The sequence below is a fragment of the Mesoplodon densirostris genome, chromosome 1 (assembly GCF_025265405.1).
Source record: "Mesoplodon densirostris isolate mMesDen1 chromosome 1, mMesDen1 primary haplotype, whole genome shotgun sequence".
Classification (NCBI taxonomy): Eukaryota; Metazoa; Chordata; class Mammalia; order Artiodactyla; family Ziphiidae; genus Mesoplodon; species Mesoplodon densirostris.
This window is the reverse complement of record NC_082661.1, coordinates 109,108,068-109,178,668: the sequence shown is the minus strand read 5'-3', so window position 1 is coordinate 109,178,668 and position 70,601 is coordinate 109,108,068. Positions and strand designations below refer to the sequence as shown.

The 70,601-nt window shown below is 47.9% G+C and overlaps 2 protein-coding genes across 13 annotated transcripts; one reads left to right on the top strand and one right to left on the bottom strand.

Moving 5' to 3' along the window:
- Positions 1-12,413: 12,413 nt before the first annotated feature.
- Positions 12,414-37,369, bottom strand: URB2 (URB2 ribosome biogenesis homolog). Of its 5 annotated transcripts, XR_009533328.1 has the most exons (11): positions 37,214-37,292; positions 35,277-35,415; positions 33,696-33,872; positions 28,654-31,969; positions 25,729-25,889; positions 24,049-24,159; positions 21,803-22,045; positions 19,117-19,204; positions 17,504-17,643; positions 14,605-14,780; positions 13,358-13,446 (listed from the first exon to the last, which is right to left on the bottom strand). XR_009533328.1 is itself a non-coding variant. In XM_060107544.1 (10 exons), exons 2-10 carry the CDS (start codon positions 35,400-35,402, stop codon positions 13,249-13,251), a joined length of 4,560 nt encoding a protein of 1,519 aa, XP_059963527.1. In that variant the 5' UTR covers positions 35,403-35,415; positions 37,281-37,369; the 3' UTR covers positions 12,414-13,248. The 5 variants fall into 5 exon arrangements, 4 of the variants coding, with proteins under 4 accessions (XP_059963527.1, XP_059963518.1, XP_059963547.1 ...); XM_060107544.1 differs by lacking the exon at positions 14,605-14,780 and having other exon boundaries at positions 12,414-13,446; positions 37,281-37,369; XM_060107535.1 differs by lacking the exon at positions 14,605-14,780 and having other exon boundaries at positions 12,414-13,446.
- TAF5L (TATA-box binding protein associated factor 5 like) lies at positions 37,186-64,488 on the top strand. Of its 8 annotated transcripts, none has more exons than XM_060107610.1 (5): positions 37,186-37,200; positions 47,633-47,777; positions 50,579-50,683; positions 57,633-58,357; positions 62,595-64,488. In XM_060107610.1, exons 2-5 carry the CDS (start codon positions 47,636-47,638, stop codon positions 63,390-63,392), a joined length of 1,770 nt encoding a protein of 589 aa, XP_059963593.1. In that variant the 5' UTR covers positions 37,186-37,200; positions 47,633-47,635; the 3' UTR covers positions 63,393-64,488. The 8 variants fall into 8 exon arrangements, with proteins under 8 accessions (XP_059963593.1, XP_059963568.1, XP_059963583.1 ...); XM_060107585.1 differs by lacking the exon at positions 37,186-37,200 and adding an exon at positions 37,633-37,821; XM_060107600.1 differs by lacking the exon at positions 37,186-37,200 and adding an exon at positions 38,193-38,207.
- The last annotated feature ends 6,113 nt before the right edge of the window (positions 64,489-70,601 follow it).

The following is a 70,601-nucleotide window of genomic DNA, read 5'->3' as shown; positions in this document are numbered from 1 at the left end:
GTCATTTGTAAGGTATTTGGGGGGTAATCGGACACCAGTAAAAGTTAAAATATTGATGTTTGTAAATGAGCTGTTGCAATTTGCAAATTATATCTCTCTTTGACTGTCTTTCATTTCAATACCACCCTGAGTGAAAAGCAAGGCACAGAGCTTCGTCGGGCACAACTGCGTACATGAGCATGGCTTTGGTGGCCCCCAGACTTCATCAGGCAAGCATGTCACAGGGGGTGGGGGAGAAAGGCACAGACCACAGTGTAATTAGGGAGCTGAGAGTGCAGCAGCCTGGGCTCGAAAGCCACGTGGGAGCCCTGCAGCAGCTTGGCATTGCCAGCATTTGAAGCTCGGGAGGAATGATGTGGAAAGACCCACGTGAAGCGTCCTTAGAACCCTGCAGATCCCTTTACACAAACATCATCCTCACCAAACAAACCCCGATGAGAACCAGCTTCCCAAGGACTCTGAAACTGGGTAGGGCTTGTTGCCTTTGTTAATAGGTCAAATACGGCAGTCACCATCAATAGATCTTGTCCCCTGTAAACCTCTTTCAAGTTTGGGGATCATAACATTGTGAGTTAACTCAGAACCTAGCTGATGCTGGGCTCACTGATATGGTGAATGTTCCCAAACTAGTGCGTGAATGCATGTCACCAGAACACAGGGACCCTGGGTGAGGGACCCGGCCCATGGCGAGCACCCCCTCGGCGTTTCTGTCACCGCATGACTCATGGCAACACAATAAGCCCAACACCATGTATGTGGCATCATGGCTTAAACATGCATGTTTACACCAGGATGACTGCCTGCCAACCAGAAGATGCAACAGGATGGCAGACCTGTCCCTACAGTCACCCATGTGAGACACAGGTGCTACTCTAGCCACCAAGAATCACAGAAACTGTCAGGGCAAATAAGCACAGAAATCCCTAAATGCCTTTTTCCCAGCACTAAAAAAATTAGACCATTCCAGTATTTCTGATTTAACATGGCTGATTAGAGATTCATATACCGGGGAGAAAAAAGGGACAGATCGCTTGCCAACTGCTACAATGGAAATAAAATAGCAAAACTTTACAAAAAGCCCAAATCAGAAATACATTGTAAATATAATAAAAGGTACATAATGCCCTGCCTATCAATTTGAGTAAGTGATCTTTTCATTTTCAGTGAAAATTATAGGCATAGCTATTCTCAATAAATGTGTAATTTGGATGGAGAAAAGCCCAGAGCAAGCGTAAAATTCATCTCTACCAGTGGGTGTTTAGCTGTTTCTAAAATGAAATAGAGCAGAAACAATCTCAAAGCTCCCAGAAAATGAGCGGGTCCAAAGAGGTAGCAAATAAAAAGGAAACACCTGCAAAGCCCACAGTGTCCAGCCACCTCGGAGGATGTTCTGATTCCAGTAGACTGGGTCCACTTTAGGAACCCAAATGTCTTTCTCTTTCTGTGTCAAAATATCCTTCATTGCCTAGAGCTAAGGATACCAATTCAAGTCTGTGACTCAAAAGGCAAGGACCACAAAGAGAATAATGGCTAAGGTCAAGGCTTTTCTTAAATTTCATTATGTATTTTACTTTTCTGGTTCTGTCATAAACCCCAATTTCCGATACTTCCGAGAGCAGCCTAAGTGTCCAAAAAGAAAACCCACCAAACCCTAACTTCACGCAAGGTGATCTCTCAACATAAAAGTCCTTTTCCTGTGCCTCTCTGTACCAGGGATGGGATGTATCTTGTCTGGTTTCTTGTCTAGAGTTTCTCAAACCTCAGTATCTTAAAATGTCAGCATCCCAATTTCCAGTGGAATTCTGGAAGTGCCACATCTAGTAACAAGTGCCACATCTAGTAACAAACCCCTCTTAAGCTCCCTGAGTTGTCCTCATCAGAAAAAGAGCATGGGGCTTCCCTGGTGGCGCAGTGGTTGAGAGTCCGCCTGCCAATGCAGGGGACACGGGTTCGTGCCCCGGTCCGGGAAGATCCCACATGCCGTGGAGCGGCTGGGCCCGTGAGCCGTGGCCGCTGAGCCTGCGCATCCGGAGCCTGTGCTCCACAACGGGAGAGGCCACAACAGTGAGAGGCCCGCGTACAGCAAAAAAAAAAAAAAAAAAAAAAGCATGCCCTTCAACATCTAGTTCTTGCTTATCTTTAATAATAACAGTTCCTAAGACTGTCTCTTATGACATTTTGTCTGGTGATGGGGGCAGAGAGCTGTTTGGTTGCTTTTGTTGTGAGACCCAATCCAGGTTCAAGGAGTGCTTGTTTTACCTCAGTAGTTTCCTAATCTAAAACATCCTCTCACCTTTTTCTTTTTTTCATGACATTGACTTTTTTGAAGAGTTTTCTAGAATGTATCAAATTCTTGTTTTATCAGATTGTTTCCTCGCAGTGTCATTTACGTTGTTCCTCCATTCCTCAACTTTCTGAAAGTTAGGTCTGATAGAAGTATGATGTGTGCCACATATGTGATTCTAAATTTTCTCATAGAAGCCCATGCACCGCAACAAAGACCAGCCCCCACTTGCCGCAACCAGAGAAAGCCCACACACAGCAAAAAAGACCCAACGCAGACAAAAATAAACAAGTTAATTAGTTAATTAATTAAAAAATAAAAGTTAATTAATTAAAAAAATAAATTTTCTCATAGCCACATTAAAACATTTTTTAAAACAGGTGAAGTTAGTGTTAATAACATACTTTATGTAACTCACTATACCTTAAATCTTATAATTTCAACACTTAATCGGTACTTTTTAAATTACTAATTAAATATTTCATATTATTTCTTCATATCAAGTCTTCAAAATTTGGAACATATTTTGTACTTAGAGCACATCTCAAGCACATACGGCTGGCTAGTGGCTACCATATTGAACAGTACAGGTCTGCAGGCTTGACTGATTACAGGTAGTCATTTTAGCACTTAGGTGATGATGTGTAAGCAGACCACTACGTAGTGGCAGTATGTTAACATGGCCAGATCTCTCTTTGGTAAAGATCCCTTCCTCCCTCTTTGTACTCAGCAAGTAGTCCTCGGGGTGATACTTTGGCATCATCAAATATTCTTCTTGGGATGACTGGAAAAATTTAAATATAGACTGACATTAAATGATTTCATGGAATTATTTTGACTTTTCTTAGGTGTGATAAGGGGATTGTGGTTATGTAGGAGAATGTCCTTATTATTAGGAGCAGGATAAAGTTTTAGGAGTGAAACATCGTGATGTTGGCAACTTCCTTTTACACTATATTAGCCAAAGTTTTATGTATGTAGCTATATAGATAGATAGATTGATATATTTACAGAGATAAAGCAAATATGTCAAAATATTTACAAGTTTTTTACCCAGGTGCAGAGTATATGGGTGCTTATTGTGCTACATTTTCAATCATTCTATAATTTTGAAAATTTTTACAGTAAAAAGTTGAGGGGGAGTTTTTTGAAATAATAATAATGGCATTTATCCTCTTCCAGGGACTGTGCTAAAATGTACAATACTAAAAGGCTTTCATCCATTATCACATTTAATCCCTGAAACAACTAGACAAGGTACGTGCTATTATTCTCCCACTTTTCCTGACAGGAGAACCAAGGAACAGAGAGGTTAGGTGATTTGCACAGTCACTCAGATAGTTTAATAAATGACAAGGAAGATTCGAATTGAGTACCTCTGACCTGGAGTCAATGTTCTGAATGAATCACGAAAGTGTATTGTCTCCTCAGAATTCAAAACAAAGAATCAAAGTTCAGAAAAGTCATTTTCCTAGGTTTTTATAAGCTCAATCTTTATTCTAAGGATCTAGCAGCAGTGGGATATGAACTCAGAGAAACTTGAAACTTGATTCTGGACCGTGACATTGACTGCAGCCAAGGGCAGACCTGCTCACAGGACTACACCTGCCATGTCCTCTGACATCAACGGGCCTTTGCACTTGCTCGGTCTGTCGTCTCCAACAGCTATGATGATCTTCTCCAGTCACCCAGAGGCAAGGGCCAACACAAGTTAATTCAAACACTACTGGCTGTTCAGCAAGGTTAGATTTCAACTCATTCCTCTCTCATTGGTTATAGAATAATAATGATGAGAACAGCGACTGTTTATTGAACACTTGCTACGTGCCAGTCACTGTTCTAAATGCTCTCCATATGCTACCTAACTCAATCCTTCAATAGCTCTTTGAGGTGTGTTCTAGAAGGAAAATGAGGCACAGAAGCCACAGCAGTAAGTAGAGCCTTGCAGCATCATTCCAGAACATGTTTTTCACCACTGCAGAGCAGGGTGGGAGGTGCTGTACCCAGAGAGCTCATTACGTGGGAACAGGGTAAAGGCTGGGCTGGCTGTGAGCACCTTGGCAGCAGCCATGTCATCATATTGTCCTCTGGGGAGGAGAGGGAGGATTGGCAGGGGAGAACATCCACACCTGTTGAACTCCTTCTATGGCTGGTATTGGGTGAAGCCCTTTAAAATCCATTGCCTTGCTTAAAGGGCAGGACCCCTCTGGGGTAAATAATTATTATCTCCATGTCACAGATGAGAAAAATGAAACCTGGAAAATTAAGTCACTACCCCAGAATCTCACCACTAAGACATGGTTCCTGCTACATAGTCAAAGTTAACAAATGTTTGCTAAATGAAAGCAAGAATATATAGTTCCATAAGTTAAAAATAAAAATACAGAGGCTGTCAGCTTCCATAAGCAGATGTATTTGTTTGCCAGAGGACAACTATGGCCCAGTGCCCAAGGATCCTGACACGGGACACACTGAGGGCCTGGCTGAAGGAGGGGAAGGACCCAGGGCCAAATCCTCACATCTGACCAGGCACAGGAAGCCCAAGGCAACACCAAATGCCTCTGGGAAGCAGGGTCTGGAACCAAACTCAGGGCAGGTCGGGGAGGGACCCCATGAGCAGTGAGCACAGAGCCTGCTCATGAGGGGGTGTCTGAGTTGGGGCATAGGCCACAGCGGCACAGGTGGCATGGGGGACCCCACTGGTCACTTTGGGAAAGCAGGTGAGCAGTATTCCCTCAGAGCTGAGAGAAAAAGGCATTTGCCTCTGGGCAGGCACAGGTCCCTGGACACAAGGCTCAGCAAACAGAGTTCAGATCAGGAACTTTGGGGCACTGCACAAACCATACACCTGTACACGGCAGCCCTGAAGGTAAGCAGGTAGCTGGAGAATCTGTATCAGAACCTCTGGACCCCAGACACTGCCTGTCTCCTGGTCCAGCTCCGTGTGGATTGTGACTTCCTGCCGACACAAGCAGGCCTCACCGAGCATCCTACCCCTCGGCTTCCCTGGACAGAGACCTCCTCCCCATCTCCCACCTGAAGCCTAAACAATGCAGGTGCAGCCCACTGGGCAGGAGCAGGACATACCCTCCTTTCTAGGAGCTCTCTCTTCTCTGCTTCACGGCCCTGCCCTCACTCCTCTCCCTGGACCGTATTCCAGAAATAAAATAAGATCACACGTGTCCTCTGTCTCACACTCTGCTTTCTGGGGAGCAGAGGTAGATAGCTAAGAGAATAAATGGAAGCCCCCTCCCCAGAAAAATGCACATGTCAACAAACTGAGGCATGGCGTCTCCGTGGTTCGTGGCTCCCCTGAAGGCCAGGCTAAGACCTAGGTACGAGTTTCGGTTTTGAAGTAAATGCACATTGCTTTCTCTTATCTGTGAAGACACTCCAGCACCTCTAACCCCAGGAGAGCTCAAGAGCTGGTGGTGAGGAGGGGAGCTCAACATAGCACAGAGCAGCCTCAACACAGTCGCCAGAAGCTAACACCGGATGGGGGTGAGGAAGCTCTCAGAGGCTCCTGGAGACCTGGATGGGGGTTTGAAGTGGATCTGAGACAGGACAGGGTGTTTCCGCCGCACTGCTCTGGCCCTTGACCAACCTCGGCTCACATGGTCTTTTCCCAAAACTCCCTTGTATCTTAGCAAGTAGCATCAGTGTTGTTCAATAAGATAAAAGGTTCATTACAAAACCTCCCATGATCCAGAAGCCCACCGGGGGGAAGGGCTACCCACCCGGACCGCAGTTCCTCCAGCCCTGCTGCCGTGGCCGCCCCACGTGTGCAGACACCTGAACCACTGCACTGCTCCCCCCGACACCCCTACCACCTGGAATTTTGGTGAGTTTCTGTTTGCCAGAGACCTTGAAAGACCTGAAGGTTCTCCCTCGTCTCCTCTAAGGAGGGAAGCAGCAGCCCCCTGGCCACGTGCCTGCACCTATGAGGATGAGCTCTGAAGGGGCTGGAGGAAACCATTAGCCATTGCTGGACACACAGCCAATGCACCAGCCTTGGACACGCACGCTTGTCAAATCGGTTTGACAACCTGTCAACTGAAACCCAGCAGTGGCGTCCAAATGCCACCCAGAGAACCCCCGAGAGGCAGGTAGGCATTTAGGTCTGCCTAGCACCCCTACTCTGTGCAAAGGTGCTGCAGACAGACAGACAGCCTGGCTGCTTTTAACCCACTCCAGCTGCTCTGAATACTTCCTCCTCTTCACACCCCCATTGCAAAGGGAGCCGCCAGTCCCTGCATTTCCAGCATTGCCAGCTGAGCCAGCACCCAGGAGCATCCTCGGAACTCAGATCGGGTGGAGCTATCTTCTGCTTGGTCTCAAATCTGAAAGACGACCCAAACTAGGAGACTGGCAGACAGGTTCCCAAAATATCAGCCTCTGGTGTTAAAAAGCTCCCTCCTGACATGTGCCAGATTAGGGATGATGGATCTGGAAACTGCTACAATCAGGAAGCTAAAAAAAAAAATATTACAATGTTAGCATCACATTTCCAGTAAGCTGTGGGAGGGCGTTAAGTGGACGGAGGCCGCAATAACACTTCCGCGTGGTAAACAGGGACCTCAGAGGCTCAGGCCACACGGCACTGGCCTACTCGCTCGTTCTCCTAAATATTTATTTGACGAAGACACATTCATTGACATTTGTGGAAGCAGGAGGGTGGAGAGCAGGTTTTCAAACTGCTCTGCTAAAAGCCCAGAGCTCCCAAGGGGCTTTCGTTCAACGAGTATGAACCGAGCACCGACTACGTGCCGGCGCCGTTCCTGGTGCTGAAATACAGCAGCAAAGACCACAGTCCCTGTTCACGTGGAGTTCAGCTTCTACTGGGAGGGAGGACACCAGACAAAATTAATAAGTAAAGTACATATAAATTGAGAGCAATAAATACTGAGGAAAAGGGAATAAAGCAGGGAAGGGGTTAGGACAGCCAAAGCAGGAGGCTGGGGCTTTGGGTTCCCAGGGAAGGCTTCCGGGAGAAAGGGACATTCAAGTAAGGCTGTGAGAGAAAAGGAGACCCTGGTGGTCCACCAGGGTAGGGAGGGGGGCGGGGTGGGGAGGAGGCAGAGCCAGGAACGTTGTAAGGGAGGTAAGAGTCCAGGGGAGGGAGGGGGAGGGGAAGAAAGAGCTGGAGAGGGATGGGGCCTGGCCTGGAAAAGGCCAGGATTAGGAAGGGGAGGGAGGGCAGAGCGGGCTGTACCGGGGGACCAGTTGCTTCAATCATGGTAGCCCTATTTTCATCTGTTCAAAAAACACTGATGTTCTACATCAGATTTTGTTTCGGAAAATCACTCACTGCTAAAGTGGGGCTGGGGACAGTTTGAGAACGCCTTTCACCCGTGTGGTGTGAAAGGCTTTGGAATAAGGCAATGCTGGGTTTGATTCCCAGGTCTGTCACGTGCGGCCTGAGTGTCCTGCAGCTCTGACTTGCAGCTGACCCTCCCTCTCCGCACACCCAGTGCAAGGAAACTTGGGGAAAGAGCCCTTGGCACAGAGTCTGCAGCTTACCTGAGCTCAGCGGACGGTTTCCCTGATCCTGTCTCCAGCACGGTCAGGCTGGGCTTGAGGGACACACAGGCCGGGACCCACCTTCAAGGAACCACAGCCAGGAAGCAAGGTGAGATAGTGCACACAGGACATAGTGAGAGGCAGCCTCAGGCCATAGCCAAGCTAGAGGTTTTACCTCCAGAAGCCACTGTTTTCAGCTACAGGGGCCAGGAGGAGGTGATTCGTTAGGGAGGACATTGCAGGTGGAGGGGACCAGGCGCAGGCTTATCAAGCAGGGTGTGTTGGAGGATGCCAGGGAGACACTTCGGTGAAGGTCCATCCTTGACAGCTGGAAAGGCTGTCGATGAACCGTAGTCAGATCACAGAGAGCCTCCAGTGCCAGGATGAGAGGGTGGTTTTTAGAAGAAAATGGGTCCTTGGAGGTTTTAAAGGTGAGATACAACCATTAGGACCATTTAGACACAATGCATGGGATGGACGGCCAGAGGCAGCAGGAGACGGAGGGAAGACAGGGGCTGGGGTGCAACGCAGATGCAAGCGGCAGGAGCTCAGAGCCCTGGCGGGGCTTAGATAACAGTCTGGGCGGCCGACCGAGAAACCCGCCCTGTCCTCTCCTGTTGTCAACTCGAGAGACAAGGCCATTTGAGGCGTAGAAATTGGGAAGTTTAAGAGGGACTTTGCTCAGAGGTAACCAGTGATGTCAGAGGGAGAGGAGAGGAAGCAGGTCCAGAGACGACCGTCAGGGACTGACCCCTGGGGACACAGGGCCTGAGGGAGAGTGAGCTTCGGGGACACCCGGGACCCTGGAGATGGAAGAAGCAGAAAAGCCAAAGGTGCCTGGATACAAGGAAGATGGAGGGCCAACCCAATAGCCCCGAAGCTGGGTGGTTCAAACTGGCCCCAGGATCTTTCTGAGGGCAGCTTCAAGGGGGAGGATATCAAGGTAAATAGGAATGACAAACGTAGACTACTCATATCTGGTCGGCGGACAAGAGAAGGGGCTGGGGTGATTTGGGAGAACTATAGGATTGATATTCAAGTTTTTTTAGGTTAAAGATATTCTGTGTGCATCAGTAAACAGAAAGGAAAGTGATAGAGATTTGAGAGACCGAGGATGTGGTTAGAAGACTGGGAAAAGGCTATTTGACTCATTTAATCTGTGATAAAAGCCCAGAGGGTAGAGAAGATACCAGCACATGCCACCTGGCCAGAGAGCCAGGACACCAATTGCTGTGCGCACCCACGTGTGCACAGACAAGGGCAATCACCCCAGTCCTGAAAGTGGCCTCGGTGGTCAGCTGAGTGTGGCCACATCCTGTACGCTGACTTGCGTGGCTGCCCTCCTGCTTCCTCTGGGGCTCATCACCACTGTGGCACCTGCCAGGCGCTCTCTGCTGGGATCTTCATGGTTCTGTTTCTCCGAATGTGTTTCTCGTCCCGACGCCTGTGGAGCCTGGTCCTGCTGCCTGCAGCGTGGTTGAGGCCCCCCTGCTGAGTCGCACCCCTAGGCCCTCCTTTGTAACGAGAACCCTTTCCCACTCGTCTCAGTTGCATTCACGATGGAGCATTTTGCAAACCTTTCTCTCATCCGTAACATTTACATTCTACCATCAGCTATAACCTCATGTAAAATCATTACAACAATCCAATCACCACGAATTCATAGCACCTCAAAACCATGCTGCCTCGGCCATGCTTCTTCCTCTGAGGAAGAAAGAGATTTTCCTCCCCAGAGGTGGACTCAGCCGAGGAGCGAGAACAGGATTTTGTGGAGAACCATCGTGATTCTGTTACTTCTCCGGCCACAGAGCTTCCTGCCCAGCCCGGGCGCAGGATAACCAGAGCGTGACAAAGTGACAAGAGCCAAAGGAGGGGGATGCTCATGAGGCATGGCGGGCACGGTGTACGGAGGGACGAGGGGCAGGCCGAAACTGGGCAGTGCGGAGGGGAGGGGACACTGGGGAGGGCGCCTTGGAGCGAGCGGGCTCCCGCGGGAGGGTGAACGGCTAGCGGCTGGTGGCTGAGTGGGGACAGATGTGGGGACCGCGGGAAGGGGGCCAGGGGTGGGGCGGTCCTCGGCGTGGACGCCAAGGCTACAAAGAACGGAGGCAGGAAATGGGAGGGAACTGGACACAGAGCCACGGAACCAGCAAGCGGGAGGGGGCTGGGAGGCATGGGCAGGATGTCCACAGCGACACAGGTGATGAGAGTCCTCCGGCCCTGTGCCCAGGATGACACCTGTGACGCCCATCAGGCCGGGGAGGAGACAGACAGAGGGGCTTGAGACCCTCCGAAAGGAAAGTGAAACGAGAAAGAGCAAAGAGAGCGCCAGGAACACACGGGAAGGAACGAAGAATCGAAAGTGACGCAGCGGACGCCTCTGCAGGGATTTCGTGGGACTTGAAGCATAAAGGTTGAGAGCTGATTAGGCAAAAGAGGAAGGGGCGTAGTTGAATTATTTTGAAGACGAAATGAGAAACCAGGCAAATGAAAACCTTCAACCCGAATCCCTCCCAGGCACGCACGAGCCCTCCTTGGCCGGAGCCTGGGAAGCTGCGGAGAGGGAAGACAGGCCACGAAGGCCCGGCCGCTCTGGTCCATGGGGGGCGGTCAGGATGGCCAGGGCAGCCACCGCAGGCACAGCTCAGAGCCCCACATTAATTCTTCTCGCCCCCCAACTTCCAGCACATCTGTCCTGCCCCTCGGGTGCCCGTCCTTGGCCAAAACCAGGGTGACAAGCGATGTCCGTGCAGCCTGACTGAAGGCCCCTGGGGGCTCCTGGTCACCCGGGCAGGTCTCAGCTCAGATGTCACCTCTCCAGGACGGCCTCGCCCTCGCCCAGCGCCTGCACTGGGGCCCCCTGCCATGATCCTGCTTACCTGGCGGCGGGTCACGGTCGGTGTCCCTGGCAGGAAGCCAGCTCCGCGAGGCCCAGCACCGCCCTGCACAGAGGGACTGATGTCAGCATGTCAGATGCAGGAACCACACAGGCCTCCAGTGCAGAGGCTGGGGCCACACACATCACAGGCGTCTGTCACCCCAGGACGCCCCACTGCCACGCGGAGAGCGGCCGGGGCCACCTCTCTGCCCGCAAGTTCTAGTCTGATAAAGTATTAAAAGTGAGCACTGCCGAGCTCCCATGATTACCACTAAAAAAATGGTTTCCTCCTCCCTATTAACCACCAAAACAGAGTGGAAAAATTATTCTCCCCTAGGAAGGTTCAGCGTTCAAGCAGAGATGTCTGCAGGGACGGCCCGGATCCACAGGCCCCTTGTCTCCTCCTTCCCAGGCTGCAGGCACCTGAGTCCTGAGCAAGGAGCGCAGCCCTGCAGTGCCACCACCAGGACGCCCGAGGAACTGCACCGGGCCTGCACCCCGGGAAGGGTCCCAAAGCAGGGGGATTCCTGAACTTCTGGCAGAGAAAAAAACAGGCGCAAATCTGTGAGGGCCTCAGAAACCAGTGACCCTCCTGTCGGGGCACTTGACCAAGAGGGTAAAGCCAAGAATATGGTTTTCATTCCAGCTTTGTTCACAATCTGCGTCTGTAAGGTCCCCTGCGGGCTCCAGCACAGCATCTCCAGGCGTGAAAAAGGGAGGATGCTGCAGGGAACTGGGCACAGGGACAGGATTCCGCCAACGCAGAGCATTAGGCAAAAGATGTCAGACCCCTGGATCCATTTCTGGTTACCAGAGTTTAGAAAGCTTCTACACACAAATGTCTAGACAGAGGGTAGGAAACGGATAAAACATGTAGAATGCAAAGCAGAACTATCTCCCAGACTCGGTCAGCCAATGCAAGAAATACAATCAAATCTTGAGGCATGAAAAATGGGGTATTTCTCTTAGGTTGCCAAAAAATCCATTTTATATTGTCTGCTACGATAACACGTGCTTGAAAAGTTAGGATTAAAAAAAAAAACACCTTTTGCTTAGGGATGATCCTTCAAACAATTTGCCTATATTTTGACTGACTAAAAAAGCGGTATCAAGAGAATTCCAACATAAATTCCACAAAGATAATAAGAAAAAAAGCAAATATCCCAATTGAGAAACAGGCTAATATTACATAAGAAACATAACTGTATAAACATAATTTTTATAAGAAATAAAAATGGTAAGTATAAAAAATGAAAAATCTCAGTAATTAGAGAAATTCAAAACAAAATAACATTTCTCTATCAAGGAGGCATTAAAACAAAGAAAATCAATAACATTAAAGTTGATTCCCTGGAAGGAAAGTAAATTTGTATACCTTCTGGAGGGCAATTTGGCAATATTTACATAAATCCTTAAAAACCGACAGGATTTTTTGACAAATAATACAACTTATGGGAATTTATCTTATAGAAATAATTATAGCAGGAAAGAGTTGGCTGCAAGCATCATCTGTAAAAGGAAATTTGTAAAGAATCTGATGTATACCACGAGGATTTATTAAATAAAACAGCTGTGTCTACTCAGCAGACAACTATGCAGCCATTACAGTGTCTAGTATCTGTATAGTCCCCAAGATGTTATTGAAATATTAGAGGAAAAAAAGTTGGGTAACTAAAACAAACAAAAAAATGCACTTATGATCCAATTTGGCAACTCTATATACATTTATTTAAATACTCATCTACATATATATATGCAAAGGGACAGAAACAAGGCCCTCCCAGATGACGGTGGCTGTCTGGACAGCTGAGACTGGGGGTATTTTTAAATTTTTTCCCTTTTATTTTCTGAGTTTGCTACAATGAAATATATTACTTAGGCAATACAAAAAAACAAGAGCATTTCTTAATATTAAATTAAATTTTAAAAAAGAATACAGTTCCAAAATGAACTCCCCAGAGTGGAAGCAGGAAGGAAGAGCAGGCAGGACACGGAGCCCCAGGCCCAGCACCTTCCCACCGAGCGTCCACCCGCACAGCAGGGGCCACCATCCCTGCCCGGAGCGGCCATCCAGCCCACAGAGTCCCCATGTTCTGACTTGCCCAGCTCCATCAGAAGATGCGCTCAGAGGGAGGGCAGAAAAGCGGTGTTTCAGAATACGTCCCATGTTTCTTGAAGAACGTAAAAGGCAAAGATATTTCAATTGGGCTTCATTACACACCCATGTACCTGAAGTGAAAACAACAAGTTCTACATAGTTCCTAGTTGGGAGAGGGGACCCCAAACCACTGGACCGAGACAAGAACCACATTTGGAATGGCCACAAGGGAGATCTGGCAAATTTTATTGAATTCAGGATCTATTTTCAGGATTCTATTGCAATACTTACTGCATAAAAAAAATGTTAAGAAATAGTGTGAAAAAATAACTGTAAAATGCAATACATATTATACAAACTCCAAAGGATTTTTTCCACGTGTTTCAATGCCGCGAATTCAAGCATCTGAAGTCCTGCATCCTCCAGCTCTCTTGGACCTGGGGCCACGGCTGCATGTCCGTGCGCAGCTTAGACGGTGTATCTTCTCTCTCCCTCATGCTTTGCCTTGTGGTACTTCACGTAATCACTGTGCAGCTCCTTAAAGACGTCTCGCACCCCCGGCTGCAGCGAGGCCCGCAGGAACTGGATGTCGGACTCGATGCACAGGTCCAGGATGAGGTAGATGCCCTCCTGCAGGAGGTCCTTCACCGCCGGATATAAGGTGACCTGGGAGAGGGGGACACACTTCTCTGTGAGCACAAACAGGCAGGTGCCAGACCCTTGAGGCTCTGACGAGGGATTCCAGCTTCTGCCACCAACTTGAGAAAAGACATTCCTTTTAAAATGCCATTTTGCATGTAAGTTAAACAACTGACTATTCATAAACTTTTAAGTTTATATTTGGGGGAAACAGAGGCCAACTCAAGCAAACAAAAACCTGAGATGGAGTAAAACATTACAAAATCACAGGGGTAGCTTTGCTATTCAGTGAATGATGCCTCCGCACTTACCAGAGGCATTTAAAAACTTGAATCTTTAGATTTAAAAAATCTTATGGTAGCACTTCCCTGGTGGCACAATGCAGGGGACACAAGTTCGAGCCCTGGTCCAGGAAGATTCCACATGCTGCGGAGCAACTAAGCCCGTGTGCCACAACTACTGAGCCTGTACTCTAGAGCCCACGAGCCACAAGTACTGAGCCCAAGTGCCACAACTACTGAGCCCACATGCCACAACTACTGAAGCCCGCATGCCTAGAGCCTGTACTCCGTAACAAGAGAAGCCACCACAATAAGAAGCCCGCACACTGCAATGAAGGGTAGCCCCCGCTCACCGCAACTAGAGAAAGCCCCTGCGCAGCAACAAAGACCCAACACAGCCTAAATAAATAAATAAATAAATTCATGGGGGAAAAAAATCTTACAGTAAGAGCCACCTGAACACTGTGTCATATTTTTCCTTGTGGCCAATCACGTTGGAAGCTCTACTAACTATGGGATGAGGGCAGCAATGTTGCCACCTCCCCTCAGAGCAGGGCAGGTAGGCAGTGGCTCTGACGCTCTCCAATCGGATCCCTGATAGATCCCGTCACATGGCTCAGGGTCAGACGTAACTTATAATTACCACTTCATAGATATTTTTACTTCTTTCAACAATAACACAATGGGCCCTAAGTCCCTAACTGCCCCAGAATGGTTTAATCGGTCCCTGTGTCCAAAGATGCAAGCCTTCCTAAAAATCTGGGTTAACCAAAATCTGGGCCACAGCAGGAGGAGTGGCAGCCCAGCTCTGGCGTGGCTACATCGGCTACTGGCACAAACTTTCCAGATCAGAGATTCAGGCTGTTATGTGGACAAAGAGGCCAGGACAGCAGGCACTACTTACCCTGCCAGAGCTGTCCAGGCTTCAGCCGGACCTGGGCAGGGCAGAGTCTGCCCACTGCAGCAGCTGCAGCCAGAAAGCAGCAGCAAGGTTCCGACCGACAGGCCTGGGGTGTGGCCAGTTCTTCACTAGCATCCTGATGACCTAGGAGTTCATGCCTCTCTGCAGACATGCAGCTTCTAGAGAGGATACATTTTATTAACTAGGAGAAGCATGATTCACCAAGGCAACCTCCAGGAGACAGAGTCCTAAAGAGGCAATTTGTTTCTGCCCCTAAGATGATGCTGTTGTTCACAGATATGGTTATTTTCACACAATAGCTCAAAAAGCATTTGCAGATGATCATCTTAATTAAATTTTACTGTTTTATAGATGAAGAATATTCAAGGGCCACAGGAGGAATGGGCTGTCTGTGATTCCATACTAAGGTATTAGGAAGGGAAAGAAAAAACGGACAAACTGAAAACAGAAGAAGTCCTTAACCTCACTGGCTGGGTGAGGGCTTGCTCATTCATTCACTGAATCACCACTCACTAAACATATAGTTCCGTTTCCAAAGGCAAAAAGAGACGCAGTAATTTCCCCAGTGGCAGGACTGAGGTCTGAACTGGGCATCTGAGTCCAGATGTCACAGCCCTTTAGCTGGTGTGTCTCCTTGTGAAGTACAGCCCGGAGCATGGGGAGCGGGGAACGGGACAGCAAGGCGGGTGGGTGGTATCAGGACAACACAACCCCTCCGCATCTTTACGTTATAGACAGCTTATTTGGAAAACGGGGAAAAAGTCAATTTCTACAACGTTACGGTCACTGGCCAACGAATGGAAACATCTCTAAGTTAACCTAAAAGGACCTTAGACCAGGGGAGTAGTGCAAACTATTTACTCTAAGCTATTGATATAGAGGGACAGTTGTAAATCTGATCTACAGGTAAAAGAGAAGATAAAAGTGACCGTAACTTCCCTGACACGTCTCCAGGGTGACACATCTCTGCACAGAAGGAACAAGGTCTGGAGGAGCGGCTGCCCCTCCTGCCCGAGGCCGTCTCACTGTCATCAGCCCCAACCACCGAAGGACCTTTACCTACGCCGCCCGCTGCTGAAACACTTGCCATCTAGCCTGTAATTAAACTTCAACATGTCTTCCTGGTCTAGAAAGATTTATGGCTCTCTCAGTAGAAGCCTCTAATACATATGGAATACCTTCTTCATTCCCGATTTTAAAAACAAATAAGAGTTAAAACGTAGGCTGTCCTGCCAGTGGATTCTGGGATGCAACAGCCTCAGATAATTCCCAATGCCTTTGGCCTTCAAGATTAAAATTAAAAAATAACAGATAAGCATAAATTAGACACGAATAATGAGGCTGGCAAACCAGAGACTTTTCATAAAGTAAATCTCAGAAGAATAGTCAGTGACTTCAGGGTTCAAATCACAGCCTCCGCTCTTGGCCCTTGGGTAAGTGATATTGCTGTGTCTCATTTTGTTCTTCAGTGAAACAAAAAATCATGCCAGCTCGGACTTCCCTGGTGGCGCAGTGGTTAAGAATCCGCCTGCCAATGCAGGGGACATGGGTTCGAGCCCTGGTCCGGGAAGATCCCACATGCTGTGGAGCAACTAAGCCCGTGCGGCACAACTACTGAGCCTGTATGCCACAACTACTGAAGCCCGTGTACCTAGAGCCTGTGCTCCACAGCAAGAGAAGCCACCACAATGAGAAGGCCACGCACTGCAGTGAAGAGTAGTCCCCGTTCACCACAACTAGAGAAAGCCTGTGCACAGCAAAGACCCAACCAGCCATAAATAAATTAAGTTTATTAAAAAAAAATCATGCCAGCTCATAGTCCAGCAAAAGTTCACACATTACTGACCTGACTGCTTGGGAAACAACAAGATTTTATAAAAATGTTAAATAATTACAAGGAAACCAACCCCCAAGCCCACATCTCATTCAAAGGATGACCTGCAGGGGCCCTTGTATGCGGCCCCAGCTCCTACACACCCGCCCCCCGACCCGGCCAACCGTCTGCCCACGTGACGGGCATCTCCACTGGCTAAGGGATTGGGGCCGGGGCTGTGGAAACAACCTGAAGCGGAGTCAGGATGGAAGCTGAGGCCACACCAGGCTTTCTAAGGAAGCCCATTCAGACGACCCTCCCTTGAGAAACGCCAGCACCTCTAATGGAACACATTTAACCAGTGGCTCACCACTATTCTTACGAGATTTACAAAGGGGGGTATTCTATTGAGAGCAAGATAAATGATGTAACTGTATATCTATACCTGCACAGGAGGCAGATAATACACCTGAACACACTACTTTAAGAGTGTGACATTCCATTTAAACAAGTAAGACATGAAGTCTTGTAACAAACTTACTACACAGGTCACGCGGGGTCTTGTGGAATTGTGAAAATAGTACACTGACACTCTGAAGTGAGATCACTGTTGAAGAATGAATGAATTATCCAGAATACTAAGGCCAAAAGTCAGATTAATTGGGACCAGAGCGTTTAATCCAGTTGAACAAGTCTACCGGGATCTCCCCCAGGCCATCCGCCTGAGCGTCGGAGAGTGGCCCCACGAGCCCCTGCACTGAGGGACCCCGGGATCCCTCTTTCTGCCTCCTGCTCTTGGACCGGGGTAACATTTCACCTCCCTCATGACCCCAGAGACTGAGCAAAACAGGCCCAGGGTTTGTGCCAGTGCAAGAAGAGACCTACCGGTGGCTGAGAGCCCCCGCGACCCAGGCACCGCCAGCACCCTGCGCCTTCGTGCAGCCTGCACGGGGACCCTGCAGGGGCTGCAGCATATGCGGGACAGCTGCCACCGCACAGGACCGCCAGGCCCCATGGGTCGCTGGCTGCACAGCTGGGGGGCCCTGCGACCGAGGACTGTGGGCTTACCTTCTGCGCCTCCATCACATACTGGGCCACCATAAAGGGGGAAAACACCCTGAACTCCTCGGCCCGCAGTGCCATGTGGCTGTACATCCTTTCGACGAGGCGGGCACACTCCAGCACCACTGGCAGGTCCTCTGCGCTTCCTACAGAAGCAAAGAGTTTCCAAACCGATTAGCTCAAAAGCCGTGTGTTTTTAACTCTTCCAATTTTACACTTTCAACATAGCCCCAATTATTCAAACCTTCCGTTATTTTTTTCCCCCGGACTCTTTGATTGGCTCAATTTGAAGACAGAATTAGGGAGACAGGATGTGTCCAAATATTGATCTATATTACAGAAGGAAGGGCACTTACAATCCTCAACAGTCCATGTTTTTTTTAAGGGTCGGACTAGAATAACCAAGATTTTAGGGTGAAATCTAGGATTGCTATTGTATTTAGAAAGGAAAATATGATTCTAAAGATAAGATGGCCTAATTATGTCTTTGCCTCATTAAGTTTCAGAAACCATCTAGGATTTCTCCTTTATAGACAGGTATGAGACTCAACTGTCATTACTAGACCTCTTGCTGCTTCCCAGGTTTATTTCTGACTCCTAGTTCCTCCCACCCTAAAGTGCCAGGATCATCCAGGCCTTAACACACGCCTCTCCCAGGGATTCTAACAGCCTGAAGTATCCCCGCAACCCAGGTTACATGCGCCCCGGCCCCCTCCAGCCAGGCCGTCACAGCAGTTGGGGAGGGACCCCAACTCAGCAAAGCAACCTCCCCGGTTTTCACTCAGCATAGTAATACACCGTTTTTATAAGATTCTAGAAAATGCAAACAAGCCTACGGTGACAAAAAACACATCAGTGGCTCCCTGGGGCTGGGGCTGGACCCCAAGAGGGCTCTTTCGGGGATGATGCAAATGCTCTGTGTTTTGACTGTTGGTGCTTCCCCGCACGAATTTACCCATCAAAACTCATTAAAGTATATACTTTAAACAGATGCAGTTTGTTACACATATGTTAGGCGTCAATGAACTTGACTTTTGGAATGCACAGTATAATATGCAAATTTCTAAATAATGAGACTCTACCCCGAATTAGAAATTTAGCAAGAATCAACAAACCTCCAGGCTGGAAAACAAGCTGTACACATAATTTATGTGATTGTCATATGGCAGCTTGCTTCATTGGTAAACAAACACAACCTTGCTGAGATGCAGCAGGAACAGTGAGCTGCAGGAACTCTGCCCCCATATACGATGAGCAATAAGCTGGCTCTACCACTGCCTGTTCCTCCTTAATCTCCCCATTAAACTATGAGCTCTGTAAGGGCAAGAATGGAATTGTAGACGCTTTTATATCCCCAGTAAATGAGAGTAAATATTTCCTGAATCTAGATACTTTTTTTTCTCCAGAAAAGAACTATTTCAATTAGGGGATGTCAAATGCATTCACTGCTGTGGATATAGTTAAAAAATGTCACAGTCTGAAATTTTTTAAATTGTTTTACGTGTTCATTTGATGAACACTCAACTGTGTGGTTTTATCTTCCGTAACATATGTGGCCAGAGACACCTGTAAAATAAACACATTTGAAATCTGTATCTGATACTGTTACTCTGAATTACCTTTGTCTTTCTGCCGCCCTTCGCGTATAACTGAACACACCAATCTATGAAAACAGTTCAAGAAAGAAGGGATGGCTTTCAGCATTACCTGCAATGATAGAAAAAAGAATATGAAAACATGTAGGCAACTGTTTATGTCAAGATCTACTTTAAAGGAGTTCATATTTATTTCCTTCTTAACCGTATCTATCAGGACACTCAAAACAGTGTGGCAACTCCTCTTTGCCAGGATTTTCTAGGGAAATGCTCACCCTACTCACTTAACTCTTTTACATCCGTTTTCATGGTTCGGGGTGGGGCTTCCATGCTGCATAACTTTAGGAATCTAATGAAGCAATCCTAGTTTAGAATTTGCTGAATCTGTCTTTTACTCTGTTAATGGTGCATTCTGGAAATGGGTAGAAATAAATAACAAAACGTACAGTAGCCAGTGTATTCAAGTATAATTGCCACTAGAGAAAAAGATTACATAAAGCAAATCCATTTAAAATGAGAAACAAAACTTCTCATTTTTTAGCAATGAAAAGGTCTGGCTGAGACTTTATCTTGAAAAATGATATGAAAGTTATAAAACAGGCTTCTTTTTTTTTTTTTTTTTTTTTGCGGTACGCGGGCCTCTCACTGTCGTGGCCTCTCCCGTTGCGGAGCACAGGCTCCAGACGCACAGGCTCAGCGACCATGGCTCACAGGCCCAGCCGCTCCGCGGCATGTGGGATCCTCCCGGACTGGGGCATGAACCCGTGTCCCCTGCATCGGTAGGCGGACTCTCAACCACTGTGCCATCAGGGAAGCCCAAACAGGCTTCTTTTACACTCAACCATTCTCAGATCATGATCAAAGCAATGCCCTGTCCAATAAGGCAGCCATGAGCCACATGTGGCCACTGAAATGTTAATTAATTAAAGTTAAAATTCAGTTCCTAGTCATACAATTCCACATTTTACGTAGTCAAGACACGTGTGGCCAACGGTTCCTGTGCTGGGTGGTACAGATACGGAACATGCCTGGCCCAGGAGAAGTTCTACTGGGTGGCAGTGCTCTAAGGCTCAGGGTGAACGAGGAGTGAATCAAGTGTTGGGACTCTTTTCTTTGGTACAGTTTATCCAAGCAAAGCCTGGAGAGCATAACACCACATTCTTTATGTCAAGTTATCAGCTTCAGCAACATGTTCAGAAAGAGGTCATTTTTGCCAAAGTATTCCAGGGCGTCATCACAATTCCAGAGGCCCCATCTTCCTCCTCTGCTATCACAGTGATTAAATGCACACAAATCCAGGGCCAGTCCATCTGAGTTCACACCCTGGCTTAATATGCAATCCCGGACAGAACACTGAACCTTTCTGTGCCTATTTCCTCATTTGCAAAGTGAGGATAATAACAGGTTGTCGTGAGGGTTAAATAAGTTAAAACATGTCAAGAGCTCAGAATGGCACCAGCTGCGGATCGCCCTGCCGGGGACCCTGGCTGGCTTCACTCTGTGCTGCTCCCTTCACATTTACCCAAGCCGATTCCAGCCGGGGGCCCGTATCGACCCCCATCCACCGCCCACACGGCCCAACGCGTGGGCCCTGCTCCCTTGAGTCTGCCCCGCGGGCAGTGAGTGTGAGCTGCCGTCGTAAGTCACATCCTTCTTTACTGCAATACCATGTCATTATCCTTATCAATTCTCTCCTTTCATTAAATGGTCTAATTCTGCTCAATGGTCATTCCTCACTGGTTTTGCAGGAGATGCACACAGTTTTCCGTCACTTTCATCAACTGCATGAAATCCTGAATCTTTTGCAAGATCTGCGGTGTCAGTTTATAATTGATTGGTATTGCATTTACGTTCTACGGTCACACAAAAATCTAAGAATCAGCAGAGATCTAACAACAAAGAACTTCACAAGACAGGCAGGGCCGAAGGCGATTCTTAAGTGGGGAGGACATTGGATGGAATGCTTAGTTTACCAGAGAATAAATTTTTTAAAAACTGCACTGCTGGCAGGTCTCCAACCTTAGAACGTTAAAACACTTAAAAATATTTGAACGTGCCTATGTATATGTGTATCTGTCCTATTTATAAGTTCCCACGCTTCACACGTCTAGCAGAGGCACAAATGAACACCCGCCAAGGAAATCCAGTCTTGTAGCTAAAATTCAGACTCAGCTGGGTGACACTGGTCAAATCATTCAGCAGCTCTGAGCGTCAGTTTCTCTACCAATGAAATGGGATTGCCGCCGACTACACAGACTTGCTGTAGGGGTGAAAGGAGACACACAGCAAACGTTCAATAAATGGTGGCTAAACTGGAATCTTTTCTATGGGGCATTTGCTCCTAGTCTTATTTTATTTAAAAAGCAGCACACTGTAAAACCGGAACTCAGGATGGCTCACTCCCTATATGCAACTGAATTATAAACCCGAGAAGAGATCTAAGCCAGTGAGTGACATTTAAATATATGATCTGCAAAAACAGAATAATTTCTAATGGGCTTCCAGAAACACCCAGTACACAGGTATGTTCAAAGTGTCAGATCCAACACAACCTGATGTGAAGGTCACACACTTCTATACTTGAGAAACCACCTGGGCCCTAGAAATTACTTGAAGCCAAAAGTTTGTTTCGCAAATCATTGTTTTTCCCACACCGCTGCTCTTCTGAAGGATGTGTTTCCCTGCCCAGCAGGCGCCCTGCCCTCCTCACCTTCGGGTGACACTGCAGGATTGAGAAGAGCACGTTGTGGACCCGCGGGAAGACGCGCCCATACTCGGGGGGCCTCAGGGCATCCAAGGGCACGGCCAGCAGGACACCGAAGGCCAGGCCAACGTGGTGTGGGTTGCTGATGGTCCCCTCCCCCTGCCTCAGCAGCGCAGCCAGGACGTCCAAGACGGGCCCAACCAGTGCCGGCGCCACGGGCTGTTCCCGACAAGCCTCTCGGGTCTGCAGCTACAGAGCGAGGAACGAGGGACAGAAGATGAAGGCGATTCTCCAGAGAAACAGCCCCAAACCCAAAATGACAGAGGGAAGAACGTCCAGACTCCAAAATGACCTGAGTGGTCACTGGGCAGTTCAAAGAGACAAGGAGACCAGCGTTCAACCCCCTGGGGGGGCACCTACTAGGGATGTTGCTGTCTTGGTCCACACCCTCTGACAGATGCGCCTACCATGAAGAGAAGTAATTTCTCATAGAAGAGTTGATTCATCTACTTTCTCAGAATAAAAAAACTTCACATCACACACGTAACAATATTCTCCCAAAAAGATCCTTGGTTCTAAAATGTCTATAATTCTACTCCATTTGTTACATTTCATAAAGAACAGCTCTAGTTCAAGACATTCAATTATTGTTCTAAAGAATAAAGAGAGGGCCTCCCTGGTGGCGCAAGTGGTTGAGAGTCCGCCTGCCGATGCAGGGGATACGGGTTCGTGCCCCGGTCTGGGAGGATCCCATATGCCGCGGAGCGGCTGGGCCCGTGAGCCATGGCCGCTGAGCCTGCGCGTCCGGAGCCTGTGCTCCGCAACGGGGGAGGCCACAACAGTGAGAGGCCCGCATACCGCAAAAAAAAAAAAAAAAAAAAAAAAAAAAAAGAATAAAGAGAAGAGACTGAAGTTGAGGGGTGGCCCGAAGTCTTACCTGGGTACCCTGGGCGAGCCCACCTGTGACAGCCCTCCTCACACGGCCAGCTGTAAACAGCACCCCAGCTGAGGCCGTCTGGGGCCTCTCACAGTGATCGTCTTTTCTGGGTGCCCTGGCTGTGCTGACGCTGTGCTATCCCCTTTAGAGCGACCTAAACGCCTAGCCTGGTGTTTATATCCACGTGGCCCTACTATGCGCTCGGCCAACACTGACCAGGCACTGCTCTGGGCCCTATTCCCCCCCTCCCCACCCTTCCTCCTGATGTTCCCCCTACACACCTAAGTACAAATGGGCTTCGTCCACTAATGCAGATTCCCAGGGAAACAACAAAGCAACAAAACAAAAGATCAGAGAAGAAAGCAGTGTCTATTCTCTAGACCCTTTTGCCCTGAGAATATGCTAACCCAAGGCAATGCTCTCACGTAGCACAAGCTATAATCAGGGTTGATAATGATGGTCAAATAGGCACTGCTCTTCCGAACCCAAGTCTGGGAATACTGACACCAGACTTTTTTTTTTTTGTGGTATGCAGGCCTCTAACTGCTGTGGCCTCTCCCGTTGTGGAGCACAGGCTCCAGACGCGCAGACTCAGCGGCCATGGCTCACGGGCCCAGCCGCTCCGCGGCATGTGGGATCTTCCCGGACTGGGGCACGAACCCGTGTCGCCTGCATCGGCAGGCGGACTCTCAACCACTGCGCCACCAGGGAAGCCCCCCCACCGTTTTTTTTTGACACCAGACTCTTTTGAGGGCAGGAACACAGACAGTGCCCACCGGAACCAGGCTTTTGTTCTAATGAAACAAAAAGTCACGTGACCACTGTGTATGTGCACACGTGCCAAAATTTAACGTCTGCATGGGACTAACAATCGTCTATCTGCAACGTTACTATCCTAGACCCATTTTTTTTCTCACTGAATCGTCACTTAAACACACATATTCCTACACGTGAATGAATGCACTAAACTGCCCACAGAATTTCATGTGGACACAGAGAGGCTCGGGACTCCTCCTGGCACCTAATTTAAATGGGAGCCTGCTGTGGGCACCACGTTTCTTCCATTACGGACCACGAATGCTTTCTGACACCCAAGGGCCTTCATATCACATATACTGATGACACTACGTGTGCAGCCAGACAGAGGTGCTGCCTGGACACCCAGACAGAACAGCAATGTGGTTACAGCCGTCTTCAGGACACGGCCCCCGGAAACACACTCTGCACAATCAAACCAGAGCGTGACAGAAGAAGTGCTGCCCCGTCTGCACGTGAAAGGCAGGGGCAGGGGGACGCACAACCCAGAGGTACTCACCATTAGAGCCACGACCATCTGTGGGCACGCACGCCAGAACAAACTGGCCTTCTCGCCACCAAATGGGCAGTTCAAGAGCAACTTGACCAACGTCACAGCCGACAAAACAGCCTAGGGGACAAGGGAAAACACTCAACAGCGAGAGGAACCAGCTGTCTCGGGAAGCCCAGCTCGGGAAGCAGGCTGGTCACTGGTGCTGCGACAAAGCAGAGCCCGTTAGAGCCCCGTGCTGGGGCAGGGACGAGGCCCAGCTTGGGACAAGTCCCGAGGGTGGTGCCCTTCACGTCACCTGCGGGAAGAAATGAGCAAGGTGAGCAGACTGCGGCAAAGGAGGGGCCTTCTCTGTAGCGTCTCACTAAGCCGAACACATAAATGTGCCAGGATGGTGAAACACAAGAGGCCATGGCGATCTAATCAGAGGCCCATCTCGTCAAGGTGGCATCGCAAGAGGAGGATGCTGTAACTCACCCGTGAGAACCGCACGTGCGTAAGGGTGAAAGGAAACACGGACAACGTGCAACAATTAGACTGGGTGCCGGGATGACAGGTGACGGTTTCCGACCATGGGAAGGGAGGGGAAGGGACTCAGTGACCCGTGCTGGGCATCTCTCAGCATCCGCTTCATCCACCGGCCCCTTCCTCTTGCCCCTAACGCTGCAGAGCCCACACCACGAAATCCTGGCTTCTGCCCTTTGCTCCCTCTGACCACAGCCCCCACCCCCAGCTGGAGTTCCGTGAGCCAGCTGTCTCCCAACCGAGGGTCTGCTGGCTGGCGCCCCCATCCCCCCATCTCCTGGCACTCACCTGTGCTTGCGCTGTGCACGCACTACCCCCTCTCTGTCCACCCAAAGCCTCTCCACCTCTGACCTCAGCTCAGCCTCACCTCCTCCACGACTCTCCTCTGACCATCTGACGGCTTACGTAGAAGTTTATGGTTCGTCTCCCCTGGCTTGCTGAAGGGAAGCCCAGAGGCCTTCTCGAAGCTGAGCCCATCGTGCTGCACACGCACAGTGAAAACTTCCAGAGGCAGGAGGGTGGCAGCAGAGATGGGCCTCGTGCTCACACGGAGGAGATGTGAGTCCTCCCTGCTGCCCCCAGTCTGCCCTCTCCAGCTCTCCTCCCACCCAAAGCAAAACCCAGCTCCTGGGTGCCGATATTTACCAGCAATCAAGAAGCCACGCATATGGCAGAGAAAGCTCAGAACCAAAAGGCCTGGGCCACCACCCTGGGCCCAGACAGTGAGCTCCCAGCCTTCCTCCACCTGTGCAAGCAGGGACAGCCTCTGGCCGGTCCGGCATTCAAGGCCGTTCAGGGGACCAAACTCGAGCACATCAGCTCTGCACAGAGGCTCCCAGACACACAGGCCGAGTGACAGTGAGGGGCTTCGTTAGCAACTACCAAACAGACTAGGGGGCTAAGGACCAAAGGGCAGCTCGTCACCCTGAAAGAGCCTCAAATGGGACCCAGGCTATGTGACCAAACCAAGTAAAATCAGAAGTACGACGTGAGAGGTCTCACACAATGGATGTGAATGTAACTTTTTACGTGTCAGTATACGAGTATGGATTGATTTTGCACGTTTGTTTAGTTTCAGCGCTGACACCGCATGGCAAGTAACTTTTCCCATTGAAGCCCATATCACTTACGTGCTGCCACGCAAGAGAGAAAGGAGCAACCCACCTGCAGATCTGCTGTCCACATGTTACTGACGTCCAGTCCCTGGAGGATACTCTGCAGCGCCATCCGGAAGTCCTCTGTCGTCCCAACCTCTAACATTTGGGTGAACAAGGCTACCAAATGAGGCTCTATCTCCTCAACTACCTGAACCGGAATCGCAGGATCTGCAAGGAAAACAAAACTGCTCTGATAGACAAGGGGCAGGTGAAATGGTGTGCAGCTGCTAAACGTCAGCATCTCAGGGACGCAGAAACGGTGATGGTGCAGGTCAAAACTGCAGGGCACATTCACAGCATGACACCACCCTCTCACACCCAGCACCTGTGCCCTGCCCGTGGCACCTGTGCCCTGCCCGTGGCACCTGTGCCGTGCCTGCGGTACCTGTACCCTACCCATGGCACCCGTGGCCTGCACCCAGCACCTGTGCCCTGCCAACGGCACCTGTGCCCCGCCCACAGCACCTGTGCCCCGCACCCAGCCCGGAGAAAAGCCTGAGAGAATGAGGAGGAGGACGACGATGTCTATCAGGGCTTATCTCTGGACCATGGGAGACAGGTGACTGGCACTTTCTTTATACTCTTTTTCTACTTTGCTTATATTCTTTTATAAAATCAATAGGGGCACAGGGGTGGGGTGGTGCTTTTACACAGATGGGGATGTTCAAGAGATGGAAGGAACCCCAAGCTTGCAGGGACTGCCCGCTGCAGTCACCCAGCTGTTCCCACTTAATGCAGGACAGCCTTCTGAAGTAAGCCCAGTGTCCCCAGGTTTCATCAGAGAGCCCACGGTTAGGGAGTTCAAGTCCCTTTACAATCTGACTCCAGAGTAACTTTCCAGCCCCGTTCCAGCCAGCAGACTATCCCACACTGCAGAAAACACTCCTACGCCCCAGTCTTTGCTTACGGGGGGCGGGCGGGACCAAGGTTTCGAGAGAGAACATCTAGGTCCAAGTGTTCCACAAACTGTAAGCTCCTGGATGCAGGACCTCTCTGGGCCTCAACTCCCTCATCCGTGAAATGGGTAGAAGAGCACCAACTCCTGTGGTTGGCAAATCAAAGAAAGGGCACCGCAGACTCCCAGCCCTGGAAAGCTGAGCGTCAGCACTGCCACCTTACCCGCCCTCCCTCCACCCACCTCCCATGGCCGAAGCCTCGCCTGCCTGCACCATCCACCGTTCTGGTCATTTCAGAGCCTTTCCTCACCCTGTGACTCAGGTAACTTGTGTGGATGTCTGTTTACTAAATTAGACAAGTCCAAATCAACAGCTCATTCATCTCCAGAGGAGGACGCAGTTCCACATATACACGAAGCGCTTTTAAAACTGATGGGTTCTTATAACTGAACTGAGGCAGCTGATTCTCCTGTCAGAGAGCATTTCTTACAAATGCTCATTCTTCTGAGCTGAAACCTACCTGCATCACCCCCGAGGACCCAGGTGGTCACCTTAACCCTCCCTCTCCCAGCCCAAAGCCTTGGGCCACTCCCCCCTTGGCCTTTGCTCCAGACCTCCCACCACCCTGGTCCCTTCTCTAGGCCCAGTCTAGCAGCTCAGGTGCCTGAGGCCTGGGCCCTGGGGCAGTGCTCAGGCCTGCGGTCTGGGGGAGCAGTGGGGTGGCTGGCCTCACCCCCGACCGTGGCTCTGCCCCCGAAGTCAAAGGTACCACCAGTCCAAGGACACACAGTTAGGACTTAGGGGCCACCTGCACTGCAGGGATAAAGGCGGACACTGCATTCTGTCTAACGAAGGGGCAGGGGGGTCAGAGCTTCGGACCACTGGGGGCCATATCTCAGGACGTTCGTTTAGAATGCTCTAACCAGTGTTAACAGAGGACTGAATTTCAGCCCCCGTTACGAAGGTGACGCCATTCCCTAAGACAGCAGCTGACAGGGTGAGACAGAACACGTGAGACCGAAGCCTTTCAGTCAATCCACAACCAGGGCTGATCAGAAAGGGGGGCAGCAGAGTGTCCTTCGGGCTACAGCACCCCAGCCCTGGCCTTGGCCCAGGCGGCCTTGCTTCCTACAGGAGCCCAGTGAACACCTGTGTGTGCTGTGATGGCTGGGCTAGGCTGGCAGACTCCCCAGCCCCACCTCAGAGGACTACCCTAACTAGCCTCCACCTCAGTACCAACCAGACAAGAATAAAATGGACCCACGCCAACTGGGAACAGTGCCACCTTGATGAGCTCAAGTTAGGGACGGACCCTAGCCTGCTAACCTCTGACCTCGGGGACAGCAGGTAGTGACTGTCCTGCTGGAGAGAATGAAGATGCCGGCTGGGTTTTCAGTCCTGATGAGCTGGCCTGCAAGGGTGACATCCGAGTACAACACTGCAATGACATCACAGGCTGAGCCTCTGTCCAATCAGCACCCACAGCCCCATGACGCCCCGTACCACTGACACCTGCAGGACGATGTCCTGCCCTCAAGGAATTTTATGAGGTTCCCTATAAGTTAAGTCACTCAGAGTTTTGAAAAGTTGGCAGATTTTATCTTTCTGAAGTCCACTGATGGTGCTGAAGACCTGATACTGAAGGGCCTACGAATAAAGATGAAACTATCTATGTTGACCTCTGGGGCCAGGACAGAAAAAGGCTAAAACAGAGAGGAGTGGTTCAAAACTATAAACTAGAACAATCTCCAAAATAAGTGACAAACTGAAGTGCAAAACAATATACCTAGAAGGCTGCTGTTTGTCTAAAAAGCAGGTAAAACAACTGTGAAGGTAACTGCTTACAGGTGCAGAGAAGGCAGACGCCGGAAACGAACTCCAGGGAGGGAGAGTTTCTCCCAGCTCATCGTGTGGTACCTTCGGAAATGCAGACCTGCTCCAAAAAGGAGAGGGGGAGCAACTCACCTGGCTGCCGCTTAGCGACCTCTCACCAAAAGCTCTACAGTACAGAACTAGCTCAAGAGAAAACGTCTCACCTGCAAGGACTTTTCTCACAGATTGAAACACGGAGGTAAACACAGACTCCTTCTGGGGGTGCAGTTCTGGGGCTAACAAGAACAGAGTCAAAAACTGCACAGCTGCCTGGAGAGATGGGGTGTCTCCTGCTAGAGCCGGGAACTCCGACAGGATCTGAGAGTAGACAGCCTGGTAGAGGGCGGCATGGGGCAGCAGCACGTGGTCCTTCCCTCCGGGAACTTCCGTCCCGCCATGCCCGGAGCACAGGGCCACCTCGGCCTCCAAGAGCGAGGCGACCGACGAGAGGATGAGGGGCGGGAGGCGGCGGCCCCGGGCCCCGCAGAGCTGGAGCACGGCCCCCGCCTGCAGCACGGCCGCCTGCAACAGCTCGCGCGGTGCTTCCAGGGCCTCGTGCTGCTTCTGCTCCTTGACCAAAGGCCCCAGCACTTGGCACAGCTTGGTTAAGGACACCAGAAGGAGCTGCTGGCCCAGAGGTGTCTGATCTTCCGACCGTCTGCCTGGAGTTGCTTCAGGGCGCGGTTGGGACCTCGAGAGGAACGTGAGGATTTTCCCAAAATTGAGCCCCGGGCTGAGCTTCCTCTGGAGGAGCATCTGCAGCGGCTGTTCTAAGAATGTCCCCACCACCTGGAGGAATTCCAGCCAAGAGGGGTCATCTACATCCACAAGAAACCTCCTACTGGCTTTGAACAAGTAGGTCAGCGTGATCTCAAAGATGTCGCTAACGTACATGACCCTGAGCACCGACTGGGCGCTCTTCCCTCTCTGCAGGTAACCGAGAAGCCGGTAGCACGTCATCAAGAACCTGAGGGTCAGCGAGGGGGAGCAAGAACTGCCCAGCATGGTGCTGGCCACGGACAGCAGCAGGAGAACACAATGCACATGGTGGGGGGGCGGGAGGCTGTCCAGCTGCAGAGCAGAAAGAACCTCCAAAAGCCGAAGGATGCTCTCCAGCTGCTCTCCTTCCAGCTGGACGGGGGAGTCCCCCCTGGCCAAGGAGAGGAAGTTTTGGGCGATTCCTCCCCTTGGCTCTACACCTTCAGATCCGACCTCTGGAAATCTGCTTTCCCCGTGAGCCACGACCACATCATCCCCTTCAAAAAGCCAGGGCAGCTGTTGGCGGAGAAGCGCAGGGCCCCTCTGGGCGCCGGCACACAGGATGCCGGCGCAGCTCGTGGTCACACGCAGTAAGAGCGCAGAGTGGAGGGACTGCATTTCGGGGAGGACAGGGCTGTGCAGGACGGCCTTCGATATTTCTTCAAGTGTGATGTCTGGCTCCTCCGCCGCCGGGCCTTCCTGGGCTTTGCTCATTGGCAAAGTTCTCAGCAGGACGCCGGCCAGGTACCGCAGGTCATCTGGACAAAGATAGGATGCTAAGATCGTGAGATTGGACACGACCAAGTGCCAGTGGGCGACGGGGTAGGTGAGCGCACTCACTGTCCCCACCTGGCCGTCCCAGGAGGCCGTCGTCCCCCGGGTCAGGCTCGCTCTCCCGGAGCCCAGGATGTAGGCGGCATCGCGCCTCAGAGCGAGGAGGGCTTCTGCAGACTGCACGCTCACTTGCAGCAAGGTGTTTTTCATCCTCTGCAGGTGGAGCTGCTCCAAGCAGTACCTGCCGAGGGAGTCGGACTGAGCCGCAAACTCCTCTATCTCCTTCCACTGCCTGGCCTCCACGCCCGGGAGCAGCGGGGGGAGGCTCGAGGTCTCCAGGGCGGTGCCCGCGAGGGCCCCGGGCTCAGAGCGATACAGGTCGCAGCTCAAGCCCAGCACGGTGTCCACCTGGGCCCAGGTGTGGGCGAGCAGGAGCGCAGAGTCACGGACCCTCTGTCGCCAGGGCTCGGGCACCGGGGGCTGGGGCTTGCAGAGGAGGTCCAGCAGGGGCTTCACGAGGCCCCGCAGCGTCTCGTCCATGGTGCGCCGCGTGCGCCTGACCACAGGCAGGGGCGAGTCGCCATCCAGGCTCCGCGCGTGGACCATGACGCAGTGCAGCAGTGAGCTCAGTGACAGGGACTTCAGGGCCATGTCCATGTCACCCTGCAAATCAGGCAGGACCAGAGACTGGAACCTCTCCAGGATGAGGGCCCAGGCGTCCAGGACCTGGTTCGGGGGCAGATCCGGGAGGCACTCGCGGAGCACAGCAGCGGGGCCCGCAGACAGCACGGGCAGTCTGAGTGCCTCGGCCGCGGGGCGACAGATCACCTCCAGCACCTCCTTGAACAGCCGGGGCACCTGCCGGAGCTTGGCGAATGTCTGGAAGAGCGTGTGGATCAGCGCCTCCTGGGCTTTCTGGGTCCGCAACTCTGTGACTTCTGCATCGATCCAAGCTGAAGCCAACAGGTCATCGAGGTCTGGCTCCAGAATCAAATGATTCAGAGACAGCAAAACCTTGAGGCAGCGGAACCAGGCTGGCACGGGGGCCTGCGGATGGTTTAGCAGCATCTCGGCCAGACGGCGGTAGAAGTGGAACTGAGTCTCCCCGTGGCGAATTCGGTCAGTGGCAATGTTGTAGATGGTACTACCGGCCACTGAATTTAGCAGCTGTTCCAAGGCCAGGAGTTCCATGGTCCAATCAGACGCAGACAGGGCCTGCAGCTGCTCCTCTCGCAGGTGGGAAATCCTTAAGCAACCAAACAGCCGAGGGAGCACCTTGAAGCAGAGCAGCCGGTTCCCCTCCTTGAGGTAAGAATCTACAAAGAGCTTGTACAGCAAGGCCACGGAGTTGGCCACCACAGCAGCCTGAAGGGACGGTTCACAGTAGCCGGCATCCACCAGCCTGGCCATCACGGTGCCCAGGGGCGCTAGGAGATTCTTCATGGCCCCCATCTTCGTGTCTCCTTGCTGCTGGTCCAAGAGCTCCTCTTTGTAGGAAGGGAGCAGCTCGGCCTGAAAAGCTCCACCTCGAAGCACGGCCTCAATCTGACTCCTAATGTCCCGGCTTAGCGCCGGCCGCAGCTGGCCCTGGCCAGCCTGGGTCCATGTGCCTGCCAAGAGTAAGTGTCTCAGGACCAGGCAGGGCTGGAGCAAGTGTGTGGTCACCTCCCCAAAGGCGCGTCTCGGGTTGACCTGCTGCCGCTGAATCGAGAGGTAAAGGCCGAGGGTCAGGTGAAGAACCTCGAACAACTGGGGCATCACGGCTCCCGGCTGCCTACAGGCCGACCAGCACAGCTGGCTCAGCAGGTCGACCGTCAGCTCCTGCCTGGCCGTGTACATGACAGCAAGGGCGGGCGTCGAGAGGATACCCTGGCAGCAGCTCAGCACAACACAGATGCTCCTCTGAGATCCCAAGAGAGCGAACTCAGCCATCCTCTCATTGATGATCTGAGCATTAAGAAAGAAAGAAAACTCATCACTGACCCTAAACCCACACGTACACACAAAAAATACAACACAATCAGTGAACTCACTCCTTGCCCTCATCTGAATGAGAAAGAAATGCCCAGATTCACACATTTAAATAAACTTGGCATTTCCTTAGCGCACCAAAGGAAGGCAGAGGACCTGTCTTAACTCCTACACACATCCATCTCCTACCAGTATAAACTTGGGAGGGGCTCAGTGCCTTTGTAAATTTGCTGTCCCTTTTTAAAGAGCGGAGTTTTATAAGGCTTAAACTCCAAAGATTTCACTTTTTCTTAGATCCTAAACCTATAATTCAACTTAGATGCTACAGGTAGATGGACAGTGGCCTTGGGTTATGATCCTGTGGTCCAAAACACATTTTTATAATCAGTCATACTGTTTGTATTTAAAAAGCCAAAGCAAAAGGCATTCTTAAAAGAGGAAAATAAACGCTGCCAGCTACTACTTAACATACAGCAAACCCACAGTCTATTGCTTCCAAAATTCTGAAATTCACAAACACCAGAAATTATGAGGGCCAGACAGGTTCCAAAGTTCACTTATAGGCTAAGTGACTTGCTCCCAGCCTTACGGCATCTGAGAATCAAATTTATCCTAGATGTTAAGTTAGCAGTAGCCCAAGGACACAGGTGTGTTTATTTCCATCCGAGTAACTGCTGGCTCTGGAAAAGCCGAAACAAAGATATCACATACTTAAATGCCAGCACACTTACTACAGTGATCTCCAAATTTTTCTGATTATACAACTTTTCCCACACTTATACCTGATAAGGTTATAAATTATATGTATGCACTATAGTACTAGTATCTTATATAATTATAAAGCATACATAGAAATTAAAGTGACTTTTTAAAAAACATATAGAGATGTAAGATTTTCTTCCCACACTCCCAAAGAACCATTCAGAATAACCCACTTTGGTGACCACTGGTCTATCATTTTAAAAAGTGACATAATTTAGAGCATAATTTCAAGAACCACTAAAGCCTATGAACCATCAGGCATCAACCATTTAATTCTTCTGTTCCCAGCCTCTACTGCTTTTCTCCTCCTGCCCACACGCTCGTGTGGGTGAGGCTGCAGCATAGAGCGCAGGCTCTGCCATCAGACAGATGGAGGTTCAAATCCCAGTCCTGCCACGTACTTGCTCTGTGACTTTCGGCAGGTTACCTGGCCCACGCTCAGTGCTCATTATTCGTGCTTTTTATTGTCACCAGCTATTCTCACAGTATTTCAAAATACTCAGTATTGACAGTGAAGTTCAAAATCCCGACCTGAGACTTCAAAATCACTGAGTCAAAAACCTTTGAGGAAATTCTCATCCAGATTCTGGCCTTTGACCTTCCCCCAGTCCAGCAGAACGGTGAAAAAAAAAAAGTCATAAAGTAGCATCATTTGCTGGCTACCTTTTCCAACTAGAAAGGTGATTAACCACTTTACGAAAAAGTTCTAAGCTTTTCATAATATAAAGTGCTTACCATGGTGTAGAGCATACGACATGTATTCAATAAATATCAGTCATTATTATAACTCTAAAAATACTATTTCTTTCTCCTCCCCTACTTTGATATTTTCTGTATTTTCATATAATTAACCATAAGACAAATAAGCCTCCAGCATTAACAGGAAATCAATAGAGATACATGCAACACTTATAGGATAACACAGGAAACTGTTAATTACCTTGATGAGGGAAATCTGAAGGTTAATTGTCTTTCCATTCTTGAGGAGATTCTGCAATTTTCTGCTATGTAGAATGTTATCCATATAGATCCAAAGCCTTTCAACAATGTCTTCCTTCAGTTCAAGTTTTTTCTTATAAAACGCAACCAATGACTGTCGTGCCCAATCAAGTAATACCTGAATTTGGAATATACTTGAAAAATAAACGAATTTCTTTACCAAGAAAGAAAGACACTGGACATTTATAGGGACATCCCATGCATAACCAAATACAATTGCCAGGGGGGGAAAACTCTCCTTTAAAACTTATCTTTGGTAACATTATATTACGTTTTGGTGTCTTAAAATATTTATTATTAAAGAATCAATCACAAAAACTAAGCGTGTCTTCATCTGGGGCCAATAAAAAGTTCCAAGAGAAACGGTTTCTTCTAACTAATTGCTTCTAAAATTTAGAAGTTAAAAGCACAACAACAATTGCTCAGAATGGCCACAAAAGGAATGACACACAAAAGCAAAAATGCAGAGTCAGAAGACCAGGGTTTGTGTCCTGGCTTCTCGAGTTAACTGCAGCTTCATCCCTAAACCTATCTACCCTGTTCAGAAGACAGAGAGTCTTCTATGAAATGATTCACAAGTGCTGTATTAAAAGGAGGGCTGGACATAAACAGTTTCCATTATTGTGACGTGTTTCCTTATTCATAAACACAAGGAAAGGTGGTGAGGCTTCAGCTCAGGACACCAGAACTGTCAACAGCAGCATGAATAGTGACAAATGCTAAAAGGAAAAAACTCTCTCTGGAGAAGGGTAGTGGAAACCTTGATGAAATTGCCTGCCACGGCTGCCAGGTCAAGCAGCCAAAATGATTCTCAGGTGCAGCCAGATTGAGAAACTGCTCGCTCTGCTAGTGCTCTATATACTGGATCTCATCATTTCAATGGCTGTAATCCACCTGACACATTTTGTGCTGCTTAATACTAGCAAATGAGTGTCTAACTGCATGAGCTCATCGTCCTGGTGTCTCCATTGTATTAACTGTTTTTCTTAGTCAGATAAGCTTGAGAAATGTTAACAAAGAGCTATGTCTTTCTCGGTTCCTAATCCGTTTCTAATCTATCGGTTTCTAATCTATTTCCCCTCAGTTTATTACAAATGCCAAAGCTTCTCTACTTCCAGCCTTCGATTCATCAAGTTCCAAAGACGTTTAACAAAGCACCAACAAGAATTGCTTATGGAGCATCACTTAGGATTTACAAACAAATGAAGCTGCCAACAGACTCAGAACTTAACTTCTGTAACCTAAATCCTAATTTGCTCACTGATGCACATACTTAATTCGGAATATAAGCAATGTCTCCAAACATAAAGGAAATGCTGAGGTTTTGTAACAGAAAAACTTTGTTAATGTAATACCTAACTACATACTTTTTCTCACTGATAGGACTTTTAACTTTCTAACCATGTTTCCTTCCCCAACCTTTTCTCTAATCTTTTAAAATTTTAACTAAATGTCAATATGCAATTTACATAAGTGATCATTAGTTTAGGTTGTAGAAATGTAACTTTCACATTAAACTTACTTGTTCTTTATTTGGAAGAACACACTGATGGGAAATCCAAGCAAAGTGAGCTAGTTTTAGTTTATCTTCCCAGGAAGTTGTCTTGCTTTTAAGTTTTAGAGAAATGCCCGAATAAACAGCAGCCATTGCTGCGCTTTACCTACAATTTAAAGCAATGGAAAAAATTTATATTTTTTTAATATAAAGGACCAAAATATTAAGGTCAAACTTAATAGGCAGCAAAAAATGAACACTATGTACCTTATTGTCTACATAACTTATACTCCTTTAAAAATATTTTTCTAATGAATTAAACACTGTTGGGCAGAAGTTTATACGTAAGATGCTTGAGTCCATGAGTTTCTTGGAGGAAATTCAAACAGAAGATGGATTACACACACACGTACAAGTATTCCTGCTGTGATCAAACATCACATCCTCAGAGGTCAGTGCGCAGGAATTCAATGGAACAAAACCCAGTGTTCAAATTACTTGTGAAAAGATTCGTTCACACATGGTTTTAGATTGAAAGAGTTGTTTCTGCAAAAATATTCTAATACATACTATAGAGTATATACTAGGACCCACCCCCACTGAACAGTTTAAAAAGATAAATAGGGTTTCCCTGGTGGCGCAGTGGTTGAGAATCTGCCTGCTAATGCAGCGGACACGGGTTCGAGCCCTGGTCTGGGAGGATCCCACATGCCGCGGAGCAACTAGGCCCATGAGCCACAACTACTGAGCCTCCGCGTCTGGAGCCTGTGCTCCGCAACAAGAGAGGCCGCGATAGTGAGAGGCCCGCGCACCACGATGAAGAGTGGCCCCCGCTTGCCACAACTAGAGAAAGCCCTTGCACAGAAACGAAGACCCAACACAGCAAAAATAAATAAATTAATTAATAAACTCCTACCCCCAACAACTTCTTTAAAAAAAAAAGATAAATAAGCAGTATTTGGAAACAGTAATATTTCTCCAAGTACAAAAGAAATACAGTATAAACCCAGTCCCAGCAGATACAATGTTTTTTCAGCTGCAACAGTAACTTCATAAACTTACCAACACACACTGCTTCTAAGACTCTACGGAATATAGTTACACGATTAACGCTGGAAGAATACAATTACGAATAAAGAAGGAACACAAACATACCAACCACCTATAATCCTATAAAACTGAGGTAAATGTAGCTTTGAGTTTCCTAAAAGCCATAGTAAAAAGGGGAGAACATATCAGGTTAAGTCATTTTCATTACATAAAAGTAAACAAGTCAGTTCCTCAAGAGAGAAAGTTTTTCATGATACTTAACACTGAAATAAAATTATAGTAAATAACAACAAAATAGGACCGATGAAATACCGAGAAAAGATCGCAGCCCCGTGATTCCAATTTAAATACTGTCAAACCAAAACAATTTGCTATCCTGAGAACTGGATCGCTGGATTTTTAAAATCTAAGGGTTCTGAAATCCTACAGACCTACCCTCAGAACTAATTCTCAATAGGGATTTTTACAGGGAATGAGCGAACATCGGATGAAAGACAGTTAGGTTCCGCACGGTACCCTTCACTCTATTACAGAGGCCAGAACAGTCAAATGCTGTCAGTCTTCCTCTTTGTCAAAACGTCCAATATCCATTCAACAGCTACTAATTTAACTTCTAAATTCAATGTTATACACCCATCGCGACAGCGACAAAGTACTTTAAAAGTATCTGCAGAACTGGCTACAAAGACGCCCCATACACCCTCCCGGATCTGTCAACCTTGGGCCCTCGGTGCCCGCAGCGATCCCTGCGACCGGGCGTGGAAAGCCCGGTGCGGACCGCAAAGCCGCGTCCGTCCTCGCGCGGCCACGCTAAACCCTGCGGAACAGAAGGAGGCGAGCAGCCAGGAGCGAGGCGAGAGGCCGCCGGAGGAGCAAGCCAGCGTGGGAGGGCCGTGCCCAGGTAGGGAGCTCACCTGGAGGTACCTGGTCACCTGGGAGGGACCGCGGGCGGGGCGGAGGGCCGGCTGGGAGGGGGCTCACCTGCAGGCCGCCCCCAGGTGAGGAATTCACGCAGACCCCGCCGTGAGGGGCGGCGGGCGGGGCGCAGGGCAGTCACCAGGTGGGGAGCTCTCCTGGCGGCCAGCCCCGGATGGGGACCGCGCGGGGACGAACGGCCGCAGCGGCGGCGGGACCGACTCCGGGGCCACCACGTGGGGGTTCACCCTCCTTCCTCCGGACTCCGGCTGCGCGGGGAGCTGCGGGGCGGCGCTGGACCGGGCGGAAGGAACGTGGGGCGGGGCGGCTCGCACGCCAGGCATCGCCAGCCGAGCGCCGAGGCGCCGCGCCCATTGGCGGAGACGGTCGCGCGTCGAGGCCCGAGCGGCCCGGCCCAGCCCGCGGCGGCTCCGCGTCAATCAGTCATGGGGCTGCAGCCCAGAGCCGCCGCGGGGGCGGCGGGGCACTGGGCGCGGGGGCCCGGCTGAGCCGGCCGCGGAGCGCGAGCCTGCCGCGGAGACGACGGAGGCGGACGCGGGGTGACCCCGGCGGCGGCGGGGGGAGCGGGAGCCGCCTGGGATGTTCAGTGAGTGCGGGCGGCGGGCCGAGGGCGCGGGCGGCAGCGCGGGCGGCAGCGCGGCCTGGGCGGTGGGGGCGGGGCGAGCGGGCGGCACCGCCTGGAGGCCCGGAGCGCGGGCCCGGCCTCTCCTTCATTTACGGGAGAGGGAAGTGTCTGTGGGCCGAAGTCGGGATGAAACTTGGCACCTGGTGGCGGGGAGGACGCGGGCGAGCGCGACGATGCCCACCTGCAAGGGCGCCCGCGAGGCGGCCGCGCCCCTGACAGCCGCGTACGGGGTGCGCGCCGCGGAGCCCCGAGGCCCTGAGCGCCTCGGCGCGACGTGGGCGGGGAGCCGAGGGTGAGGGACCGGGTGTCCTCGGAGGCTCAGCGGAAGTGCTGCCCTCCCGACAGCGGTGAGAGCGCCCTGGGCCCGTGCCCCGCGGCGGCAGGCTGGAAGCGCTGATCTCTGACCTTGCAGGTGGAGGTCTAGGAAGGGAGACCCGGCTGGCAGGAATCGGTGCTGCGCTGGGAGGGGCGCGCGGGCGGGGGCCGTCTACTCTTAGGTGACCTAGCGCTGCGGGGTCGGGCGGACACGGTGGCCGCCCCGGTCTGGGTCCCAGCTCTGCTTGAGGGTGGGAGTAGGAAGAGGAGTTTGGGGCCGTAGCTTTACACTCGGAGAAGCTTCATGCAGCGGAGGGGGCTTGGTGACTACATCGGCCTCAAGTCGAAACCATGTAATTATCTGTAACCTCTCGGAGCCTTCGTTTCCTCTTCTGTAAAATGCGGTAATGACTGACAAACTGGACCTTTTAAAGGATACCCACAAAAGGATTAATGAATGTGAAAATGCCTGACAAATGGGAAGTGTTCTGTAAATACTAGTTATCAGCTATTACAATTTCTTTTTTTGGCAGAGAATACTTTCTAGGTTCCCCGTAGGCCTAAATTTTTTGCGTTAAATGTAATTTTGATTTTTGTCAATTATAAATCATTCCTGCCTTAAAAATCAGTGTTAAATTGGCAAACCAAAAAATGGGCTTGCCTTGACCATTTTTTTGTTTGTTTTCTGTCATCAACAGTAAAGCAGATTCGTGTGTTTTGGAATAGTTCTGTTGCTTCTCCCTCTGAATGTGTGAAGTTTGTTTGGTTCTATCACTGTGGAACTAGGTAAAGGCCCCTCTTAACTATTCAGTCACTGGTTTTTTGGTTTTACTTCCGCAAACAGATGTCCTTCATAGTACCTATGAAGGATATCTCTGGAGAAAGGGTTGTTGTTTGTTTGTTTTGTTTATTTGATGATTCGTTTTAGCTGGAAGGGAGCCCCAGGGGCGCTCTGTTAAACCAGCATTACCCAGTGGACAGTGCTAGAAACCGTTTCTAGCCTCTCCATGTGACAGACAGCCAGCTTCTCAGGTAGTAACTGTTGTGATCACTCTCTCAGCAAAGATTTGGTAAGCTTTCACTGTTGTGTTTCCCAAGAGAAGCCTTTGAGCAGCAAGACACTGTAAAGGGTAAGAGTTCAGACCATACAGCCAAGCTCCCCTCCTGGCACTGTGGACCCTTGGGCACCTGTCTGACTTCTCTGAGCCTCAGCTTTCTTATCTGAAGAATGCTCCCTAGCTTATAGGGTTCTCGGGAGGCATAAACGAGATAGTCTACGTAAAGCACTTAAAATAGTATCTTACCTGTGATGTACACTCAGTAAGTGCCAGTTATTAGTAGTGATGGTGTAGGAAACAAATAGTATGGTGATTCCTGTGATAGAGGTTTGTTCCTGGGTTTGGTGGGTGGAAGGAATCAGGCTCAAGGAAGCTTTGGGGAGGAAGAAGTGGCCAAGCTAGGCTGTGAAGCATGAGTGGGAGTTAGCTAAACCAGCTAGGAGTGCCATTTGGGGTGTTTCTACAGTTAATGGAGGAGCCTTGACCAAAGCCCCTAAGGCGAGAAGGGCTTGTGGTACCCACCTCTTTTGTAAACAAAGGCAGATAAGAGTACCCTCAAGGTGACACAGTGGAGACTGGATTTTTTTTTATCCTCCACACTGGTGAAGGAAGGAGAAAGTTTTTAAGCTGAGCACAGATGGCATCAGATTAGCTGTTTGGAAAGATTGTGCCTGTAGTGGTGTGGGATTAAAAGTAGGGAAGGCCCAGCCACTTGTCCTGGCAGCTTTGTGTCTGCCTGTGACTCCAAAAGGAAAATGACTGCTTAGCAGAGGCAGGCATTTTAATCCAAATCTGGCCAGCCTAAAGAGCACTTTGAGAAGGCATGAAGAAACCAGATCATTCCAGGCAACCTTCTCTCTTAAAAAGCATCTTCAAGGATGTACTGTGTATGCCTGACTACAAGGCAGGATTCCCCCCAATGTATCCCTCTGAAAAGAGGGTGGTACCACATGTTTAAGTCTCTCCTATTACAGGCACTGTAATTACCCTTTCCAACAACAAGGTGCCATTTGGGAAATACATGTTGGACTGAAACAATCTCAGTCATTGCTAGTTTGGGATATTTATACGACCAATGTGTCAACAGTAAGTGATAAATTTAAAAAGTTCTGCCCACCTGAATGGGTATTGATGGCTTGCGTTGAGATTTCCAGCGAGAGCATCAAGTGCTGTATCATAGATGATTTGGTAGGTGCGAAGGTGGTGTCTTCTGGAAAATGGAACTTGATGATTCAGAGTGCCTTAAGTGACTACAGAGACGCTGATGTTGAAGATGTAAGTGAATAGTTGGCGTAAAATTGTTTCATGAATTAACGTGTTGCCTTCTATATTTTAAAATACATGGAAGTTAATAAATGAAAGATTATAAGCAGACATTTGACTAATTGATCTACAGTCCTAAAGGTTTTTTTTCTAGTTTAAGTTAACCACAAATTTTTCTTTTTCAATTTTCTCATTGCAGGGGTAAAGTTGTCTTAGGTTCGAGCTTGCCTTTTATGTGAACGCTTTACAGAAAGTAACTGCTGCTCTGTTTGTCAACTGAAACAGATTCCTTTTTCCCGTCTCATTTTTTAATTTTATTTATTTATTTATTTATTTTCTGCGGTACGCGGGCCTCTCACTGTTGTGGCCTCTCCCATTGCAGAGCACAGGCTCTGGACGCGCAGGCTCAACGGCCATGGCTCACGGGCCCAGCCGCTCCGCGGTATGCGGGATCCTCCCGGACCAGGGCACGAACCCGTGTCCCCTGCATCGGCAGGCGGACTCTCAACCACTGTGCCACCAGGGAAGCCCCCTCCCGTCTCATTTTTTAACTTTAAGAAGGTTTCAAGAATGTTGTGTACTGTTCTATAGTGTTTTAGAAAACACTATAGAAAACTTCCATTCATAAATCTTTGTGTAGCAGTCAAATAAGATATCTTTCTGGTATGATGTATGTAAATGTATATGTATCTTAGTAACCTTACAGTGTTTGATAGTAATAAAAAGGTAGCTCCATTTTTACTAACAAAATACTAATTTTTGGAGATTTGGCAATTTAGGAATCAGAAGTGTTTTGCAAGACTTTGTGCATTGCCATTTTTAAGTCAAGGCGCTCTGCTTTAGCTTCACAGAGTAATGCCATGCTCTGGAATTGTGTTGTCCGATACAGAAAGCACGGGCCATGTGTGGTTGCTTACATTTAACTTGATGAAAATTAAAAATTCAATTCTTCAGCTGCGTTAGCCACATTTTAATTGCTAGATAGCCCTTTGTGGCTGGTGGCTACCACACTGAACAGTGCAGACCTAGAACATTTCCGTCATTGCAGGAAGTCCTATGGGCAGTACTACTCTAGAATAAAAAGTGATTCGGCTGCTCTGTGAGACACACACACACACAAAGGATTCAGTGTCATTAAAGCATCTCCAAAACCTCACTTGCTGCATTTGAATTCCATTTCAGGGAGAATGATAAACATAGGAAACCATATCCCCCTTATTCTGAGAGCACAACATCCTGTTTCTTCTGTCTACAGCGGTTGTAAATGGAGCACACGTGAAAGGTGTTCTTTATGACGTAAGACAGTAAATGTAGGTAGCCGTTCTATAAATTGTGCCATACCTTCCATGTTAACAAGGTTTTGTATAGAAATAATTTTTCTGAGCCCTAAAATAGTTTTGAAGTAAGCATCAAATATTTGTGGCTTTCTTGGTTCATAAAAATCCAGAGAAATCTTGTGCCTAAAGTAAACCGTCAAGAATTCCAAGCAGAAGCTAGATGACACTCTCTTTACTTTTAATGTGAATTTCAAAGATAAAAGCCCTGTTCTAGGGAACTCTCCATCTGGGGGGGAACTAAAGAACAGTGATGGCAGGAGTAGGCAGTCTGCATGGGGTGCAGAGGACGATTTTTTTTTTTTTTTTTTTTTTTTGCGGTACGCGGGCCTCTCACTGTTGTGGCCTCTCCCGTTGCGGAGCACAGGCTCCGGACGTGCAGGCTCAGCGGCCATGGCTCACGGGCCCAGCCGCTCTGCGGCATGTGGGATCTTCCCGGACCAGGGCACGAACCCGCGTCCCCTGCATCGGCAGGCGGACTCTTAACCCCTGCGCCACCAGGGAAGCCCCAGAGGACGATTTCAAGCATGGGAGTAGCATAGTCAGTCTTTTTGTCTGGCTGCATTCAAAAGGGTGTTTGAGGTTGGCCTAGAGTAGTAGAAGGACATTGGAATAGTCCAAGTGAGGAGTGATTTGTGCTGTCAGATCGCAGCAGTGAGGATATGGTAGCACAATGGCTCCAAGAGAGTCCTGTTTAGAATAAAGAGTTGATGGCCATTTAGAAGTGAGGGGGAGGGAGATAGAGAAAAGCGTCTTAAGATGATTAGTTTTCTTTTGGTTGTGGTTTTTTCTCTGTTGGTGGATGGTGACACCATTAAGCTGGCTGGGAAAACTAGGAAAAGGAAGAAGTATGGAAGGAAGAGAATTTGAGCACATCGAATTTCAGATGTTTGCAGCGTCTAGGTAGAGAAGTCTTTTAGACTTGAGCTCAGGAAGGTCTGACTAGAGACGGCACGAGTCTTGTGTCAGCAGGGAATGTGAAGGATGGCAGAGGGGAGCCAGACACCCGCCTGCAGGGGAGGTGGCGTGTTCAGCAGCCTAGAAGCCATGTAAGAGAGTGGGGAAAAGTGACTTAGATTTGACAAGAGTTGAGGAATCTCAAGTCTTAGCAAATAGCCCGCTGACATAGGAAACAGGGTCGCCTGGCTGAGTAAGGAGACTGGAGCAGATTTGGGGGTGGCTGCAGGTAGGAAGCTACAGGGAAAGGAAGTAGTTGACAAGAAAAGACTTCTGGGACTTTATGGAGGTCCCAGCTGATGTTAGTCAAGTTCTAGGGGCATCTGTCTGCCTGGCTGTATGATTTCTGCTCCACCCCCAACCCTCCTACCCAAATTAAACCCCCAGATTCTACATTGCATCCTGAGCCCCCAGCTGTGAGCCTTGTTCGTGTGCCGTTTATTTCTTAGGACACCATGGGAAAGAGCACAGGTTTTAGTTCAAGTGTATTCATGTTACGTCTGTGTCTGAGCAAAGCCTGAATATGAAAGGCCAACCTAACTTAAAAATTATATCATGTATGACTGAAACCGAGTTCATTTATTTTTCAGCTACGATTTTTATTTTCACAAACATTTTATCACAGTGATTAATAAAAAAGCTTATTAGGTTTGTAGGTGCTACTTAGAATGACCTTTTGATGGATTTTATAAGCCCTTAGAATACTGCAAGGAAAGAGAAGAGAACTGATATATGAGCACCTAGTAGGCACTTTATATGACCTCTCAGTTAAGAAAAAATACAAAATAATTTTTATCTGTTTTTAAGCATAAATTTATAATTGGAAAAAATACACTTACTTTAAAAAACAACAACAACAGAAACACCTAACTACTGTCCGTATACTCAGTTGGGGAACTGATTTGAGGATAGTGGTGGTGAGTGTGCCTGGATTTGTTTTGCACTCATTCATCCTCAAAGCTGACACCTTATATCTGAGGGGCAGGGGGAGACACACTGTTCATACAGTACTCTATTGGCAGCTCATGGAATTGGGTAGCGCTTAGCCCATGAAGTGCTGGGCTGGGGGTGTCTCTCCGAGCACCCCTCCACCAACCATACACATTTGAACATAAGTGGGTGGGGTTAGGCTGCAGCGAAGAGTATTAAGAGAGTGGTTCTTCCTGCACAGTTGTTACTTTAAGGCAGGAAAGTGATCATGTCCTGATTTTCTGTAGCAACTTTGGTAAAGTATTAAACAGTAGGCAACTATTAATGTATGAGAAATAGACACATATTGTGTCGGAATCCTCATGTTAATTTCCAGAAATACTAATAATGTGACATGAAAAGAAAGGTATGTGATCATCTATTTTTAACTTTAAAGTTAAAATATTTTCTGTCAATTGAAAATTAAGGGAAAACCCGAAATTTTTAACAAAGATGTAATTAGATTGAAGCTCAATTTGAATTTAAAAGATTTTATAATTACGGGAAAAGATAAACAGGTAACTTGGAATTGCAGTGTTAGTCTCATGTCTGAGTCTCTCAAAAGACAGGTCTGTTTTTAAGGAGGTTTGTGGGTTTTTTTTCCCATTCATGTGTCCATTTATGGGTATTAGTACTGTGGAAATCAGTCAAGGGAGGGGGACTGATTTCTCTGCAGAACTCTTTTCATTTATTATTTATTTCACTTGAAATATGTGTGCCCTGGAATCAGGGCAGTCAGTTGGATAATGTCACTGGTATTTCAGTTGAGTGTGGCTGTAAAAGAGACTAATGCCCGCGTTCCTCCCCCTCAGACTCTTGGCCCTGCAGTTGGCTCACAGCCCACCCTCAGGGAAGGTTCTTGTCTTACATGGTGGTTTGGAGCCAGAAACTGCTGTTCCAGACAGCTAATTTGGGCAAATTCATTAGAATCAGTATTTACCAGCTAGTTTCTAGTAATCCCCAATATGGCCAGTTTTTTACTATTGTTCATTCTCACTGCTTTCTGTTCGCTCTCTCTTTTCCCCTCCTCTTCAGACATGCATATATACATTGTCCCACCTTGGGGACACTTGTCACTGCAGGGTCTGCTGTGTCAGTTTTCCCATGTCTTTTCCTATGCACATTTTTTTTTTTCCTGTTAGAGAGATGACCTCTTACTCCCATCTTATCTGAAACACTAAGGGACACACATTGATACAAGCATGCACTCCCATGGCAACAAGAGATGGGTAGTAGGAAGTCTGGAAAAGTTTTAGTCCCAGCCAAAATACAAGGCATCAGGCTGCTTTGGAAGAGTTTGGAGACTAAGAACTCTTGAAGTTAGATTGAAAGCATCTTTAGCAAGCGGCGTAGGGTCGTGTGGTGGCGGGGCCGGGGGTGGGAGCCTGGTGGATTGCCTGCTTCTGACTTGGGTCCAAACTGGCAAAGGGTAGTACTCTCACAGTCTCTGTGTGCACTTAAATTTTTTTTCTCTAAATATAACATTGAATCAGAATCTCCAAGGCTGAAATTATTTATACACACACTCACAGGAGATTCTTATGTGTAACCAGGTTAGAAAACCATAGAGAATCACTGAAATAGTCAAACTGGTACAGGAATGCTTATTAGTAACCACAAAGAAACAATTTTCTGTCTTCCTCAATGGACAGATGAATACTTAGAGCAGTGATCCCCACTCTCAAAGTCTGAGAATTCTTGTATGAGCAATAGAAAAAAAGTCTTAATTAAAAAATAATCTGGGGACTTCTCTGGTGGTGCAGTGGCTAAGAATCCACCTGCCAGTGCAGGGGACATGGGTTCGAGTCCTGGTCCGGGAAGATCCCACATGCTGCGGAGCAACTAAGCCTGTGCACCACAACTACTGAGCCTGCGCTCTAGAGCCCACGAGCCACAACTACTGAGCCCATGTGCCACAACTACTGAAGCCCGCGCGCCTAGAGCCCGTGCTCCCCAACAAGAGAAGCCACCACAATGAAAAGCCCGCCTGCCTCAACGAAGAGTAGCCCCCACTTGCTGCAACTAGAGAAAGCCCGCGCGCAGCAATGAAGACCCAACGCAGCCAAAAATTAAAAAAAAAAAAAATCTGAGTTGTCATACAGTGAAAGACTAACATACCATAACCAAGTGAGGCAAATTCCATAGTGAAAGGTGGTTCAGTATGAGGAAATTTATTACTGTTTCATTGTATCACTGAATCTCAGTCATTTCAGACCCAGTGCCCCTCCTTTCTAACAAATATTTGATACTGTCTTTGGTAATCCAGAAATGAAATGCATAGACAATATAATCATTCTTTACACCTGGTTTAAAATAATATATTTATGATATCTTAACATTTTATATTTGTATATAAATATATGTGTTTTTGTGTGTACATGTCTCCAGCCTTCACTGTTTGCTCTGTTGTGTGACTTTTAGGCAATTGAAAAGTCGATCTTCAGATTGTGTTTTAAAAGAGTTACTATGAATCAGTTTGGAAGGATTATTTATTTGCAGATGATTTTGGAACAACTTGTTTGCTGCAGTATCTGGGTAAAATAGTTGTTTGGTTATTCACCACATATTGTACACTGAAAGAAATTGCAATGGATAAAAATTAGATACAGATAAACTTTTTTTTTAGTATTTAAAGAAAAAATAAATAACAGGTTTTTGGAATGGGGGGAATTTTAAATCTTAAAAACGAATGGAGGAAATCACAAAGGAGAAGGCCAGTGCATGTAATTGAAACTGAAAATTTAAACACATCCAAATAAATTATCAAAAACACATCTTCTACACACAAAAAAATTAGAAGTCCTTGATTTAGAGAAAGTTACCCTGGTGGGGACCATCACATGTGTATGGATAATGTTGCATGCATTCCAAAATGGACACGATATTTTGATCCTGAAGAAGAAAATATTTTTTACATCACAGAAGTGAACCTAGAAAATTCATTCAGCTGTCACTGGTCATCTGGACTGCAGTATTCTTTACTCCAGGCAAAGGAGTGTTTGAGGCCCTTGGCAGTATCAGGGGTTCCTGTCATTCTTGATAATAAATTTAGCAGTCAGGGTAAATAGTCCTTTTGGAGGGGGAACCCCCAACTTAGCTTGAGTTATCAGAAGTTATTTACCCCTGTTGAGTGCATTTCCTTCCATATAAGAATTCATGAGACATTTTCTAACACATATACCTACCCTCTTACAATTCTGATGCTTTTCTGTACCTGGCATTACAAATAAAGCGTGAAAGAGGTAAACAGTATGATTGACATGAAAACACACTGCTCAAATCCTTGACTCAGCGCCAGCAGCCTTTTCCTGACTGCTAAGAAAAAGCATAGCTCTCCCTTTCCCCATTATTAACTTCTCACTTTCTAACACCTTGTTACCTGGTTTCTGAATGTCTCAGAGCTCTGCTTTCGTGCTGCCTCCTGCCTGCTTTCTGGCTGGCTCCCTGCTCCCTGACCCCTCTCCCTGAGCGAGGGGCGGCCGGGAACATGGGGCCCTGGAATTCCTCGGGGCAGATTGAAATCATGGTCCTGGATGGAGTTTGCCGGGGGTCTGTGGAGCTTTTTTTTTGGGGGGGGCGCACCTTGCAACACGTAGGCATGTGAGATCTTAGTTCCCCAACCAGGGATCAACCCCATGTCCCCTACCGTGGAAGCACAGAGTGTTAACACTGGACTGCCAGGGAAGTCCCATGGGGCTTTATTATCTAGGCTATTCCCGTTTTCCATCATTGAAGTTGGCCGTGTTTTCATTGGGACAGTACATAAAGTGGAAGAGAAGGTGAGGTTGGTCTTAAGGCTCTCAAGTCAGCCAGGAGACTGGCCGCGTGGCCTCTACCCGCGCGTGACGTCCGGCTGTCCCTGTGGTTCCCCCTCAGGTCATGAAACGGGTGCGCACCGAGCAGATTCAGATGGCCGTGTCCTGCTACCTCAAACGCCGGCAGTACGGGGACGCAGACGGCCCACTGAAGCAAGGTCTGCGGCTGTCGCAGAGCGCCGAGGAGATGGCCACCAGCCTCGCAGGTACCACCCACCCCCGTCCCGGAGGCATCCAGCCCAAGTGCCTCTCTGAAACCCCCCCGCCCAACACGTCCTCCCGCAGGATCCCGGGGGCTGTGAGCTGAACCTGATGTCGTGTGCGACTTTCTCCTTCCGTGAGCTAGGGCCAGGCTCTCTGTCCCCCTCTTGCACGTGTCCCCTCCCCTGTTGCCTGGGCCTCACCGTGGAAGGCATGTTCTCCAGGTGGATGTGTCCTTTGGGATCCGTGGGTGGAAATGTTGGCATCATATACGTGTTCCTGAGACTTTTAACATTTCTTTTTGCTTTTGCTGTTAGTTTTGAAATTGGATTTGGATTCTTTTTTAGAAAAACTTTGTAGAAATTTTTCTTGCCATGCTGTCAGGGTGGTTATGAGCGTCTTTAAATGGCCGGGTGTGGGGAGCTTAAGGTTGCAGTGCCTTCTCCAGCTCAGCCCGGCTCCTCAGGGGAAGCTTCCTTCCCTTCAGTGTCAGACCCACTCATTCTCCCTCGCCTTCAGACTCTGCTGGGTTCCCCGACAAGGACAGGGCCAGGCGATGAACTTGGAATCGATTCATGAAAGCCTTAATGTTTCTAGTAGGATGGCCAGTGTACAGGACCAGAGTAATTCCTTCTAAACTCGCCGTCACAGCCTTTGATAAGCTCCCGCTGCCCTGTGTTCGTTGGAACCTGTGCTGTTGCTGATAGACAGTAGGGCAAGCACTATTAAATTTGTGTTCTCAGTTGTCTTCTTTTCGATATGATGGCGTATTAGGAGAGTCAGTGTTCCTGGAAAACCACCAGGAAAAGCGAGAAGCTTCTAAAATGTGATTATTGTAAGATTTTGTCCTAGGTTTTTCTGTTGATTGAGTGATCTGAATACTTATATCTGCATTCAGCAGATGGTCGTGAGGTCTGCTGGTGGCCAGGTGCTGAGAAGTTCTCGAGAGAGCTAAGACTTGATTCTGGCTCCCGAGGAGCTCTGTTACAGTCAGGAGGTGAGGCAGGCAGGTCAGCACACGTGGGCGGGTGTGACATAGTGAGTCCTGTGAGGGGTGCTCAACCTCCATACAAACAAAGAAGATGGTGCTCTCAGGTCAGCCGGCAGGTCAGAAGGGCTTCCCAGAAGGTCTCATGGTTCCCAGCATATAGTCAGGGGTCAGTAAATCATAGAAGGCATGAGCTGACTTTCCAAAGAACCGTTAGGAGCTTATCGGGGGGCAAAGCTGGGGGAGGGTGTCCAGGTTATCAGATATGGGTCTTAGCAGGATGGCCGTGGTGGCTGTGTTGACGGGGGAAGGCCCGGATTGGCACCAGGGGAGCTAGTCAGAAGGCCGCAGTGTGATCCAGTAAGAGGTGAGGACAGCCTGAGCTAAAGGGTCGTCATCGGAATGGCAAGGGGAGGATGCCTGTGAGGGCTTGTGACTGTAGGACTCGAGACTGGTTCCCTCACGGCGGGGCAGCAGGAGAGCCTATTCGTGTGTGTGCAGCCTTCCAGCGTGTGTCCGAGTTCCCGGAGGGGCGCTGACTCTCTTCCCATCTGTCTCCCTGCCTCTCGATGCTCTCCGTTGCGTCTCCTTGGCCCTGCTGCATTAATTACATTCCTGCTTCCTCCTTCTCACGTGCGTCCCACGCGCGTCGGTGTTTGTCCAGATTGTTGTTGAAGATGGCTTGTCAGTCCCCTGCCGCCTCTCCCCAGTTGTGAGGTCCCCCACCCCACCCCAAGCAGAAAGGCTAGGAGAATTTTGCTTTTCTTGTTAGAAAGCATGAACTCACAGAATGGCGATGAAGCGCATGTTTACATCCTGAGTATTGAGACTCCAGCCTCCTTCCTCCTCTCGCTGCCAAGAACACTGCCATCCAGGCACCTGCTGTCCAGGAAGGTGATTAAAAGCCTCGCCCCTGGTGAATCTGCCCTAACAAGAATGGACCTAAAGACATCGCCAGCGGGAAATTGCCCATCCAGGTCCTCTTGGATGATAAGCGCATGCCCAGAGTTCTCATCAGCTCTGTGGTGCCTCACTTTCATATAACTAGGGACTGTCAGATCCTGGAAGGAACTGATCTGCTTCATATGAAAACTGGAAGGAAACAGTGAGAAGCAACTTGAAGGAAGCAAACAGCAGAGGGAAGAAAAACTTTAAAAATACCATCATTGATAGCCTTGAAACAAGAAGAGACTGCTATTTTAAGAGAAGAAAACATTCAGATAAATACATGACAGTGAAGCTGAAAAATCATTCGGAGGGTTGAAAGTTGAGGCAGCCTCCCAGAAAGTAGAGCAGAAAGACAAAAAATGGAATCTGGGAGACATTAAAGGATCAGTTCCGGAGACCTACCACGAAATTGTCGGCGTCCCAGAGAGAGAACACAGGAGAGAAAGCAAAAAAATGATTCAAGAAAATTTCTCAGAACTGCAAGACGTGAATTTCCAGATTGAAATGGCCCAGTGAATGCCCAGCATGGGGGTTGAAGATGGACCCATCCCAAGGCACACGATGATACAGTGTCAGGTCCTGGGGTCAGATGCGTCCAGAGGAGTCTCTCGTGAGCCTGTGTGCCTCTCCTCTCTCATCCAGCTCGTGTACCCTGTGCTTTATACCTTTCGTTCCTCTGCTGTCACGTCACTGGGTGTCAGGAGTTGGTGGGGTAGGTATGTCGGTCATATTTAACCAGAAGCCCCAACGTACTTTGAAAACGGGCTGAGATGTCAGATGCTACTGCTGCGCCTCCTTCCATCCAACCTGCCACGTTTCGGGCTGGCGATTGTCTTTGCCGTCCCATCTTATGTATCTTTTCCTCCTTAGTCCAATCAGAATCTGGTTGTGCCAACATAGTGTCTGCGGCCCCTTGCCAGGCAGAGCCCCAGCAATATGAAGTGCAGTTCGGACGGCTGCGGAATTTCCTCACCGGTAAGTACTCCGCACAATCCCCTTCTCTTGTTAAAAAAGGGCGCTGCGAATTTCCCTGAGAACCATCTGTGCTCCAGCTCTGGTGTTAGGTACCAGGGATTCAAAGGTGGTTGAAAGCAGGCCTTGCATTCACACTTATGGTCTATTGGAACTCCCAAGAGAGTCAAATCAGGAGATTAAAGTGTGCAAGGGCAGTGCTCTGGGTGCGTTACTCACTGTTTTGTCCGTTGCCTTCAGCACAGTGACTGTGGCTTGTGTTGAATAAGTAGAAGCTCAGTCAGCCGTGTAGGGAAACCTCCTTAAATGCAGCAGGTATGAAATGGACGTTAATATCACTACCAGTGATACAGTACATGTCAAAATGCTTTTTTCCCCTTGTTTCCAAAAATGCAAGACAGTAATCCTCATGAATCAGCAACACCAAAACATTAGAAGTTGTAATTTGGTCCAGTTTGTGGGTGCTGTGAGAACCACAGACACACTGAATCAGTAGATGTGAGTTCTAATGAGTTTTCCTAATTCATTGTATGACTTTTTAAATTAATCACTCTAAAAATTGTAGTCATGTAGCCTTTCTGGGGCCTTTAGTTCCTCATATGTAAAGTGAAGAAGGCTCTTCAAAGGCAAAACCAAGTGATTTCGTCTAGTCCTAAGATGACTGATTATAATTTTAATGTTGAAAAGATGGTTACAATAAGCGAGACCATGCTGATTCTGGTTATTAATCAAAGTCTTTTGTTGAGTACTTTATACAAAACACCTTGAGGTACAAGAAATACAAAACTTTCTCTGTCCTCAAAGGATGAAGAGTTATTAGCATGTATTGGTTAATAGAAAATTATAGTTAAAATACTTTGAAGTTGTTTTATTTTTTTCCCTTATTTGAACAACCCTCAGGTTAATAATTTTTAATGGTAAAGAGGCATAGTAAGTGATCAATATATAAACCAAAATAATATACCTAATTTTGCACACTGAGAGTTGTCCTAAGTTTACTTCACCCTTATAATGGTTAGTATTTTAAAGGAAAGAATCCACATTTCCTATATTCTGTAGTCTGGCAAAATGACCAAAATGTTACAGGAAATAAAGATTACAAAATAAAACCCTAAAGAGGGTCATCTTATCAGTCTCACTGTTGTTGAGTGATGGGATTCATTCTGTTGAATTGTTACAAAGATGAAAAAATTGCGAAGACTAAGGGTCTAATAAAAAGAGTCTATTATGTTTAAAGTGGAAAGAAAGAAACTCCATTAAGATCCTCATATCATATAAATGTTAAATGTCTCAGAACAGTGATCAGCTGCTTTCCATGTTCACTAAAGATAAAAAAGAAAAATTGGATTTATAAGAAGGATTTCATTCAGAGGTAAGCAAGAACTTGGAGATAATCAAGTTATTTTTCATTATTGGCATTGGTTTTTGAGGCTTTGAGCAATTTTTAAATTTTTAAAAATCCGTTTTTAGGAAGTTATTTTACTCGGTTTTTTAAATACGGTTATGATTTCTCCCTGAGAGACTTCTCTCATCAACCTAGTGGTGAGGAAGCTGGTTTAGAAAGAAGTGCCTGGTGTCTTTCAGCCTTTCTCTTTCATTCATTCAGCCTGTACTTATGTGAGGCTCTGACTGTCCTGGGCTAGGTATTGCAGGGGAGTGTATTGGTGGGGGCCCGCCCTCTGATGAGGGAGCCAGGCAACGCGGAAGCTCCGAATCTGTCACTGTAATAGTCTCCATCAGCCTTTTCCTACGCAATTTCTTGTCATGTTTCAAAACTGAGAAAGCTGTCTGTTACCTTGTCTGTAATTTAATTCTTTTTTTAAAATTTTTTTTTATTTTTTCGGTACGCGGGCCTCTCACTGTTGTGGCCTCTCCCGTTGCGGAGCACAGGCTCCGGACGCACAGGCTCAGTGGCCATGGCTCACGGGCCCAGCCTCTCCACGGCATGTGGGATCTTCCTGGACCGGGGCACGAACCCGTGTCCCCTGCATCGGCAGGCAGACTCTCAACCACTGCGCCACCAGGGAAGCCCTGTAATTTAATTCTTTAATCCTTGGTCACAGGTTATTTTGAGGGGGTGAGTATATGTGTTTTTCCTCACAGACTGCTTTTCCTGGAACATTTTTCTCCACCTTCAGGGCTCTGAAGAGCAGTCAACCAAATCAAATGAATAGTTATTTCCTGAGCACCAAGATGAAATATAACATGTAGTCATTAATCTGAACTGAAAGTTAACCCTAACGTAAGAGGGCTAAAAGTCACAGTTTTGCATGAGATGTGACTGGGGGAGTGTTTGCATAGGCCAAGACGGAGCCAGTCGCTGGGTGTTCGTGGGAGCTGAATTTGGAGTGAAGGGAGGGGCTGGCGTGGGGTGGTCAGAGGCAGCCTTCCTGAGGAGGGTTGGGTCGACATTAGCACTTGCATGTCGGGCATCTGTGCCAGAGTAGGAGGATCTGGCCTACTTGCAAAGGCATGAGCAAAGGGGCAGAGACGGGATTATTTTTTCAGGAACAACGAAGGAGCCGGCTTTGTTGAAAATGGGCTTTCGGGGAGGGATAAATTGGGAGATTGGGATTGACATATACACACTACTATATGCAAAATAGGTAACTAATAAGGACCTACCGTACAGCACAGGGAACTCTACTCAATACTCTGTAATGACCTATATGGGAAAAGAATCTAAAAAAGAGTGGATAGATGTATGTGTGTAGCTGACTCACTTTGCTGTACAGCAGAAACTAACACAACATGGTAAGTCAACTATACTCCAATAAAAAAAATTTTTTTTAAAGAGAAAAAAGAAAAAGAAAATGGGCTTTCAGATTGGAGATAAAGACAGACAAAATGGAGGCAAGATCTGACCACAGGGGTAGAAATGTGACCCTCATCCTGTGTGATGGAGACAAGCCCGGGCGTGAATGTGGGTGTGGAAGCAGTGGACGAGAGTGTTTGTGGGTGGGGCGATGGGAGGCCAGCCTGAGTCCACTGTGGTCCCTGAGGAGTGAGACAGGGCTGTGGATGCCGAAAGCGGGGTCTTCAATTCACAGTTACATTGTCAAGGTAGGATCTCCAGGGCTAAGGAGTAAAGAAGGGAGAAGATCTAAGGATGCCTCAGGCTCTTTGGTGGGGCGGGGTATACTGAACAGAAATAAGTCAGGTTTTATTTTTTACGTTGTTATGATGATAGCATCCTGCTATGTAACACAGAAGATACAGACTGTGATACAGAACTCAGCATCAGCCCTGGGGAGGTACAAAGTAAAGTCTAGGAGATGGTGACTCTTGAAGGAGATAACAGAGAAAGGTAAGAGGTTCTAAGGCTGTAGCTGCCTCCAGTATTTCTCCTCCAGAAGCTGTGGGGCTGAGAGCTGCCGTGAGCTCGCCTGTTGCTCCAGGGCCTTTCCTATGGGACATGTAGTGGGAAGAGCATAGCCTATGGGGTCAGTCACTCTGGATCTGAATCTGGGGACAGCTGTGACTCCTAGACACAATGTGGATGTAAGTGCCTGGCTCATGGGAGGCACACATGCAGGGGTAGCTCCTCAGAGTGAGGTGAGCCTTCAGGGAACAAGGGAAGAAGAGGAGCCCCCAGGCAGGGACACGAAGGCGCAGGCCAGCTGGTGCTGTTTCAGAGCTGAGGACGGCGTGCAGAGAAGGGCCGGGGAATGAGGACCAACAAGCTCGGTGTTCATTTAACTTAGTGTCCTTTCAGTAAAATACGAGGTGTATGTTATGATTTCAAGGGAACAAGATTAAAATTGAGTTAAGACTTAATGTTAGTCTCACCTTGTTCCACATATAGAATATGTTGATTGGAACTTTTATACCTAATATACTGTTCTCTTCAGGCAAGAAAGAACAATTAAGCAGCTTTGAAACTATGGGCTGAAACAGCAGTGAATTTCAGTAAGTTTTAAAGTACTACATCCCTATTTCTAGATGGCTAGTTTTTTTTAATCCTGGACTTAGTAAATTAAAATGCCTCTCATTTTCGAAAATAAGCCTGAAACTAAGATTATAAGGAGTTGAAAACAGCCCTTCGTCCCAATAGAATATATTGGACGTCTAATTGGTAAGGGTTGAATCTTTTTGTTTGTTTTAATTAGTATTTTGGGAAAGAAATATTCCAGAGGTCTTCTAAAGAATTACAGTATTTAAAGAAATGTTGAAATCTGTATTAGGGTTCTCCAGAGAAACAGAACCAACAAAATGTATATGTATAGAGAGATTTATCTTAAGGAATTGGCTCACGTGATTGTGGAGACTGACGAGTCCAAAATCTGTGGGGCAAACCCGCAGGCTGGGACCCAGGAGAGCTGCAGTTCATGTCCACAGGCCACCTGCTGGCCGATTCCTTCTCCCCCCCAGGGAGGTCAGTCTTTGTTCTCCTAAGGCCTTCAACTGATTAGATGAGGCCCACCCACATGTGGAGGGTGATCCAGTGTACTTAGTCTACTGATTTAAATGTTCATCTCATCTAAAAAAATGCCTTCACAGAAATATCTAGAATAATGTGTGAACAAGTTTCTGGGCACTGTGGCCCAGCCAAGTTGACACATAAAATTAACCATCACAAGTCCACCACCTATGGACTTGTGATGGCACCCTTACCCATCTCCTTAAACCATAATTAACCTGCAAATAAAGGTGATTAACAAGGTCATAATTCTACTTAACATGGTACAGCTATCCCAAGTACAACCAAGAATGCCCTAATGCCTTCCTCAGAAGAGGAAGCAAAGTCCACAGGTGATGTTTACTCTTCTCCTTGAGATCCCATAATTTAAATACTGTGAAGTAAAGTTAACAATACTTAAACACTATGATATAGGGAATTCCCTGGTGGTCCAGTGGTTAGGATTCCACGTTTCCACTGCAGGGGGCCGGGGTTTGATCACTGGTCGGGGAACTAAAATCCCACATGCTACACAGCACGGCCAAAAGAAAAAAAAAAAGAATAAATACTATGATACAAAGTCAGTATAACTTATGTTCCATGGTAAGGGGATAAGAAAGGAAAGAAAACAAAGATATTTGCTTATGTATAGATATACACACACACAAACATGTTCATAACAAAATAAGGAGGAATACTCATGACAGGTCCAGTCCTGGGGTCTGTCACTGGTCACGTGGTCATAGCTGGTCTTCACCTTCCTCTGCTGCCTATTCTGTATTCCCTTTGCCTTCAGTTAGCACTTCAGCTGTTCCTGGTTCTTTACCTGGTGGGATGATACAGACCTTCGTTTCTGAAGGGCCTGGGCCACTACTAGTCCTGCCTGGATTGGATTGTTGCATATTTCCACTCACCTTAACCTCAGGGACGGTAATACTAAGAGATACCCTAAGGGACCTCCTGTGTCCCAGACACACTCTCCTCAGCTCCCTGTGGAGCATAGTCCAGTTTCCCCTCAGCATTCAGGGTCACTCACCACAGCCAGCACCAGAGCTCCCTGTGCCTGTTGGTACAGAGGCAGGAGCCCTAACTTCAGTTCAGCGGGATCAGTGCAATTGAAGTTCATCTTCTAAGAATGCATTTGAGTGGGGGCATGTTGATCCTCAAATGCACCTACTATGCAATTAATTCACCTGTGATGAGTGAAATACAGCATCAAGCAGAGATAGCGTGCAGGGATCATCTCCCTTCCAATTAGGGAGATAAGATTCCCTAATGCAGTGTTCCTGAATCTTGAGCCAGGTATGGATTCCTTTTCAGGAAAGAAAAAAAAAAAGAAGAAAGAAAGAAAATGCTAGCGGAAGTGCTAAGAGCTGACTTAAAGCATTTTTATATTAATTACTTAGGTACATACAGACATTACACTTGAAACCTTTATGCTTTATTTTGTATAAAAGCTAAACTCATTTACATATAAAGTACAAGCAAAACCACAAAAATAAACTTCAAATTAACAGCAAGTGAAAGTAACAGATGGATTTTGCCAGTCATAACTCGCTACTCTAACGGGCCTAGGGCTGGTGTCACCCAGCTTCCCTGAGGTGCTGGTGCCTGCGATGGCCCTGCTCGCTGGCCACTCGCCTCCGTCCAGATGGATGTGGAACCTTCGCTCCGTTACAGCTCTCTCTGCCCTCCCTCATTTAGGTGTCACACACACTTCTGTGCTTTTCTCACTAGCCTGTGACAAAGCTGTACACTTTTTTGAACATTCTTTGTCATGTACTTTCATGGTGTTAAAGTCTCAGATTAGTAAATGATTTAGTCTTAATGACATGAAAGTGTTCCACTTGTAAATTATCACTGCAAAAGAGAAGTTGTACTTTTTAACCAACAAAATCAAAATGAGTACACTGACAGATGTGGGACAATTACAGATGAACGATGTCATGTTGGCATTGAGACATGCCAGCCAGGGGGGCTAGACATGTTAATGAACCCACTAAAATAAGAACTTGATGTTACTGCAGGTGATGGGGCCAAGAGGAATCAGAACAAAATAGAGCACTAAAACTGTATGATAGTACTTACTTGCTAAAGGCCATCCAGATAATTCTGAATTTACCTGTGTTCATTGTTTTTTAAATTATCAAGTTAAAGTTTCTGTGAAGAACTCAGTCTCCCGAGACTGCATCTAAGGTCTCTCCAAGGTCTCAGGTCCCAGTTGGAGCAACACTAATGTGCTGGGGAAAACACTAACCCTTGAAGACCTGGTACGAGTTACTGAATGCATGTGAGAACAGGCACATCGCTTAACCTCTGGGCATCGAATTCTGGGTTTACGGCTGACTTCGGGCTGTGTTTGCTGGCCTTCAGGGTCCATGCTCTTCTTTCCTCAGTCCTGGCTTGGACTTTGAGTGTCCAGAATTCTGTGTTGGGCTTATACTTCAATCCATAGCCTCAGAAAGTAGGGTTGTGGCCAGAAAAGGCCATGTGACGGCGGGCTCCCCAGGAGACTCTGCCGACTGTAAAGGCCTTGCTTCTCTTTCATTGCAGATTCTGAATCCCAGCATAGCCATGAAGTGATGCCTCTCCTGTACCCCCTCTTTGTCTACCTCCACCTCAACCTGGTCCAGAACAGTCCCAAGAGCACAGTGGAAAGTTTTTACAGCCGCTTCCATGGAATGTTTCTGCAGAATGCCAGCCAGAAGGACGTCATCGAGCAGCTGCAGACCACCCAGACCATCCAGGACATCCTGTCTAACTTCCGGCTGCGGGCCTTCCTGGACAACAAGTACGTGGTCCGCCTGCAGGAAGACAGCTACAACTACCTTCTCCGCTACCTCCAGAGTGACAATAACACCGCGCTGTGCAGAGTCCTCACCTGGCACATCCACCTGGACGTGCAGCCCGCCAAGAGGACGGACTACCAGCTCTATGCCAGCGGCGGCCCCTCCCGGGGCGAGGGCGGCGGCCTGGAGCCTGCCGACGTGCCTGCGCCCATCCTGCAGAACGAGGCCGCGCTGGAGGTCCTGCAGGAGAGCATCAAGCGTGTCAAGGACGGCCCCCCCTCTCTCACCACCATCTGCTTCTACGCCTTCTACAACACGGAGCAGCTGCTGAACACGGCGGAGGTCTCCCCGGACAGCAAGCTGCTTGCCGCTGGCTTTGACAACTCCTGTATAAAACTGTGGAGTCTGCGTTCCAAGAAGTTAAAATCCGAACCGCATCAAGTAGACGTGTCCCGCATCCACTTGGCTTGTGATATCTTGGAGAAGGAGGTAGGAATGTCGGTCTTTCTTCCCTGCGTCTGCCTTACTTATCAGCTTGGAATATTCCGACCAAACATGACAGATCTTACGGCAAACGCACTTCCTTATTTCCCGCATCATATAGCTAACGCCAGACTCATGCCTCGTAACCTGTAGCCAGTGACTCCCTGCTAATGCCCAGCCTTGGCGGAGACAATAAGCAATTAGACATAGGATCACTGGGTCCTCTGTCTGCGTTTTAAAGTGTGGTATTGCCATCTCCCAATGCCATCAGCAGTAAACGAGGACACTGGTTTCTCTCCACCTTCGCCCCCCCTGGCTGTCCTCAGCCTTTCGAGGGCAGTACAAGTCCTCTGGCTTCACCCAGGGTACCCCCATTTCGTCCAGCAGTTGGTGTGACGAGCTGGTTCGCTCTGTTTGCAGGTGGTAGTTGAAAAGCACAGGCCCAGTGGCCTGAGTTTCAGGTCACCGAGAGTCATTGCCTCAAAAAAAGCACGGGCAAAGGGAGGTAGAAATTGAACTTCACAGAGTTCACCTTCCCTGAGCGTGGCGCCACGGAAGTTGTGGGTAGGATAGCGCTGTCGTATCACCACTGAAATTCAGGAGCTCGGCCTCAAGTTACTTTGGATGGAAAACCTTTGCACCAGGTTGAAAAGTTAATGAGTAAAAAAAAAAATCACTCGAGTTAATTTCCAGTTACTGATGAGGGTATCAAGAATATTGGGTGTACAAGTTAAGCCCCTTTTCTACCTGTTCCTGTTTTCTTAGTCACCTTCCATTTAGTATGGCCTTTGAGTCTTTGCTTCTTGCAGTTAAGACAATATAATTAGAGGAGTTTGTTAGGATGAGTAAAGGGTCTAAATGCCGATGCACAAACTTAGATTTCTAGAATTCTGTAGTGCCCTCCAGAATAGTTTTCAATGCACAAGTTTATCTTCCTTGGAGACAGCTCCAGCCTCTTGGGGGTTCTTCACGTACAGTGAGGGATACTGCCCTCATTTACTCTCAGTTTTTTACTTAAAAAAATTATTCCTACCGACCTTATTAGCTTTGATGATACTGAGTTTGGGGAGTTCTAGGCATTAAAAAGTAATATAAAGGAAGATAGCAAAGGTAGAAAGATAGTTGCAAAAATGGAAAGAACATTAGCCTAAAATTTAAAAATCTAAGATTCTACTGTGGCTACCGCTGAATTTTGTAACATGTGAATTATATATCATTTTTTAAAAAAATCAAAAACAGTAACCAAAAGCTCATGTGTAAGCATAAAATTATCCCAAATACAACTGGATTTACAGCCCTGCCCTCCGGCTTCTGTTGTCTCCACGTGAAGAGAAGCTAGATTAGCCTCGGAAATGTGTTCACTGGACCCGCAGTGCTGCTCCCGTCACCCGGTACCAGCAGCCTTGGAATGGGGAGTGGGCCTGCCCTCCCTCCCCCACTTCGCTGCACACCAGATGGAGGTAGCTTGTCGATTGGCAGCTGTGTGTTTTTAATATTGCACAGCATGGCAAAACCACAGGTCCCCAGTGGAGGGCTTGCCCTTCTTTCCAGTTATGTGGACAGGACAGGACAGGACCACCCTCATCACCACCAGCCTCCCCACCCTCAGCCCGGCAGTGCAGCACCTGTGTTCAGTTCATTTAACGTCTGGTCATTCTGTTCCCAATCTGGTCATCTTTAGGTTTGAAAAGTGAAGTCAGTGTTGTCAGTAATACTCAGTTCTGTAACTTGTGTATAAAACTGTCATTTAGATCTGGCCAATAGGAATATAATGTGAGCCATATATGTAACTTAAGTCGTCCTAGTAGTCACATTACAAAAGTAAAAAGAAGTAGTCAAAGTTAATTTTAGTAATGTATTTTCAATGCAATATGGCCAAAATACTGTCATTTCTACACATAAGCAGTATTTTTTAAATATTAATGAAGTCTGTTATATTCTCCCTTTTTGTCCTAAGCCTTGGAAATCTGTTGTGTATTTACACGTAGAGCACACGTCCGTTCACACTAGCCAGCAGCCACCTTTTCCCTCCTAGGTCAGGCTGCTGTCACCTCTCACACAGATAGCAGTGTCTCACTTGCTTCCAAGTCTCACCCACTCCCAAGCCCAGCCATATTTAATTTCTTTCAGCTCCATCAGTAGCTAATTGGAGAACAGCCCAGGGCTGACTTTCAGACCCCAAAGTACCCTGATCTAGGAATGACTGCACTGTGAGCTGGGCCACTTGGAACGTCCTAGTCCAGAAGCAGATGGAGGGACTCCGTGGCCTAAAGCAGGGTCAGCAGACTATAGTATTTGAAGATGTTATTTTTCTTATTCTTTGAAAATTTCTAGTTTAAGCATGTCTCATCATGTACATAATATAGCTTATTATTACATGAAAGTACTTTACAAATTAGAAATTCCTATTTGGGATGCATCTGGGGTGGAATTTACTGTGAGGGTTTAGACAGTGGCAGGGCATTTGGGGTGCTGTTCTGTTAGCATGGAAGGTTCCGTGAGGCCAGGCACGTGTGACCCACTGCCTGTTCAGGGTTTCAGCTCGACTGTGCTGAGGTCCTCATGGGGATGGGTTGAGCCACAGAAAAAAATGTGGCCGGACTATTTTAAGCTGTGGTCCTGGCAGGGAGCTGATAGGGATGGCCAGCAGGCCTGTTTTGGCTTCCCCATTTCTTGGTTTGTAGAGTCAACCAGGCACTTTTCCACAGGCTCAGGACAATGGTTGGGCCCCTGGGGAGTCCAGCTTGACTCCGGTATGTCCTCCTCTCTGCCCGTAAGCACACAGAGGGGAGACCCACTTCCATGACTGCCTGCTCCAAATGAAGACCTCTTAAGCCTCGGAGACAGTACTGTGTGCCCGGGTGGGCCGCTAGCTTTCAGAGGCCTTCTGTGTAACTCACCCAGGCTCGTTTCTTGCCCCCACAGCTCTGACACAAACTCTCCGGTGCAGAGCAGAAACTTTAAAGTGTTGTTGTAATCTCTTCGGAAAGGAAAATTACTAATATGCTTGGTAACGCTCAGTGGAACCTCAAGCTCTCAAACGCTTAAGTGCTTTTAATGTTGAGTATCTGGAAGAGCCATTTTGAATCTTCATGGACATCAGTGTTTATTTTCTCTTAACTTTTCTCCAATACATAAACACTGGAGGCATTCATTCCATTTTGAATTTAATAGTTTTCAGATGAAAAGGATGCCCTTTTTCTGTCCAAAGGCTCACGAGGCAAGCTGGTTCAAGAAGCTTCATCCTACCCCCTGCTCTTCCAGTGAGGTCACTTGACTTTATGAATTCCAGGGTGAGGACGGCTGCAGTTTTAAGGAGCTTGTCCACGAGAGAATGAACGGAGAGTGGGTTTGAACAGAGAGAGTGTGCTTGTGGGGCAGAGGATGAGGAGAGGGGCTCTCCCCCCACGGCACGAGTCTTTTCTGTCGCCACACGTAAGGATTCATTTCCAAGACTCACACGAGTCACTTGGCTTTATTTAGAGCAATTCTGACTCCACGCCTCGTTTGTTACTTTGGGAAAATATTTGAGACCCTCCAGAAAGTCACGGTTTCAAAACTGTTCTTTCCTTTTGGACACCAGCCATTCATGCCTGGTCACAGGGTGTGAGCATAATTTACTGATGGCTGCACCTTCCTGGCCTACTGTTATTTCTGTGGTATGTCCAGGTTTTATTTTTGGCTGAACTCCCACAGCGGTTCTGTATAAAAATCTCGAAGTGAAACCACGCCTGCCTCCATCACGGGCCCCAGGCGTGGTAGTAACAGGCACGTGGGGATTTTTCTAAATGGACAAGAGACAGGGAGCAGCATGGCCTACAAAGCAGCTGAGACTGACGGGCGAAGACATGCCAGTAGAATAAAAGCATCTAAGGACATACGTTCAAAAGTACATCTTTTCGAGTGATCGGCTCTTGAAATCGGTTCTCCTCAACCTAAGAGTAAGGTCCACAGTCATCGCTCTGCACTAATAGCCTTGCTGTAGTCTTAGCTGCGAGGTGAATTTAAGGAAGGCAATTTGTAAGTTGTAGGAGACTTTTTATTCAGTTATGCAATTAAGAGTTCTTCTCCTGGAGTCACCCTAAAGAGCAGGGTCATTTACTGAGTATATGCTGTTTCCCAAGCAGGTCTGTTTTTAGACGTTTGTTTTCCATGACAGACCACTAAACACTCTTTTGTGTGTGTGTGTGTGTGTGTGTGTGCGTGTGCGTGTGCGTGTGCGTGCATGCGTGCGTCCCCACAGGATGACGAGGACGATAACGCAGGCACGGAGATGAAGGTCCTGCGGGGACACTGCGGGCCAGTGTACAGCACCAGGTTCCTTGCGGACAGCTCAGGGCTGCTCTCCTGCTCTGAGGACATGTCCATCAGGTACTGGGACCTCGGCAGCTTCACCAACACTGTGCTGTACCAGGGCCACGCCTACCCCGTGTGGGACCTGGACATCAGCCCGCATAGCCTGTACTTCGCCAGTGGGTCCCACGACCGCACGGCCAGGCTGTGGTCGTTTGATCGGACGCACCCGCTACGCATCTACGCCGGGCACCTGGCAGACGTGGACTGTGTCAAGTTCCACCCCAATTCAAACTACTTAGCCACGGGCTCGACCGACAAGACAGTCCGGCTGTGGAGCACCCAGCAGGGGAACTCGGTGAGGCTCTTCACGGGCCACCGTGGCCCCGTGCTCTCTCTGGCCTTTTCCCCCAACGGTAAGTACTTGGCGTCAGCGGGCGAGGACCAGCGGCTGAAGCTGTGGGACTTGGCGTCCGGGACCCTCTACAAAGAGCTTCGGGGCCACACGGACAACATCACCAGCCTCACCTTCAGCCCGGACAGCAGCCTGATCGCGTCGGCGTCCATGGACAACTCGGTGCGCATCTGGGACATCAGGAGCGCGCACTGCAGCGCACCCGCCGACGGCTCGTCCAGCGAGCTCGTGGGCGTCTACACCGGCCAGATGAGCAACGTGCTGAGCGTGCAATTCATGGCCTGCAACCTCCTGCTGGTGACCGGAATCACACAAGAAAATCAGGAACATTGATTTTTATCTTTGATGTAACAGACTGGGGCGTGTGAAGGGCTCCAGACGGTAAGTCTTAGGACAGACGGATGGAATCACTGACTGTGAAGGACTCCCCGCGTCCCCACGCATCCCCCCCTCGCGCCCCCTCGTCCCGCGGACATCCCAAGCCCGCCACCCTTCGCTGAGCCCCCAAGTGTGGAAGGACAGGGGGAGGAAGGGCAGTGACGGGGAACGAACGTGAGATCAAGAATCACGGAGATCCCGCTGTGTCCTCCTGCCGGCCCCTTCCTGTCTCTGGAGCCAAGATGCCCTCACCTCGCCGGGGCTGCACTTGGCCAGAGGAGGTTTGCTGGGCGCCCTCCCCAGGAGCAGTGCCGCAGGGTCACTGGGTGGAAGGGACTCTATCTGGGTAGAATTCGGGGGCGGGAACTAGGAAAGGGGGCGGGGTCATCCTGGCAAATGTCTTTCCTTTTTCGTGATTACAGAGAACCAGGATTTTTTTATTATTGTTATTATAATTATAATTATTATTATTAATGAGAAGAGGAAACCTAGCACTGGCAGAGGGGGCCTTCTCTGCTCTCATCTTTCAGGTTTTACTCCTGGCACTGGCTGTGATACTTGGAATTTTGAGGTTCAGGGAATTCAGAGAATGTGGTCGCACAGTGTATTGGGAGAAAGGGAAGATTTCTGGGGGACAGATTGATCACTCCAGCTGACCTGTTTCTAGAAGTGGTTGGGTGGATTTGATTGAGAAAGTCTTGGGCTCTTGCAGTGATGGTGGGATAGATTCTTTTCGTGGCTGCACTTCTATTAACAATTCTCTCCCCTGAAAGGACAGATTGTAGTAAAGAAATGAAAATAATTGGAAGTGAGAAGTCAAAAGATAGAATTAGAAAATGTTGAATTTCCAAATGATTCCGAGGTGTGGCTTTTCCAGCGTCTTTTCCCCCTGAGATCGTGCCTCCCACCTCCTGCTTTGCGATAGCAGTTTAATGAACAGTCTGTGAAACAAATCTTAAGTACGAACACACACGTCGAAAACTACGCTCTGAGGATAAAGCAACTTCTAATTTGTGGGAAAAGGATTAAATATTTCTGTTTTCTGAAAAGAGTTATTTTGTATTTTGTTTTCTATTAAAATGTATTTAGTTTCAAAAAACAAAAAGCGTTGGCATCTCTTTTAAACTGAGGACAGGCGGGGGTGTGGGCTGTTCTGGGGACACAGCTCAGCTTTCTGCAAGGTGGCAGCCAGTTACGTAGCCCGGACTCCCCGGGGAGCTGCTCTCCTGTCTCTTGTATTCTGTCCAGCTTGCTTCAAATCATTCCTCTTGGCATTCACGTGGATTATTGATAGCATACAATACTTTTTTTTTTTTTTTTTTTGCGGTACGAGGGCCTCTCAATGTTGTAGCTTCTCCGGTTGCGGAGCACAGGCTCTGAACACGCAGGCTCAGCAGCCATGGCTCACAGGACCAGCTGCTCCACGGCATGTGGGATCTTCCCGGACCGGGGCCCGAACCCGTGTCCCCTGCATTGGCAGGCGGACTCTCAACCACTGCACCACCAGGGAAGCCCACAATACTTTTTATATATCCAAACTTGCCAGTTGCTCGCCAGAGACAGCATACATTTTTCTCTCTAGAGTTTTTTGGTGAGATCCTACTTCAGTTTTCTTTAAAGACCCCATTGTAAAATCTCTAAGGGGCATAAGGACGGTGTCATTTAATTAACTCAGACCATTTATTGAACCATTCCAGATAAAGGACTCATTCAAAGATGTAAATGATGCAAGAATTTTGTAAATGTACTTTAAAACATAATTTTCTGGCAAGGACACCAAGATGTATCACGAAATTAAATGGGAAGACTAGAATTCTAGGCCAAAAAAATTTTTTTACTTGAGCCTAAGGTCCTAATTAACAGGAAATGTTCCTTACTCATAAAAATCCATATATTTGAGATATTGTAAGAAAGAATATTTGGCAGCTTACCCAGGCAGCATCACCTTTCATGTGGTCTGCTGGTAGAGCCTAGAATTCAAGCATGTTCTTATCTGTAATAAGTGAACTCTTAAGTTAGATTGTGTGGTATATTGCTAAAACCAATGAAATCCCTAAATTGGGCTGAATCTTTCTCAGAAGTGAAAGTACCACCGATTTTAGGTTTCATGTTTGTGTTTTAATGCAGAATTTCTCTGATTAAACACAAAAATGCATTAGGTTGGTCGGCCATCACACTACCGATCACATACACTTTGTGATTTCAGTTCAAGCTCTCAGTGGTCTGCATATTTGGCCTTTTGTGAACTAATCTTTTGTGGGATATAGTTAAATTACCCCACATTACTTCCCCCAAAGCTTAGAAATATTATAAGGATGTGTATGTGTCCTTATGTCCACAACGGTGCATGAGAACATGGTTACACTCTTCAGGTCGCTTTCTTGTACTGCTTTATTTTATCTTCAGAGCAATCCTGTGAGGCAGACAGGACTAGAGGTATTACCATTTTGTAGGTGAAATACCTAAAATACCCAGAAAAGCTGTAGTATCTATCTGTACCCAACATGGAATAGTCAGCATGTCTCAAGTGTGTTATGTAGACGATCTATATTCCAAATCCTCAAATTCTAGCTAGAGGGTATAGTCCTGAAGATAGAAGAGCTTTTTAAAAAACAAAAATCTCTTCAAAAAGGAAATATGAGTATAAATAAGTTATTTAACAAGCATATGTATATAGTGCTTACTCTCTACCAGAAACTGCTCCAAGAGTTTTATGAAAAGTAACTTAACGTTATCTCCATAACAACTCTGTGAGTTAAGTGCTGCTTTTAATCTCCATTTTACAGGCGAGGAATCTGAGGCAGTGATGGATTAAGTCACGTGCCAAGCGTCATCAATTACAGCTAGTAACTGATGAAGCCAGCGTTTGCAGTGGGCAGTCTGGCTCAGGGTCCATGCTTCATCCACGCTGTTGTCTCCCTTCATTCCCCCAGAACCAGGTAAAGAGTGACCTGAGGTCTCTAGTAACAGTGTTTCTGGCAGTAGTTACAAGACTCACGCTTCCCTTTGCCAAATAAATCAGTAGAAACCAGCAGGATCCGGAACTGCTAGTAAGAAAAAACTTAATATATAGCTAAAAGAAACCTCAGAATATTCAGTTATTTTGAAGCACAATGGTAAATCTCTGCAATGTGTTTAAGGTGGGGGACGGGGGAACAGCTGAAATTTCTTAGACTGACAGGCTCAGAAAATCTGACTCTAATTTAGCAATATACACTAGCCAAAAGAGAAAAAATTAGGATAAAGGAAAGTAATGAAAGACATAAAACAGGAAACAATTTAAAGCTTTTATGTTCAAGATCCAGCTTCTAAGGGTATCCATGATTCCTAGTTTTTCATTTTATTCCTGTATTTAAAATGTCTTGGTTGTATTTAAAAAAAAATCTGTTGCATATGTAGGCTTCTGATTTTGCTATCGCCCAGATTGGTATTAAGTACATGGATTAAAAGATTAGTCTGTACTTCAACTTGTCTTTCCGTTGCATGTTTTAGAGAAGTGTCCATTATATCTATGCCCAGCCCACACCAAAAATTCACATTATTGCCACCTGCATAGTAGCCAAGTGACTCAAACTGCTTTGTGGGGAACAGAAAATCTTCACTGAGGAGCTTAAGGAATGCACATGTTCCCTGTCAATTTCACACGTTGAAGGACACTTAAATACTCTCCTATGATTGAAGTTCAAAAAAAATTTTTTTATGTTAATATGTGAGTGTCTGTTACAATCAGATATCATGTTAGTGCGTGGAAATACAGTGGTAAGCAAAACTGATACAGTCCCTGGCTTGACTTTAGAGAGGGAGGCAGATATTGATCAAATGATGCCATAAATATATACATACATGATTTCAGTCTGTAGCGCGTGCTGTACTGGCTGCGGTGGAAGAAGAAACCCAGGGATCTGAAGAAGTCGTAATTAAGCCGAGGCCTGTAGGATAGGTGAGAGTTATCCAGGCAGAGTCAGGAGAGAACCGGGCACACTCAGGGAAGTCCAGGGGGGCAGGTAAGGAATGCCACAGCGTGACGTGAGCTGGGGTAACTGGCCTGGCATCAGGCACCAGCAGGCGTTTGGGATGGAAGCCACTGAAGCGTGTAGAACAGGGAAAGGATGCAGCCCGGTTTCCACCTTAATACTGCTGGCAACAGGAAGGCATACAGACACATGTTTACAACTGGAACTCACTTCAACGTCAGGATAACTAGGCATCAATTACTGAACCCAGGCTGCCAGGCACTGCGGGACACAGCTGAGTGCTGGAAGCCAGCTGCCCTGCTGAGCGGCCCCTGGGGCAGTGAACTGAGAGCAGCCTCCAACCCAGAGCCAGTGAGGACCTAATTCTGCCAAAGGCCACACGGGTGAGCTTGGGTGCAGATCCTGCCTGGCTGAGCCTCAGATAAGACCGCTCCTGACCAACCTGGAAGCAGAGGCATTCAGTAAGTGCCCAGATCCCCAGCTCACACTGGCGTGAAAGAACTACTGATTTAAAAAGAAATCACTGGCAGCTGTAAGGAACACAGAGTGGGGGCAGGGTGGTGGGCAGTTAGGGTCACAGCAGTCGTGCAGGGGAGAGAGGCGGGCGGCGTGGGCCAGAAGTGGCTACAGTGGGCAAGGAGAGAAGGGGACAAATCCAGTGAGTATTTCAGAGCTGGATTTGGCTGGACTTTGTCCTGGGTTGAATGGGAGAAAAGAAGAAAGGAATAATGGATGACCCCAGTGTTCCTGGCAAGAGCAATTTCATAGCTGGTATTGCCACTTACTCTGATGAAAATACTAGAGGAAGAGGAGGTTGGGGAAGAGATAAAGAGTTCACTTTTGGGCCTCTTACGTTTGAGGTGATTATGAGAGAACCAAGTGAAGACGTCAGACTGGCCTTTAGAGAGGGACAGACACCTGGCGCTCAGGAGACATCGGGCCTCGACCTGCTACTTCGGGAGTTGTCTTCATTACAGTGCTTTCTACCACGTGGGACAGAAATAGGACTCCAAGTGGCTTTAAAAATAACGAATCTTATTGGTTCACATAACAAAGTCTAAAGGTCAGGTGGGTCTCCTGTGCAGAGCGCTACCGACAGCAACGAGGGCCAGACATTCATGTCCAGTGGGAATGTGGCCTTACTTTCCATTCCTTGCTCTTAAGAACAAGGAAAAGAATTTCTGGAAGCACCATCAAACCTCTCCGATTTTGATTAGGCCTGCTAATCACTGAATCAGTCCCTGACAGGGCAAGAATCCTTGGCATAGAGTTGGAATTGGAAACCTTGCAAATAGATGAGATGACCAAGGATAACCAGGAGGAGATCAGGGGTTAGGACTACGTCTTGATGATGACATTTAAAGGTCAGGAAGGAGTTACAGCCAACAAAGGAAGAAAAACAGAGAGGGTACCGTTCCAGAAGCCTAGGGGAGGAAATACTTCAAAATCGGAATGGTCAGCTGTGCTACTGAGAATTCACAAAAGATAAGGATTCAAAATTATCCATTAGATATGGTGGGGAGGGGTGGTGGGGACTCACAATCTGAGCACTAGAAGTTATGGTTGAGTAATGGACATTGAAAGACTGTTAAAACTGATTGAAAAGAGGAAAGGTAATAGGAAACAAATATGAAACTGTGAAGGTGACACAGCAAGGGAGGAAGGAGAGATTTTGTACTACAGTGCTAAGACAACTGGCAATCGACAGGGAAAAAAATAAAATTAGACCCATAATTCCCTATGCATGAAAATCAACTCCAAGTAAATTAAAGCCTAAATGTGAAAGGCAGAAATCTAAAGCATTTAGAAGAATATCCTCATGACCTAGAAATAGGAAGAAATTTCTAAAGACACAAAAGCCCCTCAATAAAAAAAAGAGAAGATTGATTAAATTCAAAAACATCCATTCATCAAAAGAACCAAAAAAGAAAAAGTGAACAGGCTATAAATAGAAGGACGGACTAGTAACATGTGACGGACATAGACAAACATCTGGAACCGCACTGGACAGTAGAATCAGCTGTGAGGAGGGGGATGTTCTCAGGTTCTGTCCTGTGGAACGTTCTTTGAAGAGGAGAATATTATCTAGCCCTGTCCTGTAGAACGTTCAGAGACGAGGAGAATGTTCTCAGGTTCCATCCTGTGGAACGTTCTGTGAGGAAGGGAATGTTCTCTACTCCTGTCCTGTCCTGTCCTGTAGAACGTTTGGAGAGCTGGGGAATGTTGTCAACTTCTGTCCTGTGAACGCCCTGTGAGGAAGGGAATGTTCTCTGATTCTGTCCTGTGGAACGTTCTCTGAGGAGGGGAATGTCTCTAGTCCTGTCCTGTATTGTAGAACGTTCTGAGAGAAGGGAAAGGTACTCAGGTTCTTTCCTATGGAACGTTCTGGGAGGAGTGGAATGTTCTCCAGTCCTGTCCTGTCCTGTAGAACGTTCTGACAGGAGGGGAATGATATCTGATTATGTGCTTGCGAACGTTCTGTGAGGAAGGGAAGATTCTCTAGTCCTGTCCTGTCCTGTCCTGTAGAACGTTTGGAGAGCAGGGGAATGTTCTCAATTTCTGTCATGTGGAACGTTCTGTGGGGAGGGGAATGTTCTCAGGTTCTGTCCTATGGAACGTTCTGTGAGGAGGGGAATGTTCTCCATTCTGTCCTGCCCTGTAGTACGTTTTGAGAAATTGGGGGAATGTTCTCAAGTTTTGTCTTGTGGAACGTTCTGAGAGGAAGGGTATGTTCTCAGGTTCTCTCCAGTGGAACATTCTGTGAGGAGGGGAATATCCTCTGGTCCTGTCGCGTCCTGTCCTATAGGACTTTCTGAGAGGAGGGGAATGTTCTCAGGTTCTGTTCTGTGGAACACTCTGTGTGGAGGGGAATGTCCTCCATACCTGTGTGTGGAAGATTCCATGAAGAGGGGAACGTTTTCTATTGCTGTCTTCTCCTGTGGAATGCCTTTGAGGAAGGAAATATACTCTCGTGCTGTGTGTGGAACATTGTATGATTAGGAGAATGTTCTCTAGTCCTGTCCTGTCCAGTAGACCTATCTGAGAGGAGGGGAATTGTCTCAGGTTCTGTCCTGTGGAACTTTCTGTGAGGAGGGCAGTGTTTTCTATTCCTGTCCTGTGAACGTTCTGTGAGGAGGGGAATGTTCTCTAGTCCATTCCTGTCCTGTAGAACGTTCTGAGAGCAGGGGAA

Coding starts and splice junctions, on each gene's coding strand:
- URB2 (XM_060107544.1), bottom strand. CDS start 35,402: ATGGCTGCTGTTTATTCGGGCATTTCTCTAAAACTTAAAAGCAAGACA. Junction 22,046..24,048: donor AGATGGTCGTGGCTCTAATG/GTGAGTACCTCT, acceptor CTCGCTCTGTAG/CTGCAGACCCGAGAGGCTTG. Junction 19,205..21,802: donor TCCTGCAGTGTCACCCGAAG/GTGAGGAGGGCA, acceptor CTATCATTGCAG/GTAATGCTGAAAGCCATCCC.
- TAF5L (XM_060107610.1), top strand. CDS start 47,636: ATGAAACGGGTGCGCACCGAGCAGATTCAGATGGCCGTGTCCTGCTAC. Junction 47,778..50,578: donor GATGGCCACCAGCCTCGCAG/GTACCACCCACC, acceptor TTTCCTCCTTAG/TCCAATCAGAATCTGGTTGT. Junction 50,684..57,632: donor GCTGCGGAATTTCCTCACCG/GTAAGTACTCCG, acceptor CTTTCATTGCAG/ATTCTGAATCCCAGCATAGC.